Below are 72,089 nucleotides of genomic sequence, written 5' to 3' on the forward strand. Positions count from 1 at the left end.
TTTATGAGGTTAGCAAGGTTATGATGCCATTTATGAATAAAAACAAGTAAGAGGAGGAAAAAAGAAGAAGAAGAAGAAGAAGAAGGAGAAGAACTTCTTCTTCTTCTTCTTCTTCTTCTTATTTTCTTCTTATTCCTTCTTTCCTTCCTCTTCCTTGTTTTTCTTCATCTTGTTATGTCATTTGTGGACTAAATAAGCTAAATTATGTCATAAATGGACTAAACAGGCTAAATAAGAAGAAAATAACCGTTATCCGGAGGTGTAGGAATGGTCAGGGCTGCGCCAGTGGCAAACGGAGGTGAAGGACTGGTCGGGGTTCCAGCATTGGCAGACGCAGAAGGATTGGTCGATGCTTGTCGGGAGCCATGCTGAACCAAAGATCATTTCCAATAATGTCTCGTTAGCATGATGCAAACTGAAATGTGAATAGTAGTAACTAAGGACCATTCAAATCAAACTCACCCGTGGTCACCGGAGCAATCTGGGCATCGGCGGAGGGGCCTGACCGTTTTTCTCGCACATGGTCTGCACATTTGGTTCTCATGAGTCACTCATATTAGTTAGTAATGCGAACATTACATGCATGATTGGGCTAATATACACGAGAAATGTACCACGATGAGCTCGTATAGGGCCCGGTTAGACGCCTCGTTCCGGTTCCTCTCCTTTTCCAACAGCTTAGCCATCCTCTCCTCCATCTCCCTCTCCCTCTCTGCCGCCTCCCTTTTTGCCTCCTCTAAAAGCGCCTAGGTCTTCAGTCTCTCTTTCTCAACCACTGCCTGCAACACAACACTCCTCGTTAGCATTGTAATCATCGGCAGACGCACACACAATGTAATGGAGGAAAGGTGAGTGAGTCCGTATAACTAACCGCCATGGTGAGCTCCGCGGGCCGTGCACGAGGCGTTATCTCAGGATCAGAGCTACTCATGCGCTTCTTGATCTGCGGGAGAGTCTTCGGACAACGTATCAGTCCATCACCAATGGCTTGAGAGCCATGGGACCTCCCGCTACTAGATATCATCACCAGCTCTGTATCAAAAGGATCCTGGCTCGGGTTAAAGTCCTCCCCTTTCCTCGCCTTCCCCTCGTCTCTGTACTTCACAAGCATGTGGTGGGAGGAGATGTTGGTGACGCTCTCTGGATGATCTAGGTCAGACTCCGTGAATGGCTTGGCCTTCTTGTACGGGGCCATATGGGCCATGCCATAGAGGTCGAACAGACTTGGCACAAGCTTCTTGTGGTGGTGCGCCTGAGAGAGAGGAACAAAATATTAGTTAAGGGCTCAAGCTAGCATGAAGAATGATATTGCTATGTAAATAGGTCATTTTGGAGCTAAGAAAGGTTATTATGTCATTTTCGAGGAAAATAAGCTAAGTTTAGGTCATTTTCGAGGTAACCAAGATTATTATGCCATTTTTGACCAAAGTATGCTAATTATGTCATTATTGAGCTATTCAAGGTAGTTATGCTATTTTTAGCTAACTATTACATATTTAGGCATTCTATAGAGCTATCTTAGGTTATTATGTCATTTTAGAGCTAATTATGTCATGAATGAACTAGCTAAGATTAGTTTAGGTCGTTATTGAGCTACTGAAGGTAGTTATGCCATTTTTAACTAACTAAAGCATATTAAGTCATTTTATAGAGCTCTCTAAAGGTTATTATGTCATTTTAGAGCTAAATATGTCATAAATGAAGTATCCAAGGTAGTTATGCCTTTTTAACTAACTAAGCATATTAAGTCATTTTGGAAGGGATAAATGCTACCATGAAGAATGAAATTGCATGAACCATGTAGCAAACCACATACCCAGTTATCCCCGTACTCAAACAGGTTGGAGCTCCCTTGATGGTGTGGCACACCTTCCATTTGGTCGCACTTATCCTTGGCCCTTTGGTGTTCGACTAGCCATTGGGGAGAGCACCACGCATCCACCAACGCCTCGCAACAGTCCATCTTATCTACACACCATCTTGGGGGCACCTAAGTGAGTCAAGAGAAATTTCAGCACTATGCCTACGAATCAAATCATGAAAACTAAGTTCAAGGCCTTAAGATTAGGTAATTACCCGCATGTACTTCTCCTTACTCAGAAACTTATCGCGACACTTCTTCTTGGCCCTCCTAATACCCTTCGAGGCATAGTAGTCTCGAATGGCCTACACCCGAGCCTCGTGTCGTAAGTTCTGAAGTATGCGCTTGCACTTGGTATCGACAACCATACACGCGGCCTCCTGCTCTCCCTCTGAAACCCTGTAGAAGGTTTGCAATCAAACAACACAACACTGATTAGTATAATCACTAGGTAGTGTTGATTTTTAATTATGTAAAGGAGAAATTACCCAAAACCGACAGAACACAATGTCGGCCACCCGCTCGCGCAAGACACCGTCGACCCTCTCCTCCGGCGGGGCCAGGGCAACCGAGTACAGCTCCTAGCTCAGTGCTAGCCGTGCAACCTAACCCTCACTGGGCATCATGACTATCGGGGGGATGAACCCCGGGCAGGCAACCGAACCCGGATCTATTTCAAAAACAGCGGGGCCCGCATCGCCCCGCAAACCGACGTGCGCCAGGCCGGGTCGCTCGACCTGGCAAGGACCGCAACCCGGCCAAGACCCTCGACTCGGCAAGGTACGTCGACCCGGCCGCAGCAGCTGGCGCAAGGCAATTCAACCCGGCGCAACCGTGGCTTCCCCAAAAAGCCAACCCACCCATGGCGTCCACGGCAACCCAGCCACGGGTCAGCTCCAGTCCCATCTAGGCCGTAGGACAGGACGGGACCTCAATCACCAATGGCCAAGACTATAGTGCTCCCGCCCATGCCTGTGGTCAGCCAGAGCGTGGCAACGCTCGGGGCAACGAGCCCGCCTCAGAGACCCAGCGCGGACCCGGCCAACATTGCCAGCGTCCGACTCCATCCGACCCGGCCCCTCGGGGCATGGCCGCCAGTCGACTCGGCCCGCGCGCCATCGACGACGCCAACACGCGCCACCGCCTCGATCAGCTTGCTCGCTCCCTGGAGGTGGAGGAGAGCGACGCTATCGGGCCGGCGTGCTTCGGCCCACGCATTCGGGAGGGGCCCTTCCCCAAAGGCTTCGTGCTTCCCCGCGACACCCCCAAGTACAATGGGACCATGAAGCCAGAAGACTGGCTCACCGACTACATGACGGCCATTGGCATCACCGGTGCCAATCGTCGTCTCGCCATGCGCTACGCACCGCTCATGCTCCAAGGATCGGCTCGCACATGGTTGAACAGCCTGCCGATGGGCAACATCAACGCATGGGTCAATTTCGAGGTAGCATTTGTCCGCAACTTCACGGGGACGTACAAGCGGCGCGGTTGCCCCAGCCAGCTCGCCATGTCATGCAGGGGCCGACGGAGACCGCCCGCCAGTATCTCGCATGCTGGACCGAGCTCCAGAACAGCTGCGAGGGCGTCCATGAAGTCCAGGCTTTCCAATACTTCGTCATCGGGTGCTGAGACGGCACCCTCCTCAAGCACAAGCTTCTACGCTCCGAGCCGGCTACCATGGCTGCGCTCATGGTGACGGCAGACAAGTACGCCAACGCCGACTTTGCCATGAAGATCCAGGTGGCGCTGGATGAAGCCGGTCCCTCCACCGAAGTTGGCCGGCGAAAGCAGCCGGCAGCAGCATCACCAGAACAACAAGCGAAAGGCCGACCAGCCGGCGCAACGTCACGACAACCGGATCGTCGCGGCCATCGAGCCCGCGGCGGACCCGGCAGCAAAGCGCTGGCAGTCCGGCAAGATGGCATGGCAACCTGCCATGAGCTTTGAAGAGATGCTCGACGTCCCATGCAAGCACCACAGCGGCGCAAGACCCTCCACGCACACGCTTTGACAGTGTGCCATCACCAAGCGCATCATGAGGGGCGATGTTCCGCCTCCTCCAGCTCCGGCTCTGGGTGCGGGGCAGTCGCACCCCCTCCACCGCCACCTCCCGCCGGCGGCGCGATGCGGAACGATGCCTACCCGGACCAGAACACGGCCTACGTCGTCTTCACCAGCCTCGGCGACGACAAGCGCATCGAGCGCCTCCTCCGGCAGGAGGTGAACACCGTCATCCCGGCCAAGACAAACTTCATGCATTGGTCGGATCGCCCGATCACCTGGACCAAGGAGGATCACCCGGCAGTCATGCTGAGTCCGGGTGCACCTGCAAGTTCTCCCGAGTCCTCATTGACGGCGACAGCAGCATCAACATCCTCTACCGTGACACAATGACCAAGCTCGGCCTCAAGGCCGAGGACCTGGAGCCAACCCAGACAGTCCTCCATGACATCGTACCCGGCCTCTCCTATTCACCCATTGTCCGGGTCCGGCTCGATGTCCTATTCGGTGACAGCAGCCACTTTCGACGCAAACCAGTCTGGTTCGAGGTGGTGGACCTGTCCAGCGCGTATCATGCGCTGCTGGGCTGGCCCGCGCTCGCCAAATTCATGGCGGTCCCCCACTACGCATACCTGAAGATGAAGATGCCGGGTCCCAAGGGCCTCATTACCATCACCGGCGACTATCGCAAGTCTCTGGAGTGCGCCCAAGACGGCGCCAAGCTGGCCAAGTCGCTGGTCATTGCCGAGGAGCGGCGCCAGCTCGACTGGATCGTCGCCCTGGCCGGCGAGGCCTCTGCCGCGTCGATCCTGACCCTGGACCCAGCCGATGAGGCTGCCTTCAAGCCCTCCAAGGAAACCAAGAAAGTGAAGCTGAACCCGGAAGACCCCAGCTGCAGCAAGTACATTGTTGTAGGCGCCCGCCTCGACAGCAAATAGGAAGGCGAGCTCATCATCTTCATCCGTGAGAATCGGGATATCTTCGCATGGACCCCCAAAGACATGCCGGGTATCCCGAGGAAGTACGCCGAGCACAAACTCCACGTCAGCAAGGACGCCAAGCCTGTCCGTTAATCCCTCCGTCGATTTTCCGAAGAGAAGAGAAGAACCATTGGTGAAGAGGTCGCCAAGCACTTGGAGGCCGGCTTCATAATGGAAGTGTTTCACCCCGAGTGGCTGGCCAACAGAGTCCTCTTCCTAAAGAAGAACAAGACCTGGCGCATGTGTATTGATTACACTAGCCTCAACAAGGCCTGTCCCAAGGATCCGTTCGCTCTCCCGCGGATTGACCAAGTCATCGACTCGACCACCGGATGCGAGCTCCTGTCCTTCCTGGACGCCTACTCCAGCTATCACCAGATCAAGCTGGACCCGGCCGATGCCCTGAAGACGTCCTTCATCACGCCCTTTGGGGCGTACTGCTACATCACCATGTCGTTTGGCTTGAAGAATGCCGGCGCCACCTTCCAACGCTGCATGCAGAAATGCTTGCTACCGAAACTCGGCCGCAACATCCACGTGTACGTGGACGATATCGTGGTGAAGACCAAGCAGCACCTCACGCTCCTCGACGATCTGAAGGAAACATTCGCCAACCTCGATGAATACAAGGTCAAGCTCAACCTGGAAAAGTGCGTCTTCGGCGTCCCAGCCAGAAAGCTGCTCGGCTTCCTTGTCTAGGAAAGCGGCATCGAGGCGAACCTGGAGAAGATCAAGTCCATCAAACGCATGCGCAAGCCAACCCGGTTGTGCGCTGTCCAGAAGTTCACAGGCTACCTGGCCTCGGTCAGCCGGTTTCTAAGCCGGCTAGGCGAGAAGGCACTGCCCCTGTACCAACTAATGAAGAAAACAAGCCCGTTCGAGTGGAACGGAAAGGCGGACGAAGCTTTCCAAGACCTCAAGCGCATGCTCTCCACCGCACCAGTCCTGGCCGTGCCAACCGACAAGGAGCCGCTGTTGCTCTACATATCCGCGACCTCGCGGACGGTCAGCACGGTCCTGGTGGTCGAGCGACCGGAGAAGGGCAAGATCTAGGCCGTCCAGCGCCCGGTCTACTACCTGAGTGAAGTGCTCTCCACCTCCAAGCAGAACTACCCGCACTACCAGAAGATGTGTTATGGCGTGTACCTCACCGCCAAGAAGCTGAAGCAGTACTTTCAAGAACACGTCGTCATCGTCGTCGGCATGGCGCCTATCGAAAAATGATCGGGTGCCGGGACGCCTCTGGCCGGGTCGCCAAGTGGGTGATCCAGCTAGCCGGCCACACCATCCTCTACGAGCCACACACCATGATCAAGTCTCTGGCCCTGGCCGATTTCCTCGTCGACTGGACCGAGACCCAGTACCTGTCGTCGCCTCCCGACTCGACGCATTGGCGCATGCACTTCGACGGGTCCAAGATGCGACTCGACTTAGGGGCCGGCATTGTACTGTCATCTCCAAAGGGTGACCGACTCCGCTACGCACTCCAGATCCACTTCGCCGCCTCCAACAACGTCGCCGAATACGAAGCCGTTGTGCACGGCCTCCAGCTCACCAAGGAACTCGGCATCCGGCACATCTTGTGCTACGGCGACTCGGACTTGGTGGTGCAGCAGTGCTCCGGTGAGTGGGATGCCCGCGACTCCAACATGGCAAGCTACCGCTTCCTCAACCAAAAGCTGTCCGGATCCTTCGATGGCTGCGAGTTCCTCCACGTCTCGCGCGCGGAGAACGAGGCAGCCAACACACTCGCCAAGATCGCCTCGTCAAGTCAAGCCATCCCATCTGGCGTCTCCCTTGAGCACATGCGCAAACCGTCCGTCAAGCCGTCGCCGGACTCCGAGTCCATCCACGTCCCACAAGACCCGGCCATGCCGCAATCCAGCTCGGGGACTGCTGAACCCGGCCCGGGGACGGCTGAACCCGGCCCTGGGGCTGCTCAACCCGTCCTGTGGGCTACTTAGCTCAACCCGGCCACCACCACCCCGGACCCGGCCGTCGCCGTCACCAACCCGGGGGCTGCTCAACCCGGCCCAGGAGCCGCCGACTCGGAACCCACCCAGGTGGCCATCTTCACCGTCGTCGCGGACCCATCTTGGGCCTTGCCGATATCAGAGTTTCTGGAGAACGGGGTTCTCCCCATGGACGAGACCAAGGGTCGGCAAGTTCAGCGCCGGGCGTCCACCTACAGCATCATCAACAACGAGCTCATCAAGCGCAGCTCTACCGGCATGTTCCAGCACTGCGTCGAGCAGGATCGCGACATCGACATCCTCCTAGACATTCACCAGGGCGAGTGCGGGCACCACGCCGCATCATGATCCCTTGTGGCCAAGGCGTTCTGCCACGGCTTCTACTGGCCAACGGCCCTCGAAGACGCCGAGTCGCTCGTCCTCAAGTGCGAAGGATGCCAGCGGTTCAGCAAACGCAGCCACCAGCCGGCGTCAGCACTCCGAACCATACCGATCGCCTGGCCCTTCACGGTCTCGGGACTCGACATGGTGGGACCCTTCAAAACCGCTCGAGGCGGCATGACGCACTTACTGGTGGCAGTGGACAAATTCACCAAGTGGATCGAGGCAAGACAAATCAAGAAATTGGATGGGCCAACAACTGTCTGGTTCGTCAAGGACATAGCAGTGCGCTACGGCATGCCGAACAACATGATCACCGACAACGTCACCAACTTCTCCAAGGGCACGCTCGAGCAATACTGCTCCGTCTCCGGCATCTGCCTTGACCTGGCCTCCGTGGCACATCCGCAGTCCAACGGGCAGGTCGAGCGGGCCAACGGACTCATTCTGTCCGGCATCAAGCCGCGACTCATCGAGCCACGCATTTGCTCACCCGACAGTTGGCTCGACAAGTTGCCCGCAGTTCTCTGCAGTCTGCGCACAACACCAAACCGGTCGACCGGGTTCACCCCGTTCTTCCTCGTCTACGGATCCGAAGCCATCATCCCGACCGACATTGAGTTCGACTCGCCGCATGTCACGATGTACACCGAAGCCGAAGCAAGAGAAGCACGTGAACACGGCGCCGACCTGCTTGAAGAGGCGCGCCTTCTAGCACTTAGCCGCTCGGCTATCTACCAGCAAGGCCTGAGGCACTACCACAGCAAGAAGATCAAGCCTCTCGCATTTCGCAAAGGCGACCTCGTTCTCCGACTCGTCCAAGAGAAAGCAGGCCAGCACAAGTTGTCCTCTCCATGGGAGGGCCTGTTCATCATAAGCAGGACTTTGCGCGACCGCAACGCCTACTACCTCATCAACGCGCGCAAGTCGAAGAAGCGCAACAGGGCCACCGCCGGCGAAGAAACGACCCGGCCGTGGAACGCGGAACTCCTCCGTCCGTTTTACAGTTAGCCGCACGAATGTATGTATCGACGCCTTTTGTAAGCATATGAAACTATGGGGTCCCCGAACAAGACTCGGGGGCTGCCTTTTGCTGACCAATTTATTGCGTCCATATTTTGCATCACTTTACTACCGAACCCGGCCGCCGAATCGACTAGCTCGACCTGGGGGCTCGGGGGCTGGCCGGCTTGATCATCACCCCGCCGCTTTACTTGGTGATTCCTGATAAAGTTAGGATGCCACGGTCCCTCACTTCGCCCTAAAACCGTAGATCCAGCTCTGGCTAACGGCGGGCAAGCACAACGGGCCAAAGCTCCCCTATGATTCATACACTAAGTCAAAAGCCATCGGGTCATGCAACCCGGCCCGACGCTCATCAACTAAGTTAGTCGCACGATCGATTACTCACCAACCGGCCAAGCCGGATTGCCGCCAGCTGGCCCACTGGGTGTTTCACTCGCGCTCAACGCTTCTAAGGACCCAACTCCTGCACGCGCCTCTCGAAGAGCCGAACTCCTTGTCACGGACCGGAGCTTCGGCCCTCTGACTCGCGGGGGGGGGGGGGGAGGTTTCAGAGAGGAACAACGCATGAAATAAGTTCGGAAAAAGCAGAAGGCAAAAAGCAAACAAACACTCACAACAATTAGACATAAATGTTTCAAGCAAAGGCCCACGGCCTGAGTTCATTACACCCTGAAAACCCCCCGTGGGTGGGTGGACCTGCTACTTAACACAGTTTTCTACAAATATTCTTAGGCATTCCCAGCGCCGCGTCGCGACGTTGACGGCTCCCCCCTGCCGGCCTCCGGGTCCAGCGAAGCACAGGTGTCCTCTTCGGCTTCCGCGTTGCCGTAGACACCTGTCTACTCCGAGCTGCCCTCCGGGTCGCGAAGAAGCAAGCTGTAGTCGTCGCTATCCACGACCGCGCCGTCTTCCATCCGCTCCGGATGGAACTCGTCGTGGAAGGCAAACTCGGCGATATAGCCGGCCCGGGAGGCGATTCGGCCGGCCTGCTCCTGCAGCAACTGTTCCGAACCAGCGCTCTGACCCATCAGCGCGTCCAGCTGAAGATCCGGATTCCAAGACAGCGCGATCCGGAGTGCCATCTTAGCACCGGCCCGGGCGGCGGAAATGCGCCAGTCGCTAAGGCGATCAGGGCCCATCTCCAACAAGCGCGCTAGGCGCAAGAAGCTGCACGGATGGACGGAGTCCGGCCACAGGGCCACCGTCATCGTGGTGCCGACTCGAGACAGCCGCTCCATCTGTGTCCCCAAGACCCACAGCCGGGCCTCAGCAGCGGCAATGATCTCCGGGAAGGTCCAGGCCGTCTGTGGATCCGTCCCGGACCCAACAACGCCGGTCGGATCGCGCTGATAGCGGACGGCTTCCTTCACCAGCCGCTGCGTCTCCGAAAGGCCCCTGTAGCCAAAGAAGAAGCAAGTTAGAAGAACAACAAGGAAGGAAGGGCCAGGTCCCGACCCGGCAAACAATGAAGAAGCAGCATACTGGAGAAAGACTCTTCCAGGTGCTGCGCCTTGAGCAACGTACCACGTCGCTCCCGCTCCGAGACGCGGTCCCTCTCCCCGAGCGCCTTCTCTAGGTCAGCTGCCTTAGCAAGGGCCGCCTTCAGCTTGGCGTCCTTGTCTTCGGCCGCCTTCTCGGCCGCCTCACGGCGGCGAGCCTTGGCCTGGCGGGCCTCCTCAGCTGTGGTGGCCTGCTCCCGCAGACGCTCCACCTCGGCCTGGAGCTTGCCCTTGTCGTCGACCAGCTGGCTGCGTTGCTGATCCACCTCGACCAAGGCCTGCTGCGTCTCCACCACCTTGGCGGCCTCCGCCTTAAGAAGCTCCACCTCGGCCTCGAGGCGGCTCTTGTGACCCGCCAGCTACTCGTGCAACCGGTTGGCCTCATCAAGAGACCGTCGGGCCGCGGCCGCCTCCGCTCTTGCCTGTGCCGCCTCGACGCCGAGACGGCTAGTATCAGCAACAAGACGATCATAATGATGACCAGCCCGGGACAGCCAGGTCCGCCAAGACAGCACCTCGGCTACGAAGAAAAAGAACTCAGCAGAAAGAAAGAAAAGGACAAGACCTAAGATTTGGCCCAATTGTTACACAATTGTCCCGAATCTCAGGGGCTACACCCAGTGGGTGCGCTAGCACGGCCCCACTAGAAGAAAGAACACGAAAAGTACCTACGGCTACGTGAAGCTCCTCCTCCTTGGCAGCAAGCTGCTCCTTGAGCTCCCGATGCTTGCCCAGGAGCCGGTTGAAGGCGCCAACCCGAAAGGCGTCAAGGTGTTGAGAGCAGACCAAAGTCAGAACAAGGCCAACGCTCCTAAGGTTCGACACAACTATTACATAGTTGGCCCGAACCTCGGGGGCTACACCTAGTGGGTGCGCCGGCGCGCCACCACAAAAATGAAATCACAAGAAAACAAGAAGAAAGAAGAACTTACCAAGACAACACGTTCCAAGTCGCGCGTCCGCTCCACCTCGGCCTGGGCGAAGGCCTCAGGCCGCTCCGTCTGACCTTGCAGGCGGCGGCTAACGGCGTCTAGCGCCGCCTCCTCCTGTGTCTGGGGCCCAAAGACGGTCGCGCCCCCGCTTTGCGCGGGTTGCGGCACAGCGGCTCAGCGCCCTCCCGGACGGAGCACCAAGGCACGCGCACCGCTAGCCGCTTGCGACGCGGCCAACACCTCCTCTGACATCCCTCCCGGCGTCATCACCTCCTTGGACGCCGGGACGCCCTGCGTCACCACCTCAGGCACCGCCGCCTGCGGTGCCTCCTCCATTACCGGTGCCGCTTTCGGCACCGCCGCCTGCGGTGCCTCCTCCAAAGCGACGCCGCCTCCACCGCCATCGGCCCCCGCGCTCTCGACCACGTCGGCCCGCGGCGAGGTATCGCGCCCCACCTCCACGACGGTTGGCGCCCACCGTGGGTTTCCGAGAAAACCGGCACATAGTGGGTGTTGCCGGACCCGGTGCTCGCAGATTCCGCCTTGCTCAAGGGGAAGCTGCGAAGGCCCACACATCCGAAGACGACGGACCTTCATAGCTTCGGGGACTACTGTCGCGGGGATGAACCCCGGGCAGGCAACGGAACCGGGATCTATTTAAAAAACAATGGGTCCCGCATCGCCCCGCAAACTGGCGTGCGCCAGGCCGGGTCGCTCGACCCGGCAAGGACCGCAACTCGGCCAAGACCCTCGACTCGGCAAGGTACGTCGACTCGGCAAGGCAATTCAACCTGGCGCAATCATGGCTTCCCCAACAAGCCAACCCACCCGTGGCGTCCACGGCAACCCAGCCATGGGTCAGCTCCCTTCCCATCCAGGCCGTACATTGGGACGAGACCTCAATCACCGATGACCAAGACTACAGTGCTTCCGCCCATGCCTGTGGTCAGCCAGAGCGTGGGAATAGTGCCCCTTACCTACCCGCTGACCAGGGCTGGCACAGCAACAGTGTTCTCGCCCTCACCGCTGACGACAGCAAGCGGCGGCCCGACGGAGAACACTGTGTGTGGCTCGACTCGGCCACGCCATGACGATCGACAAGACGGCGCACTGTCCCCCTAGGTACGCGGGGCCTGCACCTAGGGGAACCCGACAAACCACAAGCCCACAAGTGGGACCCAGCCCGGTACCCTGGACACCGACAATATGGACCCACTGACTCGGCACATTACCATTGTAACCCTGGGTGGGTTGATCTATAAAAACCGCCCAGGAGCCCACGCCTACAGAGGCATGCGAGGCGATACGAGAAAGCAAGCAAGTAAGCAGGCAAGCAAGACAGAGAAACCTAGGCAAGCATAGGACTAGCCACTGCATAGCAACACTAGGGAGAAGGAGCAGCCCAAGCCTCGGCCAGCCTCCCCCCCCCCCACACACACAGCTCCAGGAGCAACATTGTACTATCAACCATCCAACTAAACTCAGCAGGACTAGGGGTGTTATCTGTCTGGAGAGCCCCGAACCTGGGTATGTCCGGCGTCCCGCGCCCGCGCATATCAACCTCGCCTCCGGAGCCCACCAGTGCCCTCGAGCCTCCTCCTCTCTTTAGCAATTCCTTGGCATCTGCCGTGCGCCCACCACGACAATGACCCACCCAGGGAACTGCTGCCGGCAAAGCACACCAAGGACCTGGTTGGGCCTACAGACACCACGGGGGTGTACCCAGCCCCTGCAGTATGACAAGGCCAACGCATTAGATATTAATTTGAAGGAATATGAAGGCAAAGGTTAAAAAATAGTAAATGCACTTACTTCAACCCTTTAGGCGCAATAAACCATCTCTGGTCGGGGGTCGTTGGCACGGGCAGGAGCTTTGTACAACCACGCTGGTAGACCTTCTTGCCCTTCTCAACCAGCTCGTCATCGCTGTAGCTACCATCTGAAAAGGTGTCCTCGCTACCATCCTCCGAGCCACTAGCCTCCAGAGTCTCGTGGGAAGAAGACTGCAGGATCGGAGTCTTCTGGGATGAAGACCCCGTGAACGGAGTCTTCTCGGACGAAGACCCCATGACGGGAGTCTTCTGGGACGAAGACTCTGGGACCGGACTCACGTGGGGCGAAGGATGAGCGACCCGAGTCTGGAGGGGAGAAAGATCAGCGACCAGAGGCTCATGGACCGGAGTCCGAGATGGGTCCACGTCAAACGGAGCAGTCCTGTGGTCGGGTGAATCAGCTGAGGGTGGCGGCGAGGAAGGCGTAGCAGCCTTCCTACCTCTCCCGCTGCCACGTCCACCTCTACCAGCCTTCTTTGTCCTCCCCCGGCCTCTCCTAGCCGAGGAAGAAGTGCCCACCGTAGTTGTCTGCATACTGTCTAGGAGCGCTCTCCGGAGGGGCTAGGCTGGAATAATGGAACCACCCCTCCCAGTAGCGCCCGCAGGAGGCTCGTGGCGCTCTGGACCCTTGCCCACCATCCTGTCAACACCTGGAATGACAAAAAGTAAATGAAATTAGTATAACATAAAAAAATTGGATATCTGACATGAACATAATAATATGTATATAATTTAAGTGTATCATCACCATGAACATAATAAAAATACAACCAATCAACACAAATATATATGATGTTTTTGTATCATCATCATGTCCGGGGTCGATCGGGGTGTCGTGGTCGGGGTCGGGGTGTGCTGTCAGGGTGTCGGGATGTGGTGTCAAGGTATCAGGGGTCGGGGTCGGGGTAGGGGGTCGGAGTGTCGATTGTCAGGGTCTCAGGGTGTCGGGGTGTGGGGATGTCGGGGTCGAGGTCGGGGTGTGCTGTCAGGGTGTCGGGGTGTGGTGTCAGGGTGTCGGGGCTCGGGGTCGGGGTGGGCGGGGCGTCGGGGTGTCAATTGTCGGGTCTCAGGGTGTCGGGGTGTCGGGCTGTCAGCGTCGGGGTCGGGGTGTGCTGCCAGGGTGTCGGGGTGTGGTGTCCGGGTGTCGGGGATCGAGGTCGGGTTGGAGGGGGGTCAGGGTGTCGATTGTCAGGGTCTCAGGGAGTCGGGGTGTCGAGCTGTTGGGGTCGGGGTCGGGGTGTGCTGTTAGGGTGTCGGGGTTTGGTGTCAGGGGGTCGGGGTCGGGGTGTCGATTGTTGGGGTCTTAGGGTGTCGGGGTGTCGGGGTCGGGGTCGGGGTATCGGTGGTCGGGGACGGGGTCGAGGTGTCGGTGGTCGGGGTGTCGAGTGTCGGGGTGTCGATGGTCGGGGTTAGGGTCGAGGTCAGGGTCGGGGTGTGGTGTCCTGGTGTCGGGGTTGTTGGGGTCGGGGTGTCATGACGGGGTGTCGTGTCGAGGTCGGGGTGTCAGGGTGTCGGGGTCGGGGTGTGGGTCGAGGTGTGGTGTCAGCGTGTCGGGGGTCGGGGGTCGGGGTGGCGGGTGGGGGGCGGATCGGGGTCAGGGTGTCGTGTGGGGGTGTCTTTTTCTTCTTCTTCTTCTTCTTCTCCGTCTTCTTCTTCTTCTTCTTCTTCTTCTTCTTCTTCTTCTCCTCCTCCTCCTCCTCCTCCTCCTTGTCCTTCTTCTTTCTTCTCCTCCTCCTCCTCCTCTTCTTCTCCTTCTTCTTCTTCTTCTTCTTCTTGTTCTTTTTCCTCTTCTTAAACCTAGCACTAACCTAAAACAAAACAGGGAAAAACTACACCTAAACCTAGCACTATCCTAATCCTAAAAACTCAAAACTACACCTAAACCTACCAGTAACCTAAACCTAAAAACTCAAAAGTACACCTAATTAAACCTAGCACTAACCTAAAACATAACAGGAAAATAGAGAAAAAACAGGAAAAAACGGAAAAAAATTACCTCTTGCTCCGGCGAGGTCGGCTGGTGGGGCGGGGCGACGCAGGGGCCGAGGGGAGGAGGACTACAGCGGGGCGGGGAGGTGCAGGGGCCGAGGGGAGGGGTCTGGTGTGGCGGGGCGGCCCTGTGCAGGCCTCTCCGACAACGGGGCACGGCGGGGCGGCGCAGGGGCCGTAGGGAGGAGGACGGCAGCGTGGCGCGGCGGCCCGGCGCAGGCCTCTCCGACGACGGGGCGCGACGGGGCGGCGCAGGGGCTGCGGGGAGGAGGACGGCAGCGGGGCGGGGCGGCGCGGGGGCCTCGGGGAGGGGTCCTGCATGGCGGGGCGGCCGGGCACAGGCCTCTCCTGCGACGGGGCGCGGCGGGGCAGTGGGGCGATACAGGGGCCGCGGGACGGAGGACGGCTGCAGAGCGGGAGGTGGGGAAGGGGGGAAGGGCTAGATGGCGGCAGGGCTGGGCGGGGGCGGGGGCGGGGTCCAGGGGGTGGGGCTAGCCGGGGGCGGCGACAGCGGCGACAGAGGAGAGAGGCGGGCGCGCGGGAGGAAGAGAGAGAAAGAGAGAGAGAGGGGAGACGGCTCAGCCCGTTAAGTGGGCCTTCTTTGCCGTCTGCTAGCAGACGACAAATAGGGCGACCGTTAGGGATGGCCCACGCCTCCTCTTTGCCGTCTGCTCGCGGACGACAAAGGAGTAACATTGCCCTCTGCTAGCAGAAGGCAAAGTAGTCACCTCTTTGACATCTGCCTTCTATCACTTTGCCGTCAGCTGGCTGACGGCAAAAATCAGCTGACGGCAGCATTTTGTCATCTGCACTTTCTTTGTCGTCCGTTTTGTGGAAGCGGATGGCAAAGAGCCTCTTTGCCGTCAGCTAGCAGACGACAAAGAGGTGGCAGACGGCAAAATGCTAGATTCCAGTAGTGTAAGAATAAGGGTGAATCCTCTAATAAAGATAATGAAGATCTTGAATCAATAAGTGTTCACCTCAATCTATTCGATATTATTAAGGAATCTTTTGCGACGAATGAATTTCTTGATTCCTTGCCTCGGAGTTTGATCATTAATAAAGAAAAAACTCTCCTAAAGATTATGCGTGTTCAATTGAAGAATTGCATACCAAATAAGATAATACCTAGATCTATTCGCGTTTTTATGTCTAGCTAAGTGTGTTAAACGATAGCGCTTGTTGGGAGGCAACCCAATTTTATTTTTGTTCTTTGCTTTTTGTTCCTATTTAGTAATAAATAATTCATCTAGACTCTGGTTAGATGTGGTTTTATGTTTTATTTAGTGTTTGTGCCAAGTTAAACCACTAGTAGAAAAAGGGCCTATTGTCCCGGTTCATAAGGGCCTTTAGTCCCGATTCTGGAACCGGGACTAAAGGGTCGTTACTAAAGCCTCCCCCCTTTAGTCTCGGTTCTTACACGAACCGGGACTAAAGGCCGTCCACGTGGCCGCTACCTGGAGGTCCACCTTTAGTCCCGGTTGATAACACCAACCGGTACTAAACGAAATTCTATGATTTTTTTTTATTTTTTTTTTATTTTTTTTCTTGATTTTCAAATTTCTGAATTATTTTAACCTATAATCTCTCATCACCCCTCATCACTACTCAATTTAACCTCTAATCTTTAATCACCCCTCATCATTCCAAATCATCTAACTTCCCAGACGGCCACCCATCCTCTCACTACTCCAGCCTGAGCACGCTTAACTTCCGGGTTCTATTCTCCCTCATTTCCAAATCTGCACTTGTTGTTTTCCTGACAATAGTAAGATGTCAATCCTATTAACCCTCAGGAATTTAGCTTGAGCATGAAGTCACACATTTCACCGTTTGAGTTTGAAACTATTATTCTAAAAAACAAATAATTATTTACTTACACTAATATTTCTTGAAATAAGTAGTTTGACCACAATTTGACCATAGTTTGACCAGATTTGACCAAAATTCAAAAAAACTGAAATAATTATTTAGTAACACTAATATTTCTTGAATAAGTAGTTTGACCATTGTTTGACCACAGTTTGACCACAGTTTGACCAGATTTGACCAAAATTCAAAAGAAATGAAATAATTATTTAGTAACACTAATATTCTTTAATAATTATTTATTAACACTAATACTTCTTGAATAAGTAGTTTGACCATAGTTTGACCAGATTTAACAAAAAATAAGAAAAATTGAAATTTGAGCAAAACATTTTGACTTTTAGAATTTGAGGATTCTAAAAATTTGCAAACAGGTCGTAGGCCGACAAAATCGGATGCGGATTTTCATGCTGAACATTTTGATATATTATACGTTTTTTTCTGACATAGTATGCAAAAGTTATAGCCGTTTTACATTTTCCCTACACTTTTTGCAAAACATGCCTCAAACCCCATTAGTACCGGTTCGTGGCACGAACCGGTACTAAAGGTTAGACCTTTAGTACCGGTTCGTGCCACGAACCGGTACTAATGGGCATCGCACCCTTTAGTACCGGTTCATGGCACCAACTGGGACTAAAGGTCCCATTTGAACCGGGACCAATGTCTTTACCGCATGAACTGGGACCAATGCTCACATTAGTCCCGGTTCATGACTGAACCGGGACTAATGGACTTATCTGTCCCGAACGAAAGCCCTGTTTTCTACTAGTGAACCTTTAGGATAGCTTACGGTGATAGTTGTGTTGATCCTGCTGAAAATCAAAGAATGTTGCGCCCAGTAAATTAGTTTTAATAATTCACAAAAACGGGAGTTTGATCTTATTCTTTTTCCTCTAGATTGGTACACAAAGTGCTCATGTTTTCCTATTTTGGCCGGATTTTTGGAGTTACAAAAGTATTCGAGAGTTACAGATTACTACGGACAGTTCTCTTTTTGACAGATTCTGTTTTTCGCGTGTTGTTTGCTTATTTTGATGAATCTATGGATAGTATTGGGGGTTATGAACCTTGGAAAAGTTGGAATACAGTAGATATTACATCAATATAAATAAAGTATGAGTTTGCAGTAGTAATTTAAGGTGGTGATTTATTTTCCTATACTAACGGAGCTCATGCGATTTTCTGTTGAGTTTTTTGTTGTGAAGTTTTCAAGTTTTGGGTAAGGATTTGATGGACTATGGAATAAGGAGTGGGAAGATCCTAAGCTTGGGGATGCCTAAGGCACCCAACGTAATATTTAAAGGCAACCAAAAGCCTAAGCTTGAGGATGCCCCGGAAGGCATCCCCTCTTTCGTCTTCGTCTATCGGTAACTCTACTTGAGGCTATATTTTTATTCACCACGTGATATGTGTTTTGCTTGGAGCGTCTTGTATGATTTGAGTCTTTTCCTTTTAGTCTACCACAATCATCCTTGTTGTACACACCTTTTGGGAGAGACACGCATGAATCGTGATTTATTAGAATATTCGATGTGCTTCACTTATATCTTTTAAGCTAGGCAATATTGCTCTAGTACTTCACTTATATCTTTTTAGAGCACGGCGGTGGCTTTATTTTATAGAAATTAATGAACTCTAATGCTTCACTTATATTGTTTTGAGAATCTTTTAGAACAACATGATAATTTTCTTTGGTTATAAAATAAGTCCTAATATGATAGACATCCAAGGGGAATATAATAAAAACTTTCATAAAAAGTGCATTGGATACTATGAGAAGTTTGAATCTTTATGAATGTTTTGAGATATGAAGATGATGATATTAGAGTCATGCTAGTGGAGTAGTTGTGAACCACCTGTCAACAACGTGTCTCCTGCGCGGAGGACCTATACCCGACCCGAATATTGATAGAAATTTCTATAATAGATATTTTAAATATTGATAAGGTATTATCAATCATCTGGACAGGGAAGACACCTTGTATATATATATTTCCTACAAGCAGTGGTAGTTAGCACCACTTGCGTTTTGTATGTTGTATGTAGTATCTGTCAGAACCGAGAGTATGTACGTGTAGTATGTAGTATATAACAATGATTAGGTAGTATATATCCTAATTTTTAGGTAGTATGTATCATTTTTTGAGTATGCTCATTTTTACGTACAAATATGTATGTATTTTACAAATATAACTAAAACTATGGGCTCATATGCAATTTTTTCATGTAACTTACTTTGAAATATCTTAGATATAGTATATGAACATATTTAAAATAATAAAATAGTATATACAGTACCACATGGTAGTATATGAGACATGTGGGGTAACTATCACCGGGTGGTAGGACGGTCTATTCTGCTAATATTAGCAGAAAAACTATTCTGCACACCACTTCCGCACTGCACGTTAAACGCAAGTGCACGTCATTCTTTGAACCAAGTGTGCTGCAGTACTCACACGAGTGAACTTCTCGTCGGAAAAAACTGCACGCGTTATTTTTTCGGTACTGTTTTCGCTCTAATTTATTAACCGTTTATCGGAACGGGGTGTGTAATATACCGTTGAAAAGCTATGGATTAGGCGCAACTTCGACATGTTGAACACTTTTGGAGATTCCACACGGTTTAAGAGTATTTTTCAAAATGGTGCGGCGGATGACGAGTGGCACCGAGCGATTTTTCGCCTTTTCTTCTAAACCGCTCGTCGGAATGAAGTAAATGATACGCCGTTGGATAGATATTGTCGAGGCGCATCTTTTTCATATATAAATCTTTCTCTATTCGTTGCGGTTTAAGTGCAGTTTCAAATTTACTAAATCACGGAATTCTGTTTTTCAAATTTTAAAAAAAATTGTACTGTTTTCGCTCCAGTTTTTGAACCGTTTGTCGAAATGAGGCGCGTAATACGCCGTTGGAAATATAAGAACGAGGCGCAACTTTTATACGTTGAAATATTTTTGAGATTCCTTATGGTTTTAAGTTAATTTTGAAAATCGTGTGGCAGACGACGAGTGGCAGCGGTGGTTTTTTGCGAAATTTTTGCAAACCGCTTGTCGGGATGATTCAAACGATACTCCGTTGGAAAGATATCAACGATACGCAACTCTTTCATGTAGAACACTCTCTCTAATTCTTTACGGTTTAAGAGGAATTTCGAATTTACCAAAATGCGGACACTCTGTTTTTCGTGACACCCAAATCGACATGGGTACTTCATCCGACTGAAAACCGCACTGCAATGGACGAAAAACCCCACTGCATCACACGGGTAAGAGAACTGCATGGTTTCTTTTATTCAAACGTAATTTTTTCAAGAACGAGAATGTAGAGTGCACGTCACATCGGGTGTAAATGAACCACAACACTATCAAGAAGTGAACCACATTACTTTTCTTCGCTTCCGTAATATTTTTTTTGCACTTACGTGATGAACAACACCATACAGCCGACCGCACTGCTTCATAATGAAAACTGCACTGCTTCGGACGGGCAAGCGAACCGCTTGATTTAGTGTCTTTTTCTAACTTTTGTATGAACAAGAGTTGACCGCTGTGACCAGGACAATTGAATCACAACCTATGTCGCTAGGAACTTCATAATTGTTTCGTCGTTTTTACTTTCTTTGTAAATTGATCTAGACTACATTGTCAATACTAGTGAGCTACATGATTAATGATAGTGAGCTGCATCAATTTTTTTATGTGTTCGTCTTCTCCTGCAAAATATAGTTTAACTGATGTGTGTAATGCATTAGAGCAACCATGAACTTCATCGCTTTTTTGTTTTGTGAAGTGCACCACCAAGGTTTTCTTAATAAACTACATCGGTGTCCACACAAATTTGCAAAAAGATTCCTCCAAAAATAATAAAAAGTGAACTCCTCTGTACAATCTTTTTTACAAAGTGAACTCCTCCGTGCTATGCACTGTAGTGCAATTCTGTCCATGAATGAATGCATTGTTCAGAGCAGTGCAAAACACATCAAAATTCCTCCAATAAAAACGACAAAACCAGGGACAACATAAAAAAATAAAAGCACACCAAGGCCATCGCACGCAGCCCATCCGAGCTGCACTATAAGGCCATCTGAACCTCACATGTATGTGGCATCTCTGGCCCGGAGTCGCCAGCGGACAGCACGACCGCGACGAGCGTACTGCATGGTGCACCGAAGTGCACGTAGAGCACAAAATTGCGCTGCCGCGCCAAGCGAACAACATTCAGAGAAAAAGAACTTCTGCATCGCCAAATGAACCGCAGGGGGCGTGTCACCCCAGTGAAGTGCAAAAATTGCGCCGACATCCCGTAGCTATCATCCTCGTAACCATCGTTGAAGGTCCCGCTTACTGAAAAACGACGCACATCTACCAAAGTGGACTGCACATCTATCTACATCGCCACCACTGAACTTCACGCTAGTGCTTCCAACGGCAAGAGGAAATGGGCGGGAGGGAATCAGGGGCCGGCAAGTTTAACAGCAGAGGAGGTCGCAGCGAAATCATCCGTTGGCCACGACAGTTGGCAAGGGAGGCCAGGAGAGTCGCTCCTTCCTATCACGGGTAGGTTGGAGGAGAAGGGCGTGGCGGATGTTGGCGTACTGGCGCACTTCTTCTTGAGTAAACTACACAAGACGCAAACAGAACACCAACGATTCACAAAGTGAACCTCTTCTTTGAGCAAACAGAGGGGCGTGGCGCATGTTGAAGAAGGATGACGACCACCACGATGACGTCACAGCGCATGGCCGGAGTGGGCCTGTGCCGGAGTTGGGCGGCGTCATGGGGGCGTGGCCGGGGTTGGGAGGCACTGTGGGGTGGGGGTGGCTGTGGAGGTCGGACATGGAGAGGAAGGTGGGGGCGGAGAGAGGCGGCACCAGATGGCAGCCAAACTGCATCATCGTGCCCGCGCCGTGCTGCACTACATCACCGCTTGGGGCCGAGCAGCATTACTCGAGAAGATGCCCATGACCAGATCTCGCAAGAATCCCACGATTCCTAGGCGCGGGAGGGCAGGGGGCCTCAGATCTGTCGGTCGCCGGGGTCAAGGAGGAGGAATGAGGAAGGGGAAGGGCTCCCGCTGGGGTAGGCAGGTGGCCGGCGGCGCAACGCTTCTAGGCAGCCGACGGTGGATTTGGAGGTGCTGGTGCAGGCCACGGCGGCCGGTGCATGGGGGTGCGGGAGCGCAGCGGGAAGAAGGTTGGGGGTGCGCGGGCCCCTACAAGGAAGAACGTGGGTTGTGCGGGGCCTTCGGGAAAGAAGGAGGAGGTGGGGGTGCGGGGTCCCCGGCGAGGAAGAAGGTGGGGGTGCGGAGTCCCCGGCGAGGAATAAGGTGGGGTGGGGGCGACGGGGAAGGAGGTGGGGGTGCGGGGTCCCCGGCGAGGAAGAAGGTGGGGGTGCGGAGTCCCCGGCGAGGAATAAGGTGGGGTGGGGGCGACGGGGAAGAAGGTGGGTGTGGGTGCCCCGGCTGGGAAGAAGGGCGGGATTGGGGGGGGTGGGTGGGTGTGTTTGAGGAAGGAAGAAGGTGGGGATGGGCACGGGGGGTGGAGTGGGTGTTAGCAGAATAAGGGTCTTAAGGGGTGTTAGCAGAATAGACCCATCCTATATATACATATATATATATATATATAATAAAAAAATTAATAAGCAATGTTCGAAATTTAAGCAGCCTTGGCATGTATGTACACATACACGGGCACAAGGATTCTTGAAGGCAGAAGAAGCTCTGAAGGCTAATCGCATAAAGATCTGTATGGCTGAAGAGCAAAGACTCTTACACAGAGGCTAGCTGAGGGAGTCCTGGACTAGGGGGTGTCCGGACAGCTGAACTATCGTCATCGGCCGGACTCCAAGACTATGAAGATACAAGACTGAAGACTTCGTCCCGTGTCCGGATGGGACTTTCCTTGGCGTGGAAGACAAGCTTGGCAATACGGATATGTAGATCTCCTACCATTGTAACCAACTCTGTGTAACCCTAGCCCTCTCCGGTGTCTATATAAACCGGATGGCTTTAGTCCATAGGACGAAGAACAATCATACCATAGGCTAGCTTCTATGGTTTAGCCTCCTTGATCTCGTGCTAGATCTACTCTTGTAATACCCACATCATCAATATCAATCAAACAGGACGTAGGGTTTCACCTCCATCAAGAGGGCCCGAACCTGGGTAAAACATCGTGTCCCTTGTCTCCTGTTACCATCCGCCTAGACGCACAGTTCGGGACCCCTTACCCGAGATCCGCCGGTTTTGACACCGACATTGGTGCTTTCATTGAGAGTTCCTCTGTGCTGTCGCAATCAGGAGGGATGCCTTTTCCCGTCTTCAAAGATGGCGCCGTCGTCAAGGGAGCTTTGGCCACCGGCCAAACTATCCGGCTAGGCGGTTTTCTTATGACCGCCTGTTCGGCCGCCGCTCCGACAGTGACCTCTCATGTCATCAAAAGTGATCTTCACGTCAACTCGGAATTCACCGAGCAGCTAGATCCGATGGAGCTCTCCTCCGTAAATGAGCTCTTGGATCGCATGGCCGCCCTGGGAGTCTCCACAGACTATGATTAGATTGGGCTTAAAACCGATATGAGAGAAATTAACTCTCCCCAGGCTACCCACCACGTTGTCGTGGTAGAGGAACAACGCGGCGACTCTTCTTCTATGTTAAAGACCAGTTATGTCCGGATTCCCGATCCCTTCATGCCGGATTCCCGCAGAGGGACGGACGTCAATCAAGTACTGAACCTAAAGTCAGGCATCGGACCAGATTTGTTGGATAACATCCAGCAATCCAAGCTTCCAAATCCGGAAATTCTCGGCCTTTGAGCCTCAGATTGGGCGGGGTTCCGAATTTAATTCCGCCCGCTCACCCAAACATAAGCGATCTATCTCAAATACGGCAAGAGACCGATGAAACAATACATCATTACTGGGCCAGATTCCTCCTGGTCATGGACAGGATAAAGGACTGTCGTGAGGAAAGCGCAATCTCATTTTTTTGCAACAATTGCACAGACAAGGGAATCATGAACGCCATAAGTCGTCGCGAAGTTACACGCTTCGCCGACTTGGGGACCATAGTACAAAAATACTGTGCGATGGAGAGTGCCTGGAAAACCGAAACCAGGTTTTGGGACAATTCGGCCCTGAATACAACCCTAGTTCAAAATAAAAGGGTGCGTCATACTCAAGCACCTGGGTTAAAAACCAAAAAGCAAAAACCCCCTAAAGGGCACGGAACCGTACTGGAGGGATGGCTCAACGGACCCTGTAAAATCCACAGTATAGAGGGCACCACTCCAACACATAGCCTTCGAGCATGTTGGATACTACGGCAGGTGGCCAAAAGTGGCGAAGGCTTTCTAGCCCCGGGTAACCAGCCCAACAGTACCAGCACGGTATTAACAGTCTTCGAGACTTTCGCATCAAATAACATGCAGAAACGAACAATCTGCAGCCTCGCTGAAGTCTACCAAGTAGCAACAACAAATCCATGGAGCGACACGGCTATCACCTTCAACGCCGGCGACGAACCTAAATTCCGAACAGCCCGAGCACTAGCCGCATTGGTCCTCAGTCCGATAGTGGACGACTTTCGTCTTACCAAGGTACTCATGGATGGCGGCAGCGGATTAAACCTCATCTACAAGGAAACCCTCCAAAAAATGGAAATTGACTGGAGCCGCATTGAGCGAAGCAGCACAACCTTCAGAGGAATAATCCCTAGTCGAGAAGTACGCTGCACAGGAAAAATCACACAAGATGTAGTGTTCGGCTCGCCGGACAATTACAGGTCCGAGGAGGTCACGTTCCAAGTGGCCCCGTTCGGCAGCGGATATCACGCCTTGTTAGGGAGAGAGGCATTCACAATCTTCCAAGCTATACCCCATTACGGGTACATGAAGCTCAAAATGCCCGGGCCCAATGGAATAATCACTCTTGTCAGTGATCCAGATATAGCACTCCGCGCTGAAAATAAGACAGCGGCACTGGCCCTAGAGGCATTATCCGAAGCCCTAGCGATAGAGGAACTCACTACGCTGCGCTCCACGGTGGATTGGGACAATGTGATACTCGATAAGAGGTCTAAGTCCACCTCTTTTAAACCAGCAGACGAAATAGTCAAATTACAGGTCCATCCAACGGACCCCACAAAGACGGCCTCCATTGGGGCACAATTAAATCCTGATGTAGAAGCCGCACTACGAGAATTCCTTCGGAAAAATTGGGACATTTTTGCCTGGCACCCTTCAGATATGCCAGGAATCCCATGCAGGCTGGCAGAACACAGCCTAAATATCTTAAAAGGATTCAAGCCAGTCAAACAGGCTCTTCGGTGATTTTCCGAACCCAAAAGACATGCAATGGGAGAGGAGCTAGCCAAACTCTTAGAAGCCGGATTCATCAGAGATATAAAACATCCGGACTGGCTAGCCAACCTGGTAATGGTACCAAAAAAGGACAAATCCTGGCGCCTTTGTGTCGATTTCAAAGACCTTAACAAGGCCTGTCCAAAGGACCCTATCCCTCTCCCTCGCATCGACCAAATCATCGATGCTACCGCAGGGCACGATTCATTGTGCTTCCTCGACGCATACTCCGGATACCATCAAATTAACATGGCGGAAAAAGACCAGGCCGCAACGGCATTCATTACTCTGTACGGACCATTCTGCTTCAAGACGATGCCCTTCGGACTCAAAAACGCCAGCGCAACATATCAGCGCATGATTCAGACATGTCTGGCCACCCAGATAGGCAAAACAGTGGAGGCGTACGTAGATGATGTGGTCGTTAAGACCAAACACGTCGAAACTCTAGTAGATGATTTGAGGCTTACATTCGACAACCTCCGAGCATACGACATTAAGCTCAACCCGGAAAAATGTGTTTTCGGTGTACCAGCTGGAAAGCTCTTCGGCTTCATTGTATCCGGTAGAGGAATTGAAGCAAACCCAGCCAAGATCCGAGCTCTGTCACAATTGGATATCCCAAAAGACCTCAAAAAAAAATACAAAAACTAACTGGATGCGTGGCGGCTCTAAGCCGCTTCATCTCCCGTTTGGGAGAAAAGGCTCTGCCCCTCTATCGCCTCCTCTGGCGCACCGAACACTTTGAATGGACGGATACTGCCATGGCCGGACTCGAAGAAATTAAGGCCATATTGGCGACAAATCCGGTCCTGGCCGCGCCCAACCTGGGTGAACCTATGTTATTATATATCGTGGCAACACATCAAGTTGTCAGCGCCATACTCGTCGTCGAGCGAGAAACAGAAGGGCACAAATTCCCTCTTCAAAAACCAGTGTACTACGTATCCACTGTCTTAACCCCATGCAAGTCCCGGTACCCACATTATCAAAAGATAGCGTATGCGGTGTTCATGGCATCCCGGAAGCTGCGACACTACTTTCAAGAGTGTTCCATAATGGTGGCCTCCGAAGTACCTCTCAACGATATTATAAACAATCGCGATGCGACGGGCAGGATTGCAAAATGGGCCATTGAGCTCTTACCATTTGACATAACCTACAAACCACGGCGAGCCATAAAGTTGCAAGTTTTGGCCGACTTCATCGCCGAATGGACCGAAGCCGAACTCCCTAAAGAGTACGACGCATACTCCAATTGGATCATGCATTTCGACGGCTCCAAAATGTTGGCTGGCTTGGGGGCTAGCGTCATCTTGACGTCCCCAACCGGAGACACAGTCCAATACGTACTTCAAATAATGTACACGGACTCCAACAACGCAGCCGAATACGAGGCCCTTCTACATGGTCTTCGGATGGCAATCTCCATGGGTATTCAATGCCTAGAGGTGTGCAGGGATTCAAACCTCGCAATATCCCAAGTAAATGGAGACTTTGACGCCAAGGATCCGAAAATGGCAGCCTACCGTAACGCCGTCATAAAAATGTCAGCTCGGTTTGAAGGACTCGAATTCCATCATGTAGCACGGGATAATAACCAGGCAGCAGACGTGTTGGCACGCATCGGCGCAAAACGCGACCCGTCCCTCCAAACATCTTCTTGGAGCGGCTCTTTAAGCCATCCATATTATGGGAAGAAGAGTCCGGAAATAACAACCCGAAACCAACTGCACCACCCAACACGGAACATTCTGACACAATCGGTGGCTCAGCCAATGAAATAACACCTTCAACCCACGAAATAATGGTAGTAATTGCCCCATGGACAGAACCATTCCTAGCCTACTTAATCAGGCAGGAACTCCCCGAAGACCAAAATGAGGCCCGCTGCATAGTTCGGCGATCTAAAGCCTACAAGGTCCATGAGGGATAACTTTATAAGAAAAGCACAACCGGAGTCCTTCAAAGGTGTATCTCCGAAGAGGAAAGGCGAAATCTCCTGGCTGAAATTCACGCCGGACTCGGCGGGCACCACGCCGCAGCCCGGGCCCTTGTAGGCAAGGGCTTTCGTACAGGATTTTATTGGCCGACAGCCCGGGCAGATGCTCAGGACTTAGTCCAACGATGCGTCGGTTGCCAGCTCTTTGCTAATCAAAGACACATGCCACCCACCGCCCTCAAAACTATACCCATCACCTGGCCGTTCGCGGTCTGGGGGCTTGACATGGTTGGACCCCTTAAAGGGGGAACCCACAAGAAAAAATACTTATTGGTCATGGTGGACAAATTCACCAAACGGATAGAGGCCAAGCTGGTTAAAACGGCAGAATCCGGACCGGTGATAGACTTCATATCCGGGGTAGTACACCGTTTCGGCGTCCCCCACAGCATCATCACTGGTAACGGACCGAATTTCACGGCCGACGAGGTTAAACTCTGGTGCAAAAACATGGGCATCAAGCTCGACTACGCTTCAGTCTATCACCCTCAAACTAACGGTCAAGTGGAACGGGCAAATGGTCTAATCATGAGCGGCATTAAACCCAGATTAGTGCGGTCCATCACGGAATCTAACACGCACTGGGTAGAGGAGCTAGACTCCGTACTCTGGGGGCTGCGGACCACGCCAAACTGCACTACCGGATTCACACCATTTTTTATGGTATACGGCGCTGAGGCAGTTTTGCCCTGCGACATACTTCATGACTCACCTCGCGTGCGCATGTACGAAGAAAGAGAAACCGAGTTGGATCGGCAGGACAGTTTGGACGCCTTAGAGGAGGAGCGCGACGTGGCAAAATCCCGTTCCACATTCTATCAGCAGCAGGCTCGAAGATATCAAAGCAGAGAAGTACGAGCTAAAACTTACAATGTTGGCGAACTAGTTCTACGCCTGCCGGACAAGAAAAAGGACAAACTTAAGCCCAAATGGGAAGCTCCCTTCATCATCGACCAAGTCCTTACCGGCGGTGCATACCGTCTACGCAGCGCATCTAACAACCGACTCGAGCCAAACCCATGGAATGCAGCCCGTCTCCGAAGATTCTACGCCTAGCGCCGGACTCAGAGTTCGTCTCCTTCCTCCGTCCACCTTTCATATTTTTTCGCTGTCTTTGTTTTCCCTCCTTTTTCCTCCCTCTTTCAGTGCAAGCCTCTTGAGGGATGATCTGCACTTTGTTCGCACTCACTTGATGTGCTACTCGCACTCGTTATACCTGGGGGCTTCTTTAACAGAAGCTTATCTATACGGGCTTCATGCCCAACACATGTGTCATACTTCCGCATGTACCTTTTACTCACCATTATATGCATCGATATGACTTAAGTTTTGGCCAAGCTGGGTTGCCTGGCTCCTGTGCTTACCCCTACGTTCCCGATTGTTCGGCTAGGAGGTAATGGGAGCACCTCTGTGATTGTTACTACCGGATCAGCCGGATGTGTACCTCAGATTGGGTGAAGCCGAAAGCTAGCGTTCTTAAGGGAATATTCGGTCAGTGACCTGAAAGATGATTTATTACTTATTTATTTCTCTGCCCCCAGATGCTTTTTCTGCTCTTTTCGCAGTCTGGACATGCACTTTAGGGCATGCCTCCCAGCGAAAGGAACCCCTAATGGAACTATTCTCCCTGGAAGATGTTTCTTACTAACCATGTAATATAACATAGCTAGTTGGGCACTTGTATGATAAAGCACTTATGACCCCTACGCCTTGTCTCCATGCATGCCCTGATTTTTGTATAACCGTCAGGGTATTCGGACACACTCCGGACTGTTGGGTCCCGAGGTTGAAGCGAAAAGGTCCGCAAAGACAAACGATCTACAATCCGGCTAGAAGGCATTTTACATGTCATTTTAAATTACATCGTCAAACTGACTGATTGTACTCCTCTTCAATCCCATCTAACAGGCTGTCTAATTTACAGTCCCATTGGGAATATTTCGCGGCCAACTCTACTTGGTCGTACATCAGGCTCACAGGGATCTCCTTCCCATCGAGCCCCACAGGTCCGACCTCGGCCATGTGGTTTGGATCAGCCCTCGTGTATCGCGTCTTCACCATGGCCCAGGCCTCCCTGGCGCCTTGACGGCAGGCCGATATCTTCCACAGACGCAAACGCTGCCGTACTCCCTGAAGCTTCTCAGCAAGCCCTCCAAGACCCTCGGGTAGGGAGACGGAAGGCCATAAGGCCTGCACGACGCTGCTCATCGCCTGCCGAACACGTTCGTGCAGTTGCAGCAGCTCGGGAAGAGGGTCTCCCGTGGAACCAGGCATCTCCTCCGCCGGACGACCCGTGAGCACACCTACAGACACATTTCTGTAAATCGACTTCCTCGTCGAACTCTTCTTTTCAAAAGAGTTTGCTCAAGCACTTACTGTAAATGCCGCGACGAAGCCGTCGATTGTCCTTTACGGAGTTAGACAGCTGGACCCGAACACCTTTTAGTTCTTCGCCCAGCTGGGTGTTGGCATCTTGGAGTTTGTTCCTCTCCCGCTTCACCCTTGTAAGCACCTTCTCGCCGGCCTTAAGCTCGCACAGCAGATGTTGCTTGTCCGGATCTAGTCCGGCACCCTCTGCAATATTATTGTCAGATTATACACACACGCCGCACTTCATAAACTACTTCTCTTTTCGAAATATGAATTACCAGAGGGGGTCTATGTGGCTCCCCGGGCAGCGGCTAGCGCGGCCTCAAGTTGGGCCTTGCATTCTTGAAGCTCCTGGGATAGGTGGGTATTCTTCTCTGTAAGATCCTGCATAACAAATGATCCTTAAATCAGTTAGTTTAACTATTTTAAGTCTCAGGGGCTACTGGCATATATAACCATTAAAATTCCTCACCCGTATGTCTTTTACATACTACTCCGTGGCTCTGGTTAAACTATCTTGAGCAGCACGGAGGTGCGCATCTCCCGCACTAAAGGCATTCAACGCCTCTAGGGAGAAACACGCATCATGAAGAACTGTCCGGCGGCGCCTGTGATTCATGGCGCTCTCCACCTCAGACCTGGTGGCGGACAACCTGTCGGCATCCTCCCTTGGAGGAGCATCCGGCTCGCGCCTTGCGCTCGCCTCCCCCTCCGGACCAGGCGTTGGAGCCTGGCTGGCGGAGGCTTGGTTGGCAACCTCTCCGGGCTCAGTCCGGCGAGCGCTCTTTCTCCTGGAAGAATCATGAGCATTAATGTACCTCCCAGGAGTCTTTCCCTTAAAGGACAAGGGTGCGCCATACCTCTGCGGTGACGTTTCGATTCGCGCCGCACTCCTCTTCAGCCTCTTGGGCTGTGTAACACCCCGGTGTAATGATGCTACAGTAACCCCTGGGGTTAAGTTAATCTTTTTGCTAAACATGTGCCTGATCATTATTGTCTCATGTTCTTTCACATTCCAGTTTAATTCAAATTCAAATTTTTGTCTGAAATTCAAAATGCTCAGACATGAAAACAAAAATGTTCATCATGTGCAGAATAATCCACAACTAATTTTGGTGGTGAACCAACATTTTTGCAAAAAGGTTTGAGTGGCCTAAGCTACTTCAAACAGTGGCCTAAGAAATAAATTAAATGCCTTTTTAATTTATGAAAATGGCAAACTATTTCTAAAGCCTCACAATCTTTTTTTTGGCAGTGCCTAATAATTCTTTGAGATTGTTTTGGCCAGTGGCATAATTTTGCAAAGTCAATTGTGGCAAAAAGAAAATGCAAAAGCTGCTGGAATAGAAAAAAAACAAAAACAAAACAAAGAAAAGGGAAAAGCCCCCCCCCTCAACTGGGCCGACTAGCCCAGCTGGCCACCGTGCCCCCCCATGGGCCTCGGCCCACCTCAACCAGCCGGCCCAGCTCCCCGCATCGCTCTCCCCTCCCTCCTGTTCCCCCGGTGCGCACCGCTACAGTGGCGCGTCGCCGCCCGACCACCTCGCCGGCAACGCCGCGGGTGGATAAGGGCCCCTCCCCTCGACGCCTCGACCTCCTCCTGACCTACCTCCACCCACGCCTCGAACCCCCCTCGCCCTCTCCGCCTCTCCCTCTCCCACTCCTTTGTTCTGGAGAGGAGTCCGACGCGGTCGTCGCCGTGCCTCGCCCGTCCTCGCGGCCATCGAGCGCCGTTCGCCTCGCCATCGTGCCCATCGTCTCTGCCGTCGTCGTCTACCCCGTCCCCGTCCGTGAGCGTGAGCCGGGAGCCACTGCGGGGTGCGGATCGAGCCGCCCCCTTTCGCCTCTGTCGCCGGCGAACTCCGTCGTCTCCGGCAACTGCTGCTGCTACTAATCTTACACCGGGCCACCTTGTGCCTCCCCGGTGAGCTCTCCTACCTTCTCCCTCTCCTTGCCTACTTGGCGTGCCCCCTAGCTGCTTCCCCACGTGCGCCCGAACGCAGCGCAGTGGAGCTCGTCGCCGGCGAGACTCCGGTGACCTTTTGGTCACGGGCTCAAGCCCGTTGGACTCGCCGCACCACGGGGATCCTCCCCAGCCCTTCCTTTCGTTCCGTAGCACGCTGCTTCGCCTTCGCCATCACACGCCCGAAGGTCGTCGCCGCCTTTTCCGTCGCCGGCGATGCTCCGGTCGTCCCCGACGCCAGTCATCGTCACCATCGTGTGCGCGGTGCCGGGCCGCGCCCTTAGGTCCAAGCCGTAGGTCCGGAGGCCCCCTGTAGCGCGGCTCCGGCCAACTCCGGCGAGGCGCCGCCGTCGCCTTGGTCGCCGGAGCCCTCCCCGGCGCAGCCACCAACATGGATGCGTGGGCCCCATCACCTGAGTCACTAACGTTGGGCCCCACGGGACCCTGTTGACTGGTTTGACCAGTCAACATGCTGACTGGGCTTCTCTGTGACACTGACGTGCGGGCCCCACCACGTAATTAGATTAACTAAACCGGTTTTATAAATAAAACTAATTAGTTAACCTAACCAGTCACTGACTGCTGGGGCCCACGCCCCCTAACTAACCCTGTTAGCTTAGTTAAGCCTCTGTTAGACAGAGAGGCTGACAGGTGGGTCCCACCTGTCAGTTTGACTGGTCAGCAGAGCTGACGCAATGCTGACGTCACTACTGGCGCAATAAACCTTTTCTGCTTTTAAAATAATTCAAAAATTGGTTTAAACTTTGAAAATCCGTAACTTATAAACCGTAACTCCGATGAAAATGTTTTCTATATGAAAGTTGCTCAAAAAAATCCAACGAATCCGAATATGCGGTCCGTTCATCTGTCACATGCCCCTAGCATGCTGAACATGGAACTTTCCCCCTCCGGTCATCTGTCTGACACAGGTCCGGAACCGGGAACACCATCCCGGTTGTTTTTCCCCCTTCACCTATAACGTCTAGGACCGCGTTAGAGCACGCTTAGCGCTACGTTTCGTCATGTCATGCTTAGTGTTACCTCTGTTTGCTATGTATTTACCGTTTCTTCCCCCTCTTCTCTCCGGTAGACCCCGAGGCCGCTGATGCCCCGGTGATCGACTACGTCGTCGACAACGACCCCTCCTTGCCAGATCAACCAGGAAAGCCCCCCCCCCCCTTGATCATCCCGATATCGCCCATTCCATTCTCTCATGCTTGCATTAGATTTTGCTATTGTTATTGTTTGCTCCTATTCTGATGCATAGCCTCCTTTTGTAACCTGCTTATTGTTACCTTACCGGCTTATCCTAAACTGCTTAGTATAGGTTGGTTAGTGATCCATCAGTGACCCCCACCTTGTCCTTGTTGCCCCTGCTTCATCATTGAAGACCCGATCAACGGGATCGAAGACCAGGCCCCGGCACTGCACATCACTTTCCCCTTAGTTGCTCGACACTACTGGGATACTATCGAGTGCCGAGGGTGAGACCTCTACAACACTTCTGATGTTAACCCTGTAGTGTAGCTATTCGGTCGTGGTCATCGAGGGTGATTTCCTCTTTAACCACTTCCGATACGACTCTGTCGTGCAACCCCTCAAGTGTGAACCTCGAGGGTGATTCCTCTACGTTCACCTTGATGATTACATTGAGTGGAACCCGCCGAGGGTGATTCCTTGGGTTTTCCTCTTGATGTTTGGACACACGGATACTTGGACTTTACAACTGTTACTTGGAAAGTGATGTGGAGACGGGTTGACCTGGAAGGTGCCCGTGAGATAATTACGAGGCGTGGCCGGGCATTCTTAGCCCTTGCCGCAAGTCCTCGAGACGGGGCAACGGGGTCACCTCTTTCGTGAATCTCTGCTTGTTACCGCGCGTTCCTAATCCACTACGATTTGGATATTTGATCCGAGGGGCCTCTGGCCTGATAGCACTAACCATCACGTGGGCATAGTATGGGCGTTCTGCGTCATATACATCAGCCAAAGCTTAATAGACGTCAGCGACTAAGTGGCGCGCGCCGGTTGGACTGCGCAAGCGCCTGCCTTGTTGAAGGAGGTAGCTAGGTCTGCTCACCGGCCGCGTACGCAACGTGCAGGAGTTTCCGGGGAGATGGCCCATGACCCCTGGGGGCATAGGTTTAGTCCGGCGTGCTGACCTCTCTGTTAAGTCTAGGTCGGGTTGCGGTGTATTGTTTGGCCGAGGCCGGGCATGACCCTGGAAAGTGTGTCCGGCCGGAGTCAATCGAGCGTGGTGGGTAAGTTGGTGCACCCCTGCAGGGAAGAAAACATCTATCGATAGCCTGTCCTATGGTAACGGACACTTGGAGTTGTATCCCGATCGATACAACTAGAACTGGATACTTGTGATGAGAACTGGATGGTGATGAGGATTTGATTGTGATGATAACTGGATAGTATGGCTCTGGGATTGCTTTCTCGCAGGGAGTCGAGAAAGGATCTCTGGCCGAGGTTGATAACACTACTACCACTCTACTTTATGCTACTCTACTCCCTCCTGTTTGCTGCAAGATGGTGGTTTCCAGAAGATGCTAGTCTTCGATAGGACTAGACCTTCTCTCTATTCTGGCATTTCTGCAGCCCAGTCCACATATACAGCCTTCCTTTGATAATGTTGCATATGTAGTGTAGATCCTTGCTTGCGAGTACTTTGGATGAGTACTCACGGTTGCTTTGCTCCCCCTTTTCCCCCTTCTTTCTTCTTTCTGGTTGTTGCAACCAGATGGTGGAGTCCAGGAGCCAGATGCTACCTTTGACGACTGCTGCTACCCCGAGGGTGCCTACTACCACGTGACGGACGCCGACGACCAAGAGTAGTTAGGAGGCTCCCAGGCAGGAGGCCTTGCCTTTTCGATCGTAGATGCTTTTGTGCTAGCCTTCTTAAGGCAAACTTGTTTAACTCATGTCTGTACTCAGCTATTGTTGCTTCCGCTGACTCGTTTGTATTCAAGCTGATGTATTCGAGCCCTCGAGGCCCCTGGCTTGTAATATAAAGCTTGTATTATTTTAATTTGTGTCTAGAGTTGTGTTGTGATATCTTCCCGTGAGTCCTTGATCTTGATCGTACACATTTGCGTGTATGATTAGTGTATGATTGAATCGAGGGCGTCACAAGTTGGTATCAGAGCCGACTGCCTGTAGGTAGCCCCCTTTCCAACTCCTTGGCCCAAGTTGAGTCTAGTCACTGAAAACTTTTACTAACATTGGCTGTGTGGCTTACGGGCCCACGTCGCTATTGGGTGGTATTAGCATCTTTTACTCCTCGTCTATACTCTGGGACTCTGAACTCTCTTCTACTAGGGTAAATGATTTTACTAACATTAGGATCCCGTGACCACATTCACCCCGAAGTTGGATGGAGCCATAGTTATTCCTTAGAATAGCTTTTTGAGTAGTGCACACCCTGTCGTGTTGACTACGGAGTGGAAACCATCGTACCTCCTTCATTATGCATGTTTTCATCATGGATGATCCTTATCTTTGCAAATGCTCAATGCTGAACTACCCCTGTTACATGTTAGCAGGATGGTTAGACCCGCTGGTCGTGGCTGTGGTGCCAACGACCCACCACCGCCTGAATTCTTTACTGGAATGAGGCAACAGTTTGAGTTAACTCGCCAGTTCATGGAAGGAATGATGGCTCAGTTTCCTCGTCCGAACATGAATCAACATCCAACCCGAGTAACTCTGCAGGACTTCATGCGCCTCAACCCAACTATCTACCGCAGCTCAACTCAACCCCTTGATGCTGATGACTGGCTCCGCGACATCACATATGAAATGGAGTCTGCTAGTGTTGCCCCTGCCAGCTATGTCACCTTCGCATCTTTCTTTCTGAAGGGTCCTGCTGCTCAATGGTGGGACAGCCACAGGCGTACCCTACCTACTGGAACGGTCATTACTTGGCCAGATTTCCAAGCTGCCTTCCGTGCCCGTTTCATTCCTCAGGGAACCATGGACAGGAAGAAGCGAGAGTTCCGCAACCTCACCCAAGGCAACAAGACTGTAGATGCTTATCATCGGGAATTTCTGGACTTGTCGTGTTATGCTGAAGAAGACATTGCAATTGATGCTCGTAAGCAAGAGAAGTTTCGTGATGGACTTCACCCTGATATTAAGCTAGCATTGCTCGTTCATGACTTTGCCGACTTCGCCACCTTGGTGAACAAGGCTATTCAGGTTGAGACTGGTCTTCAGGAACACCAGGGATCCCTCAGGCGTAGCCGTGATGCTGGCCCATCTTCGGGCCCGTCAGCGCAGAAGCGTCGGATTTGGATTCCCCACAGCATGTATCGTCCAACTGCACCTGCACCAAGACAGTCCTATGTTGCACCTCGTCTGCCTCCTCAACCGCAGAGGCAGCCCCTTCGGGCTGTACCGCCCCAAGCTTATGCTCCCAATCCCAATGATGGTCTGTGCTTCAAGTGTGGCCTTCCAGGTCACCGCTCCAGGAAATGCCCTCAGAATCAGAATCAGTTGGCTCTGTCTTCAACTGACCGTAACAATCAGCCCCATAACAACAATGCCAGACCTTATGGTCGTGGTCAGGCTAATCATATTGATCTGAATGAAGCTCAAGACCAGCCTGCCATTGTGATGGGTACTCTCCTTGTTAATTCAGTACCAGCTTCTGTTTTGTTTGATTCAGGAGCATCACATTCATTCATGTCAGAAAATTTTGCTTACGCACATGACATTCGATGCGAGCCCATGAACACTCCGATAGTGGTACGCACCCCTGCGGGCCGATGTCAAACTACCATGATTGGTCGCGACGTTCCTGTTGAAATTGAAGGGTTGGAATTCCTTGTTTCTCCCATTATTCTGGAGTCTTCCAATATTGACCTCATTCTGGGAATGGAATGGTTGAAAGCGCATACTGCCTCTATCGTTTGCGCTACCAAGGTCGTTCACCTCCTACATCCTTCAGATGAGATTGTAACCTACCATGCTCAGCTTGTTCAAAACGCTGAAGCACGACTTTATGCTTTGAATGCGTTGAACGCGGCACCTCTTGAGGGAATTGAAAAGATTCCAGTCGTTCGCAACTTCCAAGACGTATTTCCAGAAGAACTTCCAGGAATACCCCCTGCCCGGGCTGTCGAGTTCGTCATCGACTTGAAACCAGGCATCGTTCCTATTGCAAAACGACCCTACAAGATGCCACCTCATGAACTCCTTGAGCTTAAGGAGGAAATCGACAAATCTCTTCACAAGGGTTTCATTCGTCCAAGTTCCTCTGCTTGGGGAGCACCTTCTCTCTTCGTCAAGAAGAAGGACGGTACGAACCGTTTGGTCCAAGACTATCGTCCTATCAACCAAGCTACAATTCAAAACAAATATCCCCTTCCTCGGATCAATGATCTGTATGATCAACTGGCTGGTTCATCGATATTCTCTAAACTCGACTTGAGGTTGGGTTACCACCAGATCCGTGTTCGTGAAGAGGATATTCCAAAGACCGCATTTGTGACTCGTTATGGTTCTTACGAGTACACCGTCATGTCATTCGGTTTAACCAATGCTCCAGCTACATTCTCTCGTCTGATGAACTATATATTCATGGATTACCTCGACAAGTTCGTCGTAGTCTATCTGGATGATATACTGGTATATTCGAAGAATAAAGAAGAACATGCTGAACATCTTCGTCTTGTTCTGGAGAAGCTTCGAGAGCATCAACTTTATGCCAAGTATTCCAAGTGTGAATTCTGGTTACCCGAAGTCACCTACCTTGGTCATGTTATCTCCAAGGATGGTATTGCCGTCAACCCAGAGCGCGTTCAGGCTATTCTTGACTGGACCCCTCCAAAGACTGTCAAGCAAGTCAGAAGCTTTCTCGGACTGGCCAGCTATTGTCGCCGCTTTGTCGAGAACTTCTCCAAGATCGCCAAGCCACTGACTAATCTGCTTCACAAAGGCGTTAAGTTTGATTGGACAGACAAATGTCAGGAAAGTTTCCAGGCACTCAAGGATAAACTGACTTCTGCCCCAGTGCTTGCTCCCCCTGATTCTCACAAGGACTTTGTCATCTATTGTGATGCTTCACGTCAAGGATTAGGGTGTGTTCTAATGCAAGAGCGCAGGGTGATTGCCTATGCCTCCCGTCAAGTGCGTCCTCACGAAGAAAACTACCCGGTTCATGACCTTGAGCTTGCAGCGGTTATCTTTGCATTGAAGCTATGGCGACAATACCTTCTCGGTAATTGTTGTGAGATCTTCACTGATCATCAGAGTCTGAAGTACCCGTTTACTCGGCCAGATCTGAACCTCCGTCAGCAGCGATGGATGGAAGCTATTGCTGACTACAACTGCGGTATATCTTATACACCTGGCAAGGCTAATGTAATGGCCGATGCCCTAAGCCGAAAGTCTTATTGCAATAATCACCAGGTCTACAAAGCTCAACCCCGCCTTTATGAAGAGCTATGCAAGCTGAACCTTCAACTAGTTCCACAGGGTTCTCTGAATAACCTTGTTTTGGAACCAACTCTTCTGAAAGCAATCAAGTCTGCTCAAGCCAAAGATGCTCATGTTGATCTGATGAAAAAGGATCTTGCCTTAGAGAAATCCAGAGATTTCTCACTTGGTGAAGATGGAACCTTATACCTCAGAGATCGCATTGTCGTACCCCGGTTCGAGCTTATGACAGAGAAGGTGATGAAAGAAGCGCATGACACCCCTCTCTCTATTCATCCGGGAAGTACCAAGATGTATCTTGACATTCGTCAGAAGTACTGGTGGTCTAAGATGAAGCAAGACATTGCTCGATATATTGAAGAATGTGACGTTTGTCGTCGCGTCAAAGCAGAACATCAAAAACCGGCTGGACTTCTACAACCGCTTCCGATTCCTGAATGGAAGTGGGATAAGATACAAATGGACTTCGTCACTGGCCTTCCCAAGTCTCAGAAAGGTAACGATGCTATCTTTGTCGTCATCGACCAATTCTAGAAGGTTGCTCACTTTCTGCCAGTCAAGGAGACTATCACTGCTAGTCAATTGGCAACCTTGTATATCTCCCGAATTGTGTCACTCCACGGCATTCCGAAGGAGATCAGTTCAGACCGCGGCAGTATTTTCACTTCTAAGTTCTAGGATAGTTTCCAAGAGGCAATGGGAACTCATATTACCTGGAGCACTGCTTATCATCCCCAATCCCAAGGCCAAGTCGAGCGAGTCAATCAAATTCTTGAAGACATGCTTCGAGCTTGTGTTATTTCTTTCGGCAAGAAGTGGGAAGAATCTCTCCCTTATGCGGAGTTCTCTTATAACAACAGCTATCAAGCCAGCTTGAAGATGGCACCCTTTGAAGTGCTTTATGGACGTAAGTGCCAAACCCCTCTGAATTGGTCAGAAACTGGGGAACGAGCACTCATTGGTCCGGACATTATTCAACAAGCTGAAGAGCAGGTTCGCATTGTCCGGGATAATCTCAAGGCGGCCCAATCCCGCCAGAAGAGCAACTATGACCGGAAACACTGGGGTTCAACTTATCAACCTGGTGAACAAGCTTATCTGCGTGTCACTCCTTTGAGAGGCACTCATCGGTTCGGAGTCAAGGGAAAGTTAGCTCCTCGCTACATTGGTCCCTTCCGTATTCTCGCCCGTCGTGGACTGGTGGCTTATCAACTGGAGTTGCCACCTCAGTTCTCTCACGTTCATGACGTCTTCCATGTGTCGCAACTTCGTCGATGCTTCAAGGATCCGGAACGTGAAGTGGATCCGGAATTGATTGAGATTCAAGATGATCTCACATACGAGGAGCATCCGATCTGCATTCTTGAAGAAGCTGAACGTCGAACCCGCCAGAAGGTTACTAAGTTCCTCAAGGTGCAATGGTCGAATCATACTAAAGAGGAAGCCACTTGGGAACGCGAAGATAACCTCCGGGCTGAATACCCCGATTTTTTTCCTTCTACCTCTTAATTCTCGGGACGAGAATTTCTTTTAGAGGAGGAGAGTTGTAACACCCCGGTGTAATGATGCTACAGTAACCCCTGGGGTTAAGTTAATGTTTTTGCTAAACATGTGCCTGATCATTATTGTCTCATGTTCTTTCACATTCCAGTTGAATTCAAATTCAAATTTTTGTCTGAAATTCAAAATGCTCAGACATGAAAACAAAAATGTTCATCATGTGCAGAATAATCCACAACTAATTTTGGTGGTGAACCAACATTTTTGCAAAAAGGTTTGAGTGGCCTAAGCTACTTCAAACAGTGGCCTAAGAAATAAATTAAATGCCTTTTTAATTTATGAAAATGGCAAACTATTTCTAAAGCCTCACAATCTTTTTTTTGGCAGTGCCTAATAATTCTTTGAGATTGTTTTGGCCAGTGGCATAATTTTGCAAAGTCAATTGTGGCAAAAAGAAAATGCAAAAGCTGCTGGAATAGAAAAAAAACAAAAAAAAAACAAAACAAAGCAAAGGGAAAAGCCCCCCCCCCTCAACTGGGCCGACTAGCCCAGCTGGCCACCGTGCCCCCCCATGGGCCTCGGCCCACCTCAACCAGCCGGCCCAGCTCCCCGCATCGCTCTCCCCTCCCTCCTGTTCCCCCGGTGCGCACCGCTACAGTGGCGCGTCGCCGCCCGACCACCTCGCCGGCAACGCCGCGGGTGGATAAGGGCCCCTCCCCTCGACGCCTCGACCTCCTCCTCACCTACCTCCACCCACGCCTCGAACCCCCCTCGCCCTCTCCGCCTCTCCCTCTCCCACTCCTTCGTTCTGGAGAGGAGTCCGACGCGGTCGTCGCCGTGCCTCGCCCGTCCTCGCGGCCATCGAGCGCCGTTCGCCTCGCCATCGTGCCCATCGTCTCTGCCGTCGTCGTCTACCCCGTCCCCGTCCGTAAGCGCGAGCCGGGAGCCACTGCGGGGTGCGGATCGAGCCGCCCCCTTTCGCCTCTGTCGCCGGCGAACTCCGTCGTCTCCGGCAACTGCTGCTGCTACTAATCTTACACCGGGCCACCTTGTGCCTCCCCGGTGAGCTCTCCTACCTTCTCCCTCTCCTTGCCTACTTGGCGCGCCCCCTAGCTGCTTCCCCACGTGCGCCCGAACGCAGCGCCGCGGAGCTCGTCGCCGGCGAGACTCCGGTGACCTTTTGGTCACGGGCTCAAGCCCGTTGGACTCGCCGCACCACGGGGATCCTCCCCAGCCCTTCCTTTCGTTCCGTAGCACGCTGCTTCGCCTTCGCCATCACACGCCCGAAGGTCGTTGCCGCCTTTTCCGTCACCGGCGATGCTCCGGTCGTCCCCGACGCCAGTCATCGTCACCATCGTGTGCGCAGTGCCGGGCCGCGCCCTTAGGTCCAAGCCGTAGGTCCGGAGGCCCCCTGTAGCGCGGCTCCGGCCAACTCCGGCGAGGCGCCGCCGTCGCCTTGGTCGCCGGAGCCCTCCCCGGCGCAGCCACCAACATGGATGCGTGGGCCCCATCACCTGAGTCACTAACGCTGGGCCCCATGGGACCCTGTTGACTGGTTTGACCAGTCAACATGCTGACTGGGCTTCTCTGTGACACTGACGTGCGGGCCCCACCACGTAATTAGATTAACTAAACCGGTTTTATAAATAAAACTAATTAGTTAACCTAACCAGTCACTGACTGCTGGGGCCCACGCCCCCTAACTAACCCTGTTAGCTTAGTTAAGCCTCTGTTAGACAGAGAGGCTGACAGGTGGGTCCCACCTGTCAGTTTGACTGGTCAGCAGAGCTGACGCAATGCTGACGTCACTACTGGCGCAATAAACCTTTTCTGCTTTTAAAATAATTCAGAAATTGGTTTAAACTTTGAAAATCCGTAACTTATAAACCGTAACTCCGATGAAAATGTTTTCTATATGAAAGTTGCTCAAAAAAATCCAACGAATCCGAATATGCGGTCCGTTCATCTGTCACATGCCCCTAGCATGCTGAACATGGAACTTTTCCCCTCCGGTCATCTGTTTGACACAGGTCCGGAACCGGGAACACCTTCCCGGTTGTTTTCCCCCCTTCACCTATAACGTCTAGGACCGCGTTAGAGCACGCTTAGCGCTACGTTTCGTCATGTCATGCTTAGTGTTACCTCTGTTTGCTATGTATTTACCGTTTCTTCCCCCTCTTCTCTCCGGTAGACCCCGAGGCCGCTGATGCCCCGGTGATCGACTACGTCGTCGACAACGACCCCTCCTTGCCAGATCAACCAGGCAAGCCCCCCCCTTTGATCATCCCGATATCGCCCATTCCATTCTCTCATGCTTGCATTAGATTTTGCTATTGTTATTGTTTGCTCCTATTCTGATGCATAGCCTCCTTTTGTAACCTGCTTATTGTTACCTTACCGGCTTATCCTAAACTGCTTAGTATAGGTTGGTTAGTGATCCATCAGTGACCCCCACCTTGTCCTTGTTGCCCCTGCTTCATCATTGAAGACCCGATCAACGGGATCGAAGACCAGGCCCCGGCACCGCACATCACTTTCCCCTTAGTTGCTCGACACTACTGGGATACTATCGAGTGCCGAGGGTGAGACCTCTACAACACTTCTGATGTTAACCCTGTAGTGTAGCTATTCGGTCGTGGTCATCGAGGGTGATTTCCTCTTTAACCACTTCCGATACGACTCTGTCGTGCAACCCCTCAAGTGTGAACCTCGAGGGTGATTCCTCTACGTTCACCTTGATGATTACATTGAGTGGAACCCACCGAGGGTGATTCCTTGGGTTTTCCTCTTGATGTTTGGACACACGGATACTTGGACTTTACAACTGTTACTTGGAAAGTGATGTGGAGACGGGTTGAACTAGAAGGTGCCCGTGAGATAATTACGAGGCATGGCCGGGCATTCTTAGCCCTTGCCGCAAGTCCTCGAGACGGGGCAACGGGGTCACCTCTTTCGTGAATCTCTGCTTGTTACCGCGCGTTCCTAATCCACTACGATTTGGATATTTGATCCGAGGGGCCTCTGGCCTGATAGCACTAACCATCACGTGGGCATAGTATGGGCGTTCTGCGTCGTATACATCAGCCAAAGCTTAATAGACGTCAGCGACTGAGTGGCGCGCGCCGGGTTGGACTGCGCAAGCGCCTGCCTTGTTGAAGGAGGTAGCTAGGTCTGCTCACCGGCCGCGTACGCAACGTGCAGGAGTTTTCGGGGAGATGGCCCATGACCCCTGGGGGCATAGGTTTAGTCCGGCGTGCTGACCTCTCTGTTAAGTCTAGGTCGGGTTGCGGCGTATTGTTTGGCCGAGGCCGGGCATCACCCTGGAAAGTGTGTCCGGCCGGAGTCGAGCGTGGTGGGTAAGTTGGTGCACCCCTGCAGGGAAGAAAACATCTATCGATAGCCTGTCCTATGGTAACGGACACTTGGAGTTGTATCCCGATCGATACAACTAGAACTGGATACTTGTGATGAGAACTGGATGGTGATGAGGATTTGATTGTGATGATAACTGGATAGTATGGCTCTGGGATTGCTTTCTCGCAGGGAGTCGAGAAAGGATCTCTGGCCGAGGTTGATAACACTACTACCACTCTACTTTATGCTACTCTACTCCCTCCTGTTTGCTGCAAGATGGTGGTTTCCAGAAGATGCTAGTCTTCGATAGGACTAGACCTTCTCTCTATTCTGGCATTTTTGCAGCCCAGTCCACATATACAGCCTTCCTTTGATAATGTTGCATATGTAGTGTAGATCCTTGCTTGCGAGTACTTTGGATGAGTACTCACGGTTGCTTTGCTCCCCCTTTTCCCCCTTCTTTCTTCTTTCTGGTTGTTGCAACCAGATGGTGGAGTCCAGGAGCCAGATGCTACCTTTGACGACTGCTGCTACCCCGAGGGTGCCTACTACCACGTGACGGACGCCGACGACCAAGAGTAGTTAGGAGGCTCCCAGGCAGGAGGCCTTGCCTTTTCGATCGTAGATGCTTTTGTGCTAGCCTTCTTAAGGCAAACTTGTTTAACTCATGTCTGTACTCAGCTATTGTTGCTTCCGCTGACTCGTTTGTATTCAAGCTGATGTATTCGAGCCCTCGAGGCCCCTGGCTTGTAATATAAAGCTTGTATTATTTTAATTTGTGTCTAGAGTTGTGTTGTGATATCTTCCCGTGAGTCCTTGATCTTGATCGTACACATTTGCGTGTATGATTAGTGTACGATTGAATCGAGGGCGTCACAGGCTGCACTGACCCTGGTCGGTCAGTCACCGCGGGCTCGGCTTCCCGCTGTAAAGGCACCTCCTGCGAAGCACCGTTGGTACACGGTGGTCAGAAATAAGCATTACAAAAGTAACGGTGTCAGGACTTCGGTTGTACTCACCTAAGAAGCCGGAGATAAACCGGGGTAGTCAGCCGTAATGGTGACTAGAGCATTATCTATGCTGTGCTGATGGAACACCCCGTCAATCAGTTCCACCATTATGTCCGGATCCTCTCCGGAGGCCGGATCAAGGGATCTTCCCGGATCCTCGGGTTGTGGAGTCGGGCTTTCCATGCCCTCCACATCCCGGCGCAGTTCCTGCGTCGAAATCATAAAGTAAGACACTTATCTTTGAAAGCACAGATCGGATATATAAACGTCCGCTTACCCAGCTCCGAGGGTTATTCATGGAGAATCCATTCAATGGACTCGTGCGGAGAAAGTCCTCCTTCTCCCCCTTGTACAAGCCGGATAGGATCTTCACCAGATCGGCGGTCGATCCCGGCCCCTTGCGACCATGACGGGTGGCGTCATTCTCCCCGTTGAAATCCCACATGGGGTGGCCCCTATATTGGAGCGGCTGCACCCCTCGCATAATGCATGTGGCCATAACTCCAATCATGGTTAATCCGGGATGGGCCAGTAACCGTATCTGGCCCATCAGATATTGGATGCTCCTATCATCTTCCCGTTGAGGGCTCCGCGGGCGCCAACTCAGGCGTTTCTTCAGAGGAGCGTTGCTAAACTCCAGGAGGCCGATCCGAATTGGATCCGGCAGCGGGGCGTCTTCCATATAGAACCACTCCGAAGGCCAGTCTTCGGACGCCTTCTTCGGGGTTCCGGATAGATATTCGGTCCCGGCAATGCACCATATTTCGGCTCCGCCCACTTGATATATCGACCCCTCGTGAGAACGGGGTACGAGGCAAAACAGTCTCTTCCACAGCGCAAAATGGGGCTCGATGCCCAAGAACAGCTCGCAAAGAGCTACAAAGCCCGTGATGTGTAAAATGGAGGCAGGTGTGAGGTGGTGAAGTTGGAGTCCATAGAACTCCAGGAGCCCCCGGAGAAACGGATGTATGGGACATCCGAGTCCCCTTATTAAGTAGGGGACGAAACATACCCGCTCTCCTTTGGAGGGATTGGGGACGCTCTCCGCCTGCTTCCCACCCTTGTAGGTGGCCAGTCCGGCTCGAACCGGAACCATAAAGGCTAGGGGAAGGTATCCCTCTGCTTGGAGCGTTACTAACTCGCTATGCGGGACTGAGCATCTCCTCCAGTCTCCTGGCTGAGGACTGGGAGCGTGAGAAGAGGAGCCGCGTCGACTGTCCATGTTGGAATGGATTTTTGTCAGATGCGCTTCGATGAGTACTTGTGGGAGGAGGATGGTCAGATTCGGATCTGGATCCCCCGCCTCTCTTATAGGCGGCTTATTCGCGCAGCTAGGGGGGTAAAATGTAAAAATACCCTGGCTTTTCGCATACAACACGTGGAAGAGGCCGTTATTGGGCGTGGAAGCCAAGGAGCGCAACATTTATGAACAAACCGGACACTATTCAGCAAACACATGGAACATGGAGGGGAACCTGCCTTGCAAACACCGAAGACAATATACGTGCCGGACTCGTCGTCATTGAAGCCTGGTTCGGGGGCTACTGAGGGAGTCCTGGACTAGGGGGTGTCCGGACAGCCGAACTATCGTCATCGGCCGGACTCCAAGACAATGAAGATACAAGATTGAAGACTTCATCCCGTGTCCGGATGGGACTTTCCTTGGCGTGGAAGACAAGCTTGGCAATACGGATATGTAGATCTCCTACCATTGTAACCGACTCTGTGTAACCCTAGCCCTCTCCGGTGTCTATATAAACCGGATGGCTTCAGTCCATAGGACGAAGAACAATCATACCATAGGCTAGCTTCTAGGGTTTAGCCTCCTTGATCTCGTGGTAGATCTACTCTTGTAATACCCACATCATCAATATCAATCAAGCAGGACGTAGGGTTTTACCTCCATCAAGAGGGCCCGAACCTGGGTAAAACATCGCGTCCCTTGTCTCCTGTTACCATCCGCCTAGACGCACAGTTCGGGACCCCCTACCCGAGATCCGCCGGTTTTGACACCGACACCAGCCAATTATTCACCGAGAGACAATGCCACGTGAAGAAAGCAAAGATTCCTGAAGATTGAAGCTTGTCGGCACTATCTCTCGCACTTTTCTATATTATTAAAAGGACACACATGTACCCTAGTAGGACACGCGTGCATGCTACCGTGTGTAAAATAAGTGAAGGAAGGCTCCCGAAGGCCTCCCTAGCAGCCACCCCTCGCGGCTATAAAAGGAGACGCTGGGCTCAAGAACACAACACAAAATGGGAGAGCACGAAACAATCAGAGCATCGAGACCCTCCACGAGAGCACCACTTCCATTGTAGTTTAGCCACCACCACTGCTAGTAGAATAGCCAAGAAGGCGCTTAGTTCACCAAGAGTTTGAACGTAATTTCCTAGTTGTGTGTAATCCTTTCGGGGCCTCCCGAAACGGAAAACCATATGTAAATTACGTTGTGGAAATGATGTAGTTTTTTGGTCTCACTTAGTACTTTTATTTATGAATTTATGGGACAAGTTCTTATGCTAGGGATCCTATAGGAGAAACCTCTGCGTGTATAGTTCTCTGTGTAGCCCAGAGTGGCGTTTGTATGAGAACCTTGTGGCCGTAGAGAAGTGTTCCCTTCGGATGGAACTGCCTGGGAAGACGATATGAATTTACCCCATAAATTTGCAATTAAAACTGCTAAGTGAACGTAACTAGCTACATCTGATACAACATAATGATAATTGCAATTAAAACTGCTAAGTGAACATAACTAGCTACATCTGATACAACATAATGATAAATATGGTGAGTACTGAGTAGGATTTTACACCACTGTGTACATCGTCGGTCGAATTGTTGGCCTCGCCAGCCCAGAACAATATAGGGATCTATTCTGGGCAAGGTAGGTGACAGATTTAGTGTGTGTGTGTGAGAGAGAGAGAGAGAGAGAGAGACGACGGGCGGAGCTCAAGGTGAATATGGTTGAGAAACAGATCTCACTAAAAAGAAGATTGAAACGAAAGGTCCACACTTAACCAAAGTGATTACATGCATAAATGGAATGGTCTGAATATGCCACCTTTCCTCCGTGAAAATGTATGCATTGTAGCTGAACTTACGTTCAACCACGAGGGCGAAAAACGTTGTTCGGGGGGTCTATTGGAAAAGGATCATAGAAGCATTTGTTGACCAAAAAGGGTCACTGTGTTTGGAGGGTCCATATGTATTATACCAATCCATTGATACAGGAGCAAGTAAGCCAGTGGTCGAATGAACCACCTTTATGTGAATGGAGCCAATCAGACCACGGAGGTGGAACCGCATGTCGAGTGGTGACAACCTTGACCTTGTCTTCTCCAGTATAGATACTAGCATCTCCTTATACTTGTGATAACCACATTTACCAATGTCTTTTTTTCTGGAGAAATCAAAACTGTAAGTATTCAGTCTGTAGGTCATCAGAATAACTCAGGGAAAGTTAATGCAAAGAGAAAATAAACTAAAGTAGCATGATGGCTACATTCATGAAACATCTTATAATTGTGGACGGAGGAAATAAACTAAAGTACTCCCTCCGTTCCAAAATAGATGACCCAACTTTGTACTAACTTTAGTACAAAGTTGGGTCATATATTTTAGAAGGGAGGGAGTACTACCACTAGTAGAAAAGGGGGCAAAGGTCCAGGGCGGGTCAGATTATTAGTCCCGGTTCAGTCTAGAACCGGGACCCATGGTGGCATTGGACCCGGTTTGTGAGCCCCGGGGGCCGGCTGGGCCACATGGGCCATTGGTCCCGGTTCGTCTGGACCTTTTGGTCCCGGTTGGCGAGACGAACTGGGACCAATGGGCCTTGCTCCTGGCCCACCACCATTGGTCCCGGTTGGTGGCTTGAAACGGGACCAAAGGCTGCCCTTTAGTCCCGGTTCATGCCACCAACCGGGACCAATGAAGTGCCTATATATACCCCTCGCTTAAGAGCAGAGCACATTGCTCTGTTTTTTCTGGCCGCCGAGGGGGAGAGGGCTTGGTGGTGCTCTAGCTCAACTCCTATGCACACAAGGTGTTCGATGGAATGCCCGAGCCACACTAAAGCTTTCTCCTCTCCAAGCTCGACCTCCAAGTTCCATTTTCCTTAATATTTGTCTAGGTTTAGCGGTCCGTCACGCCCCGTCCCCGTCTTCACCGCCGTCGATCACCCGCACCGATCTCATCGCCGGCACCACCATGGTGAGCCTCTTGTTCTTATCTTCTTACTGAAAGAAAAAATATTCTTACTTGTATGTTTAGATAGATACTTGTATTATTTTCTTACTTTTATTATTGCATCTTATATAGTGCAATGGTTTTGGTATCCGCCCCCGTCGGCCCTCGTCCTGTCTATGATTCGGATGTGGTATATATTATCTTTTCATAACTATTGGTTCATTTATTGTTTATGAAAATTATGCCGACCAATGTGACATAGATTTTATTTATCTAGGAGGTTGTTGAACCGGAAATTCCAACCGACCCTATTGTCGAGAGGTTATATTTAGTTGAAGAAGAAACTAATTTCTTGAAGGAAAAAATAAGAAAAATTGAGGAGGAGAAGATGATATTGGAGTTGCATGTTGCGGATGTCGTCGATGATCACAATATCAAGATGGATGCAATACGCTTGAAGATTAGAAAGATTAGAAAATATGCCATTCATACTGAGGCTTGGTATCATTATATGTCATTGGATCAGTTGTTACCTTGGTTGCAATTATGATCGCATTTGTTTTCGCATTGAAATGTTTTACATAGTTTCAATGTATGGTTTAATTAATTTAGATGCTCTGCAGAGCTTTATGTTGTTCTGTTATGATTTTCGCTTGAAGATGAGAACTATGTATGTACTTTGGTTTTAATGTGATGATGAACTTCTATTAATTTGGTCACTTAATTATCTATTCATGATGTTCTGTAATGATTTTTTAAACACACTTAATTATATGTAATGCACGCAGATGAACCGGCAATGGATGTACCGTAACAGACACACCTCCAAGTACATTAAGGGCGTGCATGATTTTCTCGAAGTGGCTGAGGCAAACAAGCAGAATGGTTTTATATGTTTTCCATGCCCTATATGTGGGAATACGAAGTCTTACTCTGAACGGAAAATCCTTCACACCCACCTGCTTTACAAGGGTTTCATGCCACACTATAATGTTTGGACGAGGCACGGAGAAATAGGGGTTATGATGGAAGACGACGAAGAAGAAGAGTACGATGACAACTATGTGCCCCCTGAATACGGTGATGCTACTGAACATCATCAAGAGGAACCAGACGATGTGCACGATGATGCTGCAATGGGCGAAGCTGCTGAAGATCAAGAGGAACCAAACGATGTGCCTGATGATGATGATCTCCTCCGGGTCATTGTCGATGCAAGGACGCAATGCGAAAGTCAAAAGGAGAAGCTGAAGTTCGATCGCATGTTAGAGGATCACAAAAAAGGGTTGTACCCCAATTGCGAAGATGGCAACACAAAGCTCGGTACCATACTGGAATTGCTGCAGTGGAAGGCAGAGAATGATGTGCCGGACAAAGGATTTGAGAAGCTACTAAAAATATTCAAGAAGAAGCTTCCAAAGGATAACGAATTTCCTGACAGTACATACGCAGCAAAGAAGGTCGTATGCCCTCTAGGATTGGAGGTGTAGAAGATACATGCATTCCCTAATGACTGCATCCTCTACCGCGGTGCGTACAAGGATCTGAACGCATGCCCGGTATGTGGTGCATTATGGTATAAGATCAGACGAGATGACCCTGGTGATGCTGACGGCGAGCCCCCCAGGAAGAGGGTTCCTGCGAAGGTGATGTGGTATGCTCCTATAATACCACGGTTGAAACGTCTATTCAAAAACGGAGAGCATGCCAAGTTGATGTGATGGCACAGTGAGGACCGTAAGAAAGACGGGAAGTTGAGAGCACCCGCTGATGGGTCGCAGTGGAGAAAAATTGAGAGAAAGTACTGGGCTGACTTTGCACGTGACCCAAGGAACGTATGGTTTGCTTTAAGCACGGATGGCGTTAATCCTTTCAGGGAGCAGAGCAGCAATCACAGCACTTGGCCCATGACTCTATGTATGTATAACCTTCCTCCTTGGATGTGCATGAAGTGGAAGTTCATTATGATGCCAGTTCTCATCCAAGGCCCTAAGCAACCCGGCAACGACATTGATTTGTACCTAAGGCCATTAGTTGAAGAACTTTTACAGCTGTGGAATGGAAACAGTGTACGTACGTGGGATGAGCACAAACAGGAGGAATTTGACCTAAAGGCGTTGCTATTCGTGACCATCAACAATTGGCCCGCTCTCAGTAACCTTTCAGGACAGACAAACAAGGGATACCACACATGCACGCACTGTTTACTTGACACCGAAAGTATATACCTGGGAAGCTGCAGGAAGAATGTGTACCTGGGCCATCGTCGATTTCTTCCGACCAACCATGAATGTCGAAATAAAGGCAAGCATTTCAAAGGCGAGACAGATCACCGGAAGAATCCCTCCATGCGTACCGGTGATCACGTACTTGTTATGGTCAATGATTTACATGTAATCTTTGGAAAGAGTCCCGGCGGACTAGCTGTTCCGAGTGACGCTGGGGGACACGCACCCATGTGGAAGAAAAAATCTGTATTTTGGGACCTACCCTACTAGAAAGACCTAGAGGTCCGCTCTTCGATTGACGTGATGCACGTGACGAAGAACCTTTGTGTGAACCTGCTAGGCTTCTTGGGCGTGTATGGGAAGACAAAAGATACACCTGAGGCACGGGAGGACCTGCAATGTTTGCACAAAAAAGACGGCATGCCTCCAAAGCAGTATGAAGGTCCTTCTAGCTACGCTCTTACCAAAGAAGAGAAGGAAATATCCTTTGAATGCCTGCTTAGTATGAAGGTCCCGACTGGCTTCTCGTCGAATATAAAGGGAATAATAAATATGGCAGAGAAAAATTTCAGAACCTAAAATCTCATGACTACCACGTGATTATGACGCAACTGCTTCCGGTTGCATTGAGGGGGCTTCTATCGGAAAACGTCTGATTAGCCATTGTGAAGCTATGTGCATTCCTCAATGCAATCTCTCAGAAGGTGATCGATCCAGAAATCGTACCAAGGCTAAGGAGTGATGTGGCACAATGTCTTGTCAGTTTCGAGCTGGTGTTCCCACCGTCCTTCTTCAATATCATGACGCACATCCTAGTTCATATAGTCGACGAGATTGTCATTCTGGGGCCCGTATTTCTACACAATATGTTCCCCTTTGAGAGGTTCATGGGAGTCCTAAAGAAATATGTCCGTAACCGCGCTAGGCCAGAAGGAAGTGTCTCCATGGGCCATCAAACAGAGGATGTCATCAGGTTTATGTTGACTTCATTCCTGGCCTTAAGAAGATAGGTCTCCCTAAATCGCGGTATGAGGGGAGACTGACTGGAAAAGGCATGCTTGGAAGGGACTCAATAATATGCAGGGACGAATATTCTTGGTCTCAAGGACACTGCACAGTTCTACAGAACTCTACCTTGATGACCCCTTATGTCGATGAACACAAGAACAGTCTGCGCTCCAAACACCCGGAGCAGTGCGACGACTGGATTACATGTGAACACATCAGGACTTTCAGCAGTTGGTTGGAAACACGTCTCAGAGGTGACAACACTGTTTGTTATGAGATGTACTTGTTGTCCAGGGGACCATCTTCGACTGTTACGATTTGGAAAGGATACGAGATAAATGGGAATACATTTTACACGATTGACCAAGATCAAAAGAGCACCAACCAAAACAGCAGTGTCCCCTTTGATGCAGCCACCGAGAGGGGAAAGGACACATATTATGGTTACATAGTGGACATATGGGGACTTGACTACAGACATGATTTTAAGGTCCCTTTGTTTAAGTGCAAATGGGTCAATCTATCATGAGGCACGGTACAGGTAGACCCACAGTACGGAATGACAACAGTGGATCTGAAAAATCTTGGGTACACTGACGAACCGTTCGTCCTAGCCAATGATGTGGCACAGGTTATCTATGTGAAGGACATGTCTACCAGACCGAGAAAAAGAAAAGATAAGGAAGCGAATACATCATACGATGAGCCAAAGCGCCACATAGTTATTTCAGGAAAAAGAGACATCGTGGGAGTGGAGGGCAAGACAGACATGTCTGAAGATTATGAAAAGTTTCATGAAATTCCTCCCTGCAAAGTCAAGGCTGACCCCAGCATCCTGATAAACGATGAAGATTATCCATGGTTACGGCGTAATAAGCAAATGACACAAGCGAAGAAAAAGTTAAGACTTTCTCCCGCAACTATTATGATGATACCATGCCAACTTTGTAACAGACGAGTATGATACCATTGTCCGTTTTGTACATGCACATGCTATGTGGGTGAAATTATGATACCATGCCAACTTTCAAATTTTTCAGAGTTCATTTGAAATGCTTTAATGTCTTATGGTTCGGCCCTCGTAATACCATTAATCCCAGTTCGCTCCTTGTCAACTATGTTCTCACCAAGAACACTCTCAAGAGGGCAGCCACGTGGGCCATTGGTCCCGGTTCGTCTAGACCTTTTGGTCCCGGATCCACGCACGAACCGGTCCCAATGCCCCTCGCCCCTGGCCCATGGCCATTAGTCCCGTTTTCTGCCACAAACCGGTACTAAAGGGTTGGTACTCGTTGCGCTCAGAGTTTAGTCCCACCTCGCCAATTGAAGGGCGCTCACACCGGTTTATAAGCCCGTCCCTCTCTGCCTTGTTGAGCTCCTCTCAAAGTGAAAATAGATGCCCCTATACAGGGAATTTGACCTAAATTCATAGTGAATTTCAATGAAGTTCATAGAAATTTATTCTGAATTTAGGTTGAATTTTCTCTATAGGCACATCTATGTTCATTTTTTTAATAAAGTTAATCACAAACTTGTGATTCACACAAATTTCAAAGAATTCAAATTTTAACTATTCAAATTTGAAAACTAATGGCACTAACAAAAAGTTTATAATTTTGCTGACCTAAAAGCAAAAACAATTAAAATTAAAGCAAACAACAAAAGAAAATAAATAATGCAGAAAACAAAACAAAAAAACTGGAAACAAAATAAAAATAGCACCAATAAGTATTTTGTTGTAAGTAGAAACAAAATAAAATAAATAAAGCAACAAAGAAAACAAAAAACAAAAAAGTGTTTTCAAATTTGAAAATTAATGGCACTAACAGAAAGTTTATAATTTTTCTAAAACTAAAAGCAAAAAAGAATTAAAAAATAAAGCAAAAAACAAAAGAAAATAAATAATGTAGAAAACAAAACAAAAAAACTTGAAAAAAATTAAAAATAGCAACAATACTTGTAAGTAGAAACAAAATAAAATAAATAAAGCAAGAAAGAAAACAAAAAAAAACAAAAAAAAAAGTGTTTTCAAATTTGAAAACTAATGGCACTAACAGAAAGTTTATAATTTTCCTAAAACTAAAAGCAAAAAGAATTAAAAAATAAAGCAAAAAACAAAAGAAAATAAATAATGCAGAAAACAAAAAAAAACTTGAAAAATTTTAAAAATAGCAACAATAAGTATTTTGTTGTAAGTAGAAACAAAATAAAATAAATAAAGCAAGAAAGAAAACAAAAAAACAGAAAAAAAAGTGTTTTCAAATTTGAAAAGTAATGGCACTAACAGAAAGTTTATAATTTTCCTAAAACTAAAAGCAAAAAGAATTAAAAAATAAAGCAAAAAACAAAAGAAAATAAATAATGCAGAAAACAAAACAAAAAAACTGGAAAAAAATAAAAATAGCAACAATAAGTAAAGAAAAGAAAAAAACCAAAAAAGTGCCTCCTACTGGGCCCCCACGGCCTGAATACGACTAGAAACCCTACCATGGGCCAGGATTCAGGCCCGCAGAAGGCCCAACAGGCCGACATGCAAAGCAGTGTCAGATTAGGCCCATAGGCCTGCAGTTCAGAGGAGTTCGAGTGGGAAGAGGCAGCAGAGCTTATAAACAGGTGTGGGGCGCTCTCAACTAGCGAGGTGGGACTAAACATCCCACCGCACCAGTTCCAGCACAAGGCCTTTGGTCCCGGTTGGTGCCACCAACCGGGACTAAAGGGCTGCATTGGTCCCGGTTCGTGGCACCAACCGGGACCAATGCCCCCCCTTTAGTCCCGGTTCGTGCCACCAACCGGGACCAAAGGCCGCTGCTTCCCGCCCTTTGGGCTGCTGAAAAGAGGCCTTTGGTCCCGATTGGTGGCACCATCCGGGGTGCATTAGTCCCGGTTGGTGCCACCAACCGGGACTAAAGGCTTTGCTATATAAGCAGCACTTAGCAGTTTCGACCAAATCCCCCACTTCTCCCCCGACGCCCCTGCTCCTCCTCGTCGCCGTCGCTGCCTGACGACGCCCCTGCTCCACCTTGCCGTCGCCGCCGCCACCGACGCCGTCAGGCTGCTCGCCTTTGCCGTCGCCGCCGCCCCCTGTGAGCACAGCCTGCTCCCGCGCCCCTCCCATCCCGCGCCCCTGCGCCCCTGTCCTGCGCGGCCGTCGCCCCTGCCCTGCGCGGCCGCCGTGCGCCGCCCTATCCTGCGCGGCCGCCGCGCCGCCACCCCTGCTCTGCGCTGGCGCCGCGCGCCGCCCCGTCGCCCCTGCCCTGCATATATAGATGTTTTATTCCTGATTATATTTATATGTATGAGTATATGTATGCGTGTATATCTGTTTATATCTCCTTTTTTAGATTTTTATTTGCATTTTTATAAAAATTTATATATGTATGTATATATGTTCTCTGTGTATATATATGTTCATGTATATATGCAAAAGATAGATTTTTAGAAAAAATAGTATTTTTTCTGTTCATAGATTTTTTTGGTGATATTAATTATTGTAAATATGCAAATATTTGTATATTCATATGAACAATGAATTAGGAAAAACCTTTACTTTTTTTCTAAAATTCTATTTGAACATTATTTAAAAAAAACAAGCAATACTACTTCATGTATTTTTTCTTCTTCTCCTCTATTCCTTTCTTCTTCTCCTCTTTTTTTGCTTCTTTTTTTTCTTCGATCTTCTCCTCTATTCCTTTCTTATTCTCCTCTTTTTATTTCTTCTTCGTTTTCTTATGTTTTATCGGGTTTGTCGTCGTCCATATACCCCTACCAATAACTTCAACACGAGGGGGGGGGTCGATATACCCCATCCCCGATAATATTATTTTCCCATGTATATGTATGTCGCGTCATTGTCGATATAACCCCTCCCGGATAACTTCGACATGAGGAGCGGTCAATATATATACCCCCTCTCGACCGTGATAACTTATACCACGGCAGGACCCCCCCTCGGCCCTCTCGCTCGACCAAAACTCTCGAGGACACCCAAACCCTAGAGAAAAAACGATCTTGGTCTCCTACCCCCTCCCGCCACGCCCCTACCCGACAAACTCTCTCGAGGCCACCCAAATTTACCAAGTTAAAAGAGCGTTATCGTCGAGGCCACCCCAAACCATTGAAGAGTTGTGTCAAGGCCACCCCAAACCCTTGAAGCGTTGTCGAGGCCACCCCAAACCCTAGAGAAGCAGCGTCGAGGCCACTAATTAATATGATTCCTTATTGTGATTAGCTAGCTAGTTCTACGTTTGCCACTAATATATCCATATATGTCATGTTTGAATAATAATTGCCATGTTGTAAATATTTGTAGAAACTATGGACACCCCCCAAGACGAAGCAACATAAGTGATGTTGGAGGAGATAATCGCACATGGAAGTGATGCCGTCTTATCGTTTCTGAACGACACCGATGGTCTGGAAGGACAGGGTGAAGAATCAGGCAATTATGATGGCTCCTTTGACCCAATGCCGGTGCAAGAAGGAGACCATGAGGACGGATCCGGTGACCCAATGATGGTGCAAGAAGGAGACCGTGATGACGGCTTCGATGACCGAACCGAGTCTCGCCAGGTATATATATTAGTTAAGCCTGTGCTGACTAGCTAATTGATGCATTCATTATTTTGGTATATGTACACATATTAATTAACTCTCGTCTTTATTCTTTTTTCTAGCCCTCCGGATCGAGCACAACTTCGGTAAGGAGACGAGGCCCGAAGAAAAAGTTGAGCTCGGATGAAAAATTTGAGATCACAGCAATCGCGCGCGACGGCGAACCGATTGAACCCATCCGGACAAAGAACGCATTTGCTGCTCAGTGCGGGGTTCTTCTTAGGGACAAGATCCCGATCAGCATCCACCAATGGTATAAGCCTAAGGAGGAAGATCCTCAGGTGTCTTATGTCAATGATATGCAGAAAGATGATCTTTGGACTGAGCTGAAGGCAAATTTCACCCTACCGCCAGAGGAGGATCCGGAGAAGCCAGTTAAAGAGCAATTAATAAAGTCTTGTGCTCTTAAGAAGATGGCAGGCCTATTTAAGAGGTGGAGGAAAGAGCTGAAAAAGTTTGTCGACAAAGAAGCGACACCAGAATTCATCGGCAAATATAATAAGATCAGAGATCACTGGCCCACATTTGTGGCCCACACAACATCAGAAAAGAGTAAGAAGTTGTCGGCGACAAACAAGCAAAATGCTGCGAAGAAGAAGTTTCACCATCGCACGGGGTCAGGTGGCTACCTCAAAGCCCGGCCTAAGTGGTCCAAGGCTGAGAATGATCTGCTTGATAAAGGGATCGAACCAGAGACAATGATATGGCCAGACCGTTGCCGGACTTGGTTCTTCGGGGCTAGCGGAACCTTGGACCCTGTATCAGGGAAGTGCCACTGGACGGACGAGCAACTGAAAACACCAGTCAACAGGCTTCGGCACTATATCGATGCAGCGCAGCAAGGGACGTTCATTCCAGACAGGGAGAAGGACGAGCTCACAATGGCCCTCGGGAATCCTGAGCACCCTGGACGGACACGAGTCACGCCAGGCTCCATTCCGTGGAAGATTGGTTTTCCGGACGCAGGGGGTTACAAAACCCACGAGAGGAGGAAGAAACTGGAGCAGAGCCAACTGCAGGCGCTGCACATAAGGGTACAAGGGCTAGAGGAACAAGAAGCAGATCGTAGCAAATGACCTGCCGAAGCTTCCCCCGAAGCTACCCCGCCATCTCAGTGGAGAAGCAACGTGGCTTCCATCGAGCTGCTTCAGCCGGAGCATGTCTTGACGGCTCCTGCTAGCTACCCCATGGATTTTATCATGGAGGCTCAAAATTGCCACCTTATGATGCAATGGCAGAACTTAAAAGTCAAGGCGGCTGTCGGCCAAGTTCGACCTTCTGAACCCGGTGCAACTTTTCACTGTCGTCCGATTCCAGAAGGATATGCTAGGGTGACGATGGACGAAATAACGGGGGATTTGAGGACCTTCAGCTTGACCACCCTACCGGTGAAGGGGAGACTCGGCTGGGTTCTGCTCTGAAGACTCCATGCCTATGGCGGAAGGAGTTCATCAAGCTTCCAAACTGGACGCCTCCTCCTCCTCCTCCGGCGAGTCAGGGCACTCCGCCTCCTCCACCGCCTCCTCCTCCGGCGAGTGATGATCAGGGCACTCGGCCTCCTTCTCCAGCGCGTGGCGACACTCCGCCTCCTTCTCCGCCTACACCGGCGCGCCCGAGCAGCCAGCAGCCTCCTCCTTCTCCGGCGCGTGGCGGCACTCCGACTCCTTCTCTGCCTGCGCCGGCGCGCCCGAGCAGCCAGAAGCCTCCTCCTTCTCCGCCTCACCAGCAAGGGCGGAAGAGACCCGCCGTCGCTCCAGCTGCTCCGGCGCATCGTAGTCCTTATCCTCCGCCTTGTAAGCAAGCACGAAAGAAGACAGGCGTCACAGCCGCTCCGTCTGCTCCGGCGTCTAGCAGTACAACCAGCAGACGCGGGAGGCAATACAGATACGGTCCTTCTCTCAAGCCTCTAGAGAAGTTACCGTACGAGAGGACCAAGGAGGAAAACGCGAAGATCGTGCAGGCCGAAGTGGACGACTTCTTTGAAGGGTTGAAAGCAAAGAGACATCCACCTCCGGAGGAGAAGGTAGATCCGGTGAAAGCAAAGCGCACTATCGATGCCCTGAGGAAACCACCAAAGTCTCCGTCGAGAACGAACTATGAGCGCATTACTGAACAGACATATCTCGAAGCGGAGCGGTCGGGAAGTACTGTCAGTGATAAAAAGTTAAAAGAACGAGGAGCTGGGAAAAAAATTGCCCATCTCGGCGAACAAGCAAAGCAATTGTGCCCCCCGCTCAATGTGTCTAGCGGCGACATCGTCGCTAATGCTCCGGGGATGGTGGCCGATTATGGCAATCTTGCAGATTACCTGCCTGACGATCAACTTCCTGATTTCTTGGAGGTGGACGAACACAGATACGAGTACGGGAAGCCTCTCGTCAAAGATGAAAAATCTCTAACAACTATGATGCGAAGATTCTATAATTGGTACATGAAAACCTGCAGAGAGTCTGGGGGGACGAATGCTTTGTATCTAAATATTAAATAGGAGCACGACCTCGTTGGAACTGATCTGTTGACTGTTCCCTTTGAGGAGTTCTTCGAGTTCTTCAATCAAAAGGCCCTTGATAAATTAACGGTCTTTTGCTACTGTCTGTAAGTACTATTTCTGTCATTAAGTCTCTATATATAGCTCGGCTCTTTCATTGCATGTATTTATAATTAATTATCCTCACTATATTATGCAGATTGAAGATCGTCGAGTGCAAAAAACAAGAAATGTATGATATTGGGTTCATTAACACAAATATCATAGATGAAATTCAGGTTACAAAGCACGCCGAAGAGGCTGAGGCCAACTTGCTACAATCGTTAATCAAAAATCAAAACAAAGACTTAATACTCTTTCCTTACAACTTCCAGTGAGTGTTACTGTCGTGTGCATATTCGGTTTCCCTTACTACTCGAGCGAGGTTATAGTAATGTAATTGATGAGTTATGCATGCGTGCGCAGATTCCACTATGTTCTTCTGGAGATTAAGCTTGAGCGGGGAGTAGTAAACGTTTTAGACTCGAGACGAAAAGATCCCGAAACCTATGCGGACATGACTAATTTGCTCAGCAAGTAAGTTCAATCCATCATTATCGCACCATATCGACAAGTTTTTATTCATTTCCTGATATCTCAAGTAATAATAATTATTTTCTTTGTCTTGTAGGGTTTGGAAACAGTTCATCGCAGAAGTTTCGGAACTGTCGAAGGAGCTGCAATATACATACCCGAAAGTAAGTACTACTAGCTAGCTAGTTGCGCGCATCTCCCGTTGATTCTATAGTTGTACTTTCATCAATGCCATTTATAATGCTTCATTATCAGTTTGATTAACCTTTATTTCTCATAAAATGCTTGTGGCAGAAACAAGGGAATGATTTCTGTGGATACTACGTGTGCGAGTTCATCTACAACGCGACTTTGAAAAATAAGCGGGGCTACTCTAAAAGACAATATGAAGTGCGTAAGCAATAATATTCACAATTTCATTTTATTACACCATCATTTCTGTTGAGTTTCATTCATATATGTATTAACCCCCTTCTTTAAATTAGACGTGGCAGATGCGGGATGAACTCCTAGAACAAGATCGCGTGAAAGCAATTTAAGAGGAATTGGCGGGATTCTTTCTTGACCACGTCATCAATAAAGTCAGAGAATACCATGTGGAAGTTGATTTCAATTGCTAGGAGATTGTGAGAGATCTTACATATTGTATATGTATGTAGCCAGTAGCGTCGGATAGATAATACGAAAACTTGTTGTTCGACCAATCTCCCGGAGAAGGAGAGGTCGATCGATCACTTCTCTCGGTATGCATGACGAACTTCTGTACTTAATGGTTCCCTTCATTTGCTTACTAGCTAGCGTGTCGAGGGCCTATCTATGTATAGTACGTAGCGTCGACCAAACACGGACATAAGATAGGATACTTCTCTCTATTAATTAGCTAGCTAACACAATATATGAAACACCTAAATTAACCCCCCAAAACCCCCAACCCCCCCCCCCCCCTCCTTAAAAAAACAAAAACTCCAGCCACTGAAATGCTGACGCGTGGATGCCTTTTGGTCCCGGTTGGTGCCACCAACCGGGGCCAAAGGCCCTCCTGCCTGGACTCGGCACACCGGCCACGTGGAGGCCCATCTGTCCCGGTTCGTGTTAGAACCAGGACTAAAGGGGGAAGGCATTAGTAACGACCCTTTAGTCCCGGTTCAAGAACCGGGACAAAAGGCCCTCACCAACCGGGACAAATGCCCTGTTTTCTACTAGTGTACTTAGTACTTACTAGTGAACATCCATTGCTTCTTCATTGCTGAATCGGTCCTCCCTCGCAAGCAGCCAGCAACGGCAAACACTGGACAGAGGAAAGGGAAAGCTAAACTGCTGATCCCTAATGCACACACCCACCCAAAGCCAAAGGAGCAACAGAAAACCAAATCCATAGCAGATCGTCTTGGCTGGCCCCAACAACACCCGATCAAGAAAGAGTGCAGTACAGTATAGTTCCAGACGCATTGCCCGAGCAGAGCACCAACCATCGGCGAGGCCTACTATTGAAAGAAAAAATTCACAACATCCTTCAGGGCTCCAAACTGCATAGTACAGCAAAGTTTCTCAATAAGTTGAAGTTGTATTAATTCCTCCTGTGAAAGGCTGATTCAGCATGCCGCAGCCATCTGCCCAGAAACAAGCATTGCCGCCCAACCATCAGTATGATTGTATGAACCAGGATTGCGTGTGAGAAGGGACCTTTGATTCTTGGCGTGCGATGAATTGGAGTCGAACAAGTGCAGTTTCCAACCTAATGTATGACAAGTCGTCTCCCAAAACATATGCACGTGGGCTCGGTGACCGTGACTTCAAGTTTTCTGAATACAGTGGCCAATTTGACTGTACGGGACAGTGACAATGATCATTGATGTATTGTAATCCATTTTTTCAGGTCAGCAAGATCGATAGTCCATGGATGAAACAGGAGAGCGCCAGAACAGATGTGACCCTCTTTCCAAGGAGAAAAGAAGAACAAAAGTGACATGAGGTGTAACATGACAGGGAAGCTGAGATTGGGCCGTTATGTGAGTTCAGGCCTTAGATCCCAGCGCTGGAACCTGGACACGTGCAGGTCTGGACGCACACGAAGAAGGAACACACGTAGCAAAATACTCTCTCTTTTTTTCGTCAGTAACAAAATACTCTCCTAAGCACGCCACGGCCCACACATTGTGTGTGTCATCTGACATAATATAAATCGAAGAGTTAGACTTCGAAACTCACTTGCAACCTGAACCTGTATGTTACAACTCGACACTACTGAGCGACTCGGTACTTGAGGTTCAGACTGTACAATACTGAGCTCACAGGTTAATTTAACGAAGCCAGTTAAATGAACACTGAATCAGAGCGAAAGAGAATTTCTTCACACCATCTTGCCAGGTCATCTCGCACCCGCCCACTGTTGGCACATGCCCGACCTCGACACCGCTGTAGCCGAGTACTTTCCGGGAATACACGCATACGAGACTAGCTCGAGTACTTTCCGAGCTAACCGGATGGAGACGTGTATGTAGACATAGAACGGTGGCCCAGGTGCACCTATACACCAAGCAACCAAGCAGCCTAGCTGCTGGATCGATCGCTGTCGAGCTAGCTTACACACGTAGACCAGGACTCGCTGACTTGATTACTCGATCTAACCAGTGAAACAACTCGACCAGAACACATGAGGACGCACACGATTGATGGCTAAACAGGGCCTTGTCGGTCCTGTTGATCTTATTACTTTCAATCTGATCTGGGTTACAAAGCACACGGGATACATAGGTATTTATATCAGCTAATCTAGCTAACACCAAATCATAGTCGGTGACTATTCCTAGTCCAACCCAGACAGGACTACTCCATCGTGGTTAATTCCAACACCGACTGTTTGAACAGTTAGCATGACAGAGCATATGGGCAACCCCTTGGAGGGATCAAAGCAGACAGCCTTGGCATATCGACAAAGCGCGACGCTTTCACTAACGCTACTCCCAAACATTGCGTCCGCATGGCCTGTCTTTGTTCCCCCCTCGTCAACAGACGAGCCGCGGATGATCATGACCATGATCTTGGACCCCCAGCATCATTGCAAGGTCATATGGTGGCATAGACATGAGCTCTGGCTCGACAAATGCAGTAATGGGGTTGATGGACTCGTACCACTGAACACAAACATTGGGAGATGGATTTGGCTGCAGAGCGTACATGTATATTTGTTTTCCTCCAATATTTTAGATAGACTGAAGCTGGATAAACAGAGAAGCAAATCTGGAAACATATCACATTCACTTTGGCATCTAAGACAGTGGAGTATATATAGGATTTCTATACAAATCTTATCTTTGTTAGCTCTTTTTAGGAAATAAATAAATAAACTCTGAGCAAGGGATATGTCTTGAGCAAGCCACTCAAGAACGTTTTATCATGTCTTTTGAGTCATGTGATCATCCTAATTGCATGTTTGGTTTATATATGATTCCTTGCCAAGCACAAATTATGAGAAATATTACGTTTTGTTGAAGTCAACTCACATGAAAAGAATGGCAACAAGTTTGAATGAGTCTGCCGTTGAAAGGAAATTGCATTTGCAAACAAATTTATCTTGAATTATCCACATTTACCAACTTAAAAGAGTTGAAGAACTTGATATGCATGCTATTCTTGTTCTGCTCATGCGTACATCATGAAAGATGTGTGAAATGTGGGAACCGACTCATTTTACCTATGTTTTCAGCTCCCTTTTGAGACCAACATGTTGTCCGCGCGATAGATATTAAGAAAGGTATGCCAAAGTTGTTTATCATTTCTTTATCATCTGAGGACCAGTAATTTGATACAGCAAAATCATTCTTTTTAGTCATGTGACTAGACTGCAGAATTGTATTATATGACCATTCTACTTGTATGTTTAGTTTTGGGGGAAAGCTAACAGTGAGCATGGGGTATGTGTTAATAAAGCAATCAAGAACTGTTTATCATGTCTCTTAATCATGTGACTGGACTACAGAAGCATGTGTTACTATCCTACTTGTGTGCTTAGTTTATGATCCCTTGCCTAGCCAGAAACAAAGTAAACGCAAATATTTTGTTTGGTTGAAGGAAACTTGATCGATTAACAGAATGGCAAGAAGTTTCTGAATGAGTGAGTAGTCGAATGGCCATCCCATATGGAAATGGGTTAGTCTTGTATAATCCACCATAACCAATTCCATGCAGTAGATGAATTTACATGCATGTTATGCTAGTTTTATTCGTAATTAAGTACCATCACTTGACTAGGAAGTAATAACAGAGAGTACTCCCAAGTACATATGCATCATGACCACCAAGTTCTCGAATTGCTTTATTAACCCATGTGCTAATTAATGTAGCAAAACGCACAATCATGGGTATGCTGAAAAGGCACTACTAGGCATACATGGCACAACATGTAACAAGAGAATAAATAGTATGGGTCAAGCAAAAATTAAATATTAAATAAACTCGTACTCAAGCATGCGAGTGCAGAGACAAGTCATATAGCCTGTACACATGGGCATATGGCTGGTAGCCTACTGTAAGAGTAAGAGCATACGTATAAAATTGGCAAACGCATCAGGCAGCATGGTTAAAGAGCTAATCAGGTTTGCAAGCAAACACTACCAAATACTGTTGACTATAAACTGTATCGACATGCATGTAATTTAATCTATTTTAAACAAAACTTGCTATTTCCACAGAGTACATAACTGGATAGTACGCTGCCAACAGAGCAAGAGGGTTTCAGGTCAATTAACTGAACGAACCTATTATAGTATGACGTTAATTAGTTGTTAGTACAGGCATAGCAGAGAAAAAGGGCTCTCTTTTCCAGCGGCAGCTTCCACCGGTGAAGGCGACTTTGTGCCTGGCGGTGCTTGGGAGCTAACTGTGCCTGACTTTGCATTACTAATTAGTAGGCAGCTCATTTCAATTTCATTAAAGTGTTGTGGTTGTCGACGGAGTTGGGAAAAAGTACCCATCTCAGTTTTTGGTGATGGACTAAGCAATCAACTTGAAATTTAAATCTCCTTTTATGCTTCTCAATTGGTCATGACTCATCACTAATTAGTCATGACTCATCACTAATTGATCAATCCTACACACTGAGCACCAAACCATTGGTCGTTTCTTCTTGATCGATGCAAGTGAAAACTACACTAGAGGCCTGGTCTTGGAATATAAACAGTTGTGTACTCTGACCACCATGGCCACAGCTGCATAACAATGTCAGGATCTCAACATTATAGACTGTAAATGCAAGTCTCTTCAAGTGCAGTGCTACTGTAAATGCAAGTCTGGAAAGAGAAGCTGCTTGAAGACCATTGCAGACTTGATTTAATGGCACTACATTCAGAGCATCTCATCCCATGCTTTATTACCCAAACAATGCTTCTGAGTGGCCAGCCTATTGTGCAAGCTTTAAATATGATGGCAGAACATCAAACTGTAAGTGGGAAGTGGGAAAGGACAGCCTTAACCTGAAGCCACATTCTGCTCTCACAATCAGACAACTTTAGAGATCATCGATAGGATCTGAAATTTAGAATGGCTTTTTAATGTGAGTATACATAGTAGTTGGAAGCACGGACCACTCTCTATTTTCAATATGACAAGTCAATACAAATTTTCCATAAGTAAATATACCATCATATTTTTGTTTTCCTCCAATATTTTAGATGATTTGAAGCTGGATAAAGAGATATAAATTAGTATTCATATCACTCTAACTTAATTCGGTATCATCATAGGGAAGAAGCTATTTATAAGAGTTCCATACATCTTTGGCCTAGCTTAGCTCTTCTGATGGAAACAAAAAGTGTGAGCAAGGGATATGTGTGAGCAAGCAATTCAAGAAATATTACTCATATCATTTTTACCATATGGGTGTACTAGAGAATCGCATGACCATTTGACTTGTATGTTATGCTTAGATCTCTTGACGAGGCACAAAGCAAACAGCAATATTGTGCTTGCTTGGAACAGGACTAGGATTAAAAGAATTACAAAAATTTGATGAATGAGTGAGTAGTTGAACGACAATTGCATTTGGAAATAGGTGGGTTTGAAAACACAAGAGCACGACACGGCCCCATGCTGCTCCTGAGAGCAGCCCGGGGGAGGCCAACTTCTGCCGCCGCCAGCAACACTCCCCTTCCCTTCGCGTGCCTCACCGCCGCTAGAAAGCGCCGCTGGGCAAAGCCCGTGTGCCATCGGCGGCGGCGGGGCCTTCCCTCCATCTCGTGTGGCTCCGGTGGCATGGGGTGCCGGATCTCGTGACGGTGCAGCGCTGGCAGCGCGGATCCTGTCTTTCACGGTGGTGCGGCGGGAGTTGGCCGTCATGACGGCAGCTGGTCGGGGAGGAGGTGCGGCAGGGCGGCGTCGGCTCCACCCCGCATCGATCTAAGGTCTCCTTCCTCCTTGCATGCTCTCTTGGTGCACCGCCGGCTGTGGGGATGGCCTCCTCGCGTCCCTATGGGGTTCGGTCCTGGCAGATCTTGCTGCTGTCAATCTGAGGGCTCGGGTCCATGGCTGTAGGCCGTGGCCGATGGTAGGAGCGTGAGGGTCTGCGTCGGGTCATCCAGAGGCATAAAGGCGGTCCCTTTCATCACATTTCTTTGGTGGGCGGTAATCGATGGCTCGGCAGGGCTTGGAGGCGGCGAGATCTGGGATGCCAGGGCGGCAGCCCTGGAAGGTGGACTGCGCGGTCGGGTCTTCGGCGAGCGACGTTCTGGTGGTGGTGGCGTTTCACCTTTGTTGTGCGGGAAACAAGGAGAGAGGCGACGGGGATCTTGGCGATGGCATTGCTTCGGCAGTGGCCTCGTGGTGTGGAGGCCTATTTGGTGGCGGCGTACTTGGATCATGGTACTTCGTTGTGGCGCGAGAGTGTCTTCGGGCGAAAGCTCGGCGTTTGGCGCCGATTACAGCGATGCCTGTGGGTGTCGTGTCCCTTTTGGGGGCGTTATTGCGGTATCTGTCCTCGCGTCACGGCTCCGGGTGAATACACTGGACCGTGTCTTCTGTCTCGACGGCAGCAGCTTGTTGCATCGTCACCCTCTTGGGGGCGTCGTCGTGGAGTGTAGGTGCCCTCCGATTGCATTTCTTCGTCGTCATGGAATCTTGGAGAAAGAGAGGCACTTGAAGATGCTTTTATATAGGGACAAACGTCTCGATATCTCTCAAAGTTTCATCATGGAATGACGTTCATGGGCGACGTGTGGCACAAAAACGATGCTTCAAAAAAATTAGTTTCAAAAGTATTTTGGAGCGCTAATTTTTCTTTTCACAAGTTTCATGGATGTCATTTCATGGTCAAACTTTGCAATCATTCAAAATATTTGGAAATGTTTGCCAAAAAAAAAATTCGGGACGTTTTGAAAAAAAATCCTATTTTTTTGGGATTTCACTATGCATACTGAGCTCATATGAGCTAGAGCTGATGACAGTTAGGTTTATAACTAATAACTTTTTTCTTTTGCGTCGTACTCCCTCCTTCCCATATTGTTTGGCGTTTTAACTTAGGACTCAAGTCTACATGACCGATAGCTACACTACAGGATCCACGGCCTATGCCGATGACCACGGGCCGTCGGCACAGGCTCTTTCCCGTTGGCGTAGATCTAAGCCGACGGCTGCCGTCGGCATAGGCCCGTCAGCGTACATTACGTCAGCGTACTTTTGTCAGACCGTCGGCATAGATATGCCGTCGGCATAGGGACCTAGGCCAACAACGTCCGTATGGCCGTCGGCGTAGAATAGCCGTCAGCGTAGTTTTGCACGGGACGGACGTTGACGGCGCCGTCACTGCGCCAGCCGAACCACGGGCCGCCACGTGGCGCAGTTAAGCCGATGGCCAAGCCGTCGGCATAGGCCCACAGCGCGGTGCGGATCGATGACGTGTCATCTATGCCGATGGCAGCCGTCGGCATAAGCCTTGGTCGGTGCTCTTTGGATCAATGACGTGGCACCCGTCTCCGCCGTCGGCATAGATCCGACGCCGTTAGCCGCCCGTCACGGGCATGGTCGCCGGGCCCGCAGCTATGCCGACGGCCCATATATGTCGACGGCAGCTGTAGGCGTAGACCTGGCTAAGCCGACGGCCGTTCTTTGCCGCCGGGGGCCGTCGGCGTATGCGGGGATAGCCCGACGGACGTTGTACGCCGACGGCCTGGGGCCAGTTGTCGGCATAGCCTACGTTTGGCCGTCGGTATCAAGCCCTGTTATGGTAGTGCTAATAACTTAGGACTCAAGTCTAGATACAAATCAAATCCTATTGTATATAACGCATGTCCCTGCCTTGAGCCTTCTACTATACCCTTGTAAGCAGATTTATCAAAGAGGGAAGAAGGAGCCGTAGGCCGTACTATAAATTGATTTGACAGCTTGTTTATTTGTCCGCCTAAGTGTGGCCGCCTTATTAAGATCACACGTTATCTAAACTCCTAATGTCTCAGTTCGTAGGTCGCGTTCCGGGTTTTATTTTAGTACCACCATTTTCGTCCGGGTTTTTTTCGTCCTCCCTCCCACCTCCCAGCGATCTGCCACACCCCCACCTCACCCGCACGCAACAAAAAAAACCCGCACGCAAAAAAAAACCACTCGTGCGATCCCGATCCCCTCCCCTCGTGCGATCACGTACTCCCGAACCCCTCGCGCGATCCTGATCCGTTGCGCCCTGTCAGCTTCGTAGCCACCGCCGCCGCCGCCGCGGACGACCTGACGGACAAACCACAGTCGGAACTCGTGCGTCTGCCCTCTTTCAGGTTCCTCGCCGCCGCCGCTGACCTCACTGACAATCCGCCGTGGGATCTCATGCGGGGCCCGATCTCCTGCGTGATAGATCTATTTGTTGGCCCGTGGCAACCCTCCACCTGCAGCTGTCGCCCACGCCCGCACCCCGCACCACAGCCCCCTCCGCAGGTTCTCATCACCGACACCGATTTCTCGTTCTGTCGTGCTAGGTTGAGCGCCGGCCGGAGCGGGTCGGCCACGGAGATGGCTGTCTGCGTCGTCGTCCTTTGGCTGAGATGGGGAGGGGAGGTCGAGATGAAGAGAGGAGGGAGGGAGAGACATCGAGCCCATGGAGAAGCGGAACCAAGAGCTGTCCCCGTCATCGTCCTTGGGCTGAGAAGGGGAGGGGAGGACGAGATGAAGAGAGGAGGGAGAGGGAGACAGCGAGCCCATGGAGAAGCGCAACCGGGAGCAAATCTGTCCGTCAGCGGTACGAAGGCGACAGCCCCCTCCACCTCCGTGCGGCCACCCAGGTATGCAGCGCATTGATCTATTCCAAGGCGCGTGCCTGTCTTATTTGATATTGTGTGTGCGTGCCTGTCTAAATTGTTGTTGTGTATGATTTGCTCCGTCACTGCGCATTCCTACTATCCTAACGATGGCTGCCAAAACATTTGTTGTCGTTCAGGTTCTTTCAATACTGCACCTGCTTCCTCTTCCTCTGCTTTGAATCGATCTTTAGTAGGTACGAACCATGGCCTTGAAGTTCATGCATGTTCACTGTTTTCTGCAGAATACACGGATAATTAAAACCTATACGGGAGACGGACATTCTTCTTCCACTTCTCTACATCATGCTACCCACCGGGTGTGGATATTCACCTCCACCAATTTCATTGATCCTATGTGCTACTTCAGTTTATTAGCTACGTTTATACACTGTTCTTAAAGGCCTAAGCCAAAATCGCATGTTAATTCCCTGCACAATTTTTGTTATCCTAATACACCTTGGCAAAAAAAATTGTTACTCAAGATCGAACTCACAGTACTTAACTTTATACCTTCAATGCTTTTAATTGGGTGTGTGATTCTTTTGTTACTAAATAAGATTAGCTTCTCCCTATGCATCTGTTGTTTGTTTCATAATTTATTGGGCATGTTTTCAACTGGAAGACACAAAGGAGGTGGCGTAGTGGCATGGAGATCCTGGTGTTGGGTGTCTTGTTTGTCTGGGTACTGTTCTGAATACATGGTAACACTAATTATTGAGGCTAAATGATATTGTTATACCGCTTTCTTGGCCTAAATATTATTTAGTAAACATCTTTGTTCCATATCCTATTAATATGCGTGCATCTTCTCAATTTATTCCCATTGGTGCAATGCCTATTTGATTTTATTATTAGGTATTATGGGAAAGTTAGTACTAAATACCGCCCTTGAGCAAGCGCTTTCTATTTATGTGATTCAGTTAACGAATTCAGTTTTCCGTGGCTGATGAATACAGTTGGAGCCTGGGACCTTTTAACCGCAGAGATGCTCAATTAGTAATCACTAAATTCATCATTTCGTTGTTGGAATTCTATTGGTTCGGCCATCGACACGTCTCTCTTCAAGGCAAGGTCAGGTCTAAGGTGAGCTCGTCATATTTTCTTTCTTCAATCTCAGGTGAAGATTTATTTCCTGTGCACTAAGATCCATTTTTTATGTGAATGAGGAGGCCAGACAGCATTTTACGAACCGTTTATGTCTCTGAACCGGACCATACCGTGGGTGATTGACGATTGTCTTAGTGTGCATAGCTATATTCTTGGGTGCATGGTAGATCTAATAATTTTGACAATATGTTAGGTGACCAACGAAAGATTTGCTGATACGTTTGCATTTATCGAGTTCGGTGTAGAAGGTATTATTATATCTTCAGATGCTACATTTACATTTTTCAGCAGTTAATTGATGGTTTGATACATGGCACATTTAATATAGTGGGTGCTAGAGCTGCACTTAACCTTGGTAGCACAATGTTTGGGTTCTACCCTGTTAGAGTCTTGCCTTCAAAGACAAGTATCTTACCTGTGAATCCAGAAATTCTTCCGGTGGTAGGTTGTTTGATGTTTCACCTTCTGCCAGCTCTATTCTACTTATCCACAATACTAACAACAATATCCTATTCTTCCTGGCCCGTAGATCTAAACTCCTAATGTCTCAGTTGGTAGGTCGCGTTCCGGGTTTTATTTTAGTCCCACCATTTTCATCCTCCCTCCCACCTCCCAGCGATCTGCCACACCCCCACCTCACCCGCACGCAACAAAAAAAATCTGCATGCAGAAAAAAACCCACTCGTGCGATCCCGATCCCCTCCCCTCATGCGATCACGTACTCCCGAACCCCTCACGCGATCCTGATCCGTTGCGCCCTGTCAGCTTCATAGCCACCGCCGCCGCCGCCGCGGACGACCTGACGGACAAACCGCAGTCGGAACTCGTGCGTCTGCCCTCTTTCAGGTTCCTCGCCACCTCCGCCGACCTCACTAACAATCCGCCGTGGGATCTCATGCGGGGCCCGATATCCTGCGTGATAGATCTATTTGTTGGCCCGTGGCAACCCTCCACCTGCAGCTGCCGCCCACGCCCGCACCCCGCACCACAGCTCCCTCCGCGGGTTCTCATCGCCGCCACCGGTTTCTCGTTCTGTCGTGCTAGGTTGAGCGCCGGCCGGAGCGGGTCGGCCACGGAGATGGCCGTCTGCGTCGTCGTCCTTTGGCTGAGAGGGGGAGGGGAGGTCGAGATGAAGAGATGAGGGAGGGAGAGACAGGGAGCCCATGGAGAAGCGGAACCAAGAGCCGTCCCCATCGTCGTCCTTGGGATGAGAAGGGGAGGGGAGGACGAGATGAAGAGAGGAGGGAGAGGGAGACAGCGAGCCCATGGAGAAGCGCAACCGGGAGCAAATCTGTCCGTCAGCGGTACGAAGGCGACAGCCCCCTCCACCTCCATGCGGCCACCCAGGTATGCAGCGCATTGCTCTATTCCAAGGCGTGTGCCTGTCTTATTTGATATTGTGTGTGCGTGCCTGTCTAAATTGTTGTTGTGTATGATTTGCACTAGTAGAAAAGGAGGCAATGGTCCAGGCCAGGTCAGCCCATTAGTCCCAGTTCAACCCAGAACCGGGACCAATGCGGGCATTGGACCCGGTTCGTGAGCCCCGGGGGCCGGCCAGGCCACGTGGGCCATTGGTCCCGGTTCGTCTAGACCTTTTGCTCCCGGTTGGTGGGACGAACCGGGACCAATGGGCCTTGCTCCTGGGCCACCACCATTGGTCCCGGTTGGTGCCACGAACCGGGACCAAAGGTTTCCCTTTAGTCTCGGTTCATACCACCAACCGGGACTAAAGTGTTGGTCCTCGTTGTGGTCAGAGTTTAGTCCCACCTCGCCAGTCGAAGGGGGCTCACACCGGTTTATAAGCCCCTCCCTCTCTGCCTTATTGAGCTCCTCTCGAAATGAAAATAGATGCCCTTATACAGGAAATTTGACCTAAATTCATACTGAATTTCTCTGAAGTTAGTAGAAATTTATTATGTATTTAGGTTGAATTTTCTCTATAAGCGCATCTATTCTCATTTCTGAGTAGTTTTTTATATAGTTTTCTTTTTCTTTTCTGCTATATTTATTTTTTCTATTTATTTCTGAGTTGTAATAAGTCATTAAAAATAAAAAAATATTTTAGTAAAGTTAATCACAACTATTTTTTCTTCTATTTATTTCTGAGTAGTTTTTTATATAGTTTTTTTTCTTTTCTGCTATATTTATTTTTTTCTATTTATTTCTGTGTGGTAATAAGTCATTAAAAATAAAAAAGAGGCGCAATGCTAGTTAATTCGCTTCAAACCTTTCGGAATAGTGTAAACTGCACTGCACATAGCTCCATGCAGTCTACCCTATTCCTCAAGGCTTGAAGCGAACCAACGTGCAGGTGAGCATTGAGCCTCTTCTTCATTGTCTCTGCACTCAGGGCTTATAAACAGCCGCGAGTGCCTCTCGCTTGGTGAGGTGGGACTAAAAAGGGGGCAATGGTCCAGGCCGGCCGGGTCAGCCCATTAGTCCCGGTTCAATCCAGAACCGGGACCAATGGGGGCATTGGACCCGGTTCGTGAGCCCCGGGGGCCGGCCGGGCCACGTGGGCCATTGGTCCCGGTTCGTCTGGACCTTTTGGTCCCGGTTGGTGGGACGAACCGGGACCAATGGGCCTTGGTCCTGGCCGACCATCATTTGGCCCCGGTTGGTGGGACGAACTGGGACCAAATGCAGCCCATTATAGTTCGGCCCTCGTGATACCATGCCAACTTTCAACTTTCAACTTTTTTAGAGTTCATTTGAAATGCTTTAATGCAGAAAACAAAAGAAAATAAATAATGCAGAAAACAAAAGAAAAAAACTGAAAAAAAAGTAAAATAAATAAAGCAAAAAGAAAACAAAAAAAGTGTATTCAAATTTGAAAACTAATGGCACTAACAGAAAGTTTATAATTTTTCTAAAACTAAGAGCAAAAAGAATTAAAAAGTAAAGCAAAAAAACAAAAGAAAATAAATAATGCAGAAAACAAAACAAAAAATCTAGGGAAAAAATAGCAACAATAAGTATTTTCTTGTAAGTAGAAACAAAATAAAATAAATAAACCACGAAACAAAACAAAAAAACAAAAAAAGTGTTTTCAAATTTGAGAACTAATGGCACTAACATAAAGTTTAAAATTGCTCTAAAACTAAAAGCAAAAAGAATTTAAAAATAAAGCAAAAAAACAAAAGAAAATAAATAATGCAGAAAACAAAACAAAAAATCTGGGAAAAAAATAAAAATAGAAACAATAAGTAAAGGAAAAAAGTGCCTCCTACTAGGCACCCACGGCCTGAATACGACTAG

Source organism: Triticum aestivum, chromosome 1B (assembly GCF_018294505.1).
Source record: "Triticum aestivum cultivar Chinese Spring chromosome 1B, IWGSC CS RefSeq v2.1, whole genome shotgun sequence".
Taxonomy (NCBI): Eukaryota; Viridiplantae; Streptophyta; class Magnoliopsida; order Poales; family Poaceae; genus Triticum; species Triticum aestivum.